The sequence below is a fragment of the Oryzias latipes genome, chromosome 8 (assembly GCF_002234675.1).
Source record: "Oryzias latipes chromosome 8, ASM223467v1".
NCBI lineage: Eukaryota > Metazoa > Chordata > Actinopteri > Beloniformes > Adrianichthyidae > Oryzias > Oryzias latipes.
This window is the reverse complement of record NC_019866.2, coordinates 2,834,642-2,900,756: the sequence shown is the minus strand read 5'-3', so window position 1 is coordinate 2,900,756 and position 66,115 is coordinate 2,834,642. Positions and strand designations below refer to the sequence as shown.

At 45.0% G+C, this 66,115-nt stretch overlaps 3 protein-coding genes across 3 annotated transcripts in view; 1 reads left to right on the top strand and 2 right to left on the bottom strand.

The window, feature by feature from the left end:
- Positions 1-21,346: 21,346 nt before the first annotated feature.
- LOC101160658 (serine/threonine-protein kinase SBK1) lies at positions 21,347-32,511 on the top strand. Its single transcript, XM_004071214.4, has 4 exons — positions 21,347-21,510; positions 28,442-28,653; positions 29,447-29,649; positions 30,356-32,511. Exons 2-4 carry the CDS (start codon positions 28,497-28,499, stop codon positions 31,154-31,156), a joined length of 1,161 nt encoding a protein of 386 aa, XP_004071262.1. The 5' UTR covers positions 21,347-21,510; positions 28,442-28,496; the 3' UTR covers positions 31,157-32,511.
- A 2,850-nt stretch (positions 32,512-35,361) lies between these two features.
- Positions 35,362-43,664, bottom strand: LOC105354506 (transcription factor 20). Its single transcript, XM_011477776.3, has 6 exons — positions 43,296-43,664; positions 40,036-41,849; positions 39,616-39,709; positions 39,483-39,532; positions 39,054-39,109; positions 35,362-37,213 (listed from the first exon to the last, which is right to left on the bottom strand). Exons 2-5 carry the CDS (start codon positions 41,845-41,847, stop codon positions 39,068-39,070), a joined length of 1,998 nt encoding a protein of 665 aa, XP_011476078.1. The 5' UTR covers positions 41,848-41,849; positions 43,296-43,664; the 3' UTR covers positions 35,362-37,213; positions 39,054-39,067.
- A 7,490-nt stretch (positions 43,665-51,154) lies between these two features.
- LOC101160410 (myosin phosphatase Rho-interacting protein) overlaps positions 51,155-66,115 on the bottom strand; it is an 18,852-nt gene continuing 3,891 nt past the window's right edge. The window contains exons 2-19 of the mRNA XM_004071213.3: positions 65,631-65,708; positions 65,493-65,558; positions 65,108-65,259; positions 64,950-65,034; positions 63,907-64,039; positions 60,543-60,615; positions 58,796-58,901; positions 54,321-54,419; positions 53,930-53,986; positions 53,795-53,863; positions 53,635-53,724; positions 53,450-53,559; positions 52,895-53,369; positions 52,675-52,789; positions 52,484-52,592; positions 52,257-52,416; positions 52,080-52,181; positions 51,155-51,707 (exon numbers count right to left, since the gene is read on the bottom strand). Of these exons, the coding sequence (XP_004071261.2) occupies positions 51,573-51,707; positions 52,080-52,181; positions 52,257-52,416; positions 52,484-52,592; positions 52,675-52,789; positions 52,895-53,369; positions 53,450-53,559; positions 53,635-53,724; positions 53,795-53,863; positions 53,930-53,986; positions 54,321-54,419; positions 58,796-58,901; positions 60,543-60,615; positions 63,907-64,039; positions 64,950-65,034; positions 65,108-65,259; positions 65,493-65,558; positions 65,631-65,708 (2,214 nt within the window). The 3' untranslated portion in view covers positions 51,155-51,572. The remainder of the gene's footprint in view (positions 51,708-52,079; positions 52,182-52,256; positions 52,417-52,483; positions 52,593-52,674; positions 52,790-52,894; positions 53,370-53,449; positions 53,560-53,634; positions 53,725-53,794; positions 53,864-53,929; positions 53,987-54,320; positions 54,420-58,795; positions 58,902-60,542; positions 60,616-63,906; positions 64,040-64,949; positions 65,035-65,107; positions 65,260-65,492; positions 65,559-65,630; positions 65,709-66,115) is intronic.

Below are 66,115 nucleotides of genomic sequence, written 5' to 3'. Positions count from 1 at the left end.
TCCTGAAACGCTTGGAGGGGGGGGGCTCATCCTTCCTGCCCCCCACCAAAAACAATGAAGGCAGGAAACAAACCATAGAAACACAGACAGAGCTGCCCCGGACCGGAATCCGCCCCAGCTGAGGGGGGCGGTCAAACACAGGCAGGAAACCCTGCCGGAAACGAAGGTGTGCGAGGAAGAGGAGCTGCAAGTGAAGGTAAATAAAAAACGCAGAAACAAACCTTCGCTTTGGCCACAGAACGCCGCCGACTTCAACCAGGAACAAACCCAACCCAAAGCAGCTTTTAGGGAATAATCCTTAAAACTTTCCTCCAGTCCGCCACGGACATTATTAATGAAAGACAAACATTTACCAAAGATTTTCCAAACATGAACAATAATTATTAAAAACAAGAAGAGGTCTTTAGTAGAAATTAGTTGGATTTTTCTTTTTTTGTTAAAGCTGAATCAAAATAATAAAAAAAAATAAAAAACATCCAAAAAATCTGCAAAGTTCCGACTGAATGCTGAAGCTGAAAATGGGGAAAACATTGGTGAAATTCTTCACATCGATCACATCAAAGCACAGGATTACCAGAAACACGCCGGTCAATAATCTCAGATTATTTTGCTGTTTTTAGAGAGGAAGGACTGTCAGGGCCTTTAATCCCGTTTAAATCCGAGTCTGAAAGCCTGAGTGACGACTGGACTCCATCCACCTGTGGGGTCACAGCGCCCCCCAGTGGATCAAATGTGACTTTTTGTGACTGACTACCCAGAATCCTCTCTGTTTTCCTGTTCGTCCTTTGCTAAGATTCAAACTTCTGGACCATCAAGTTTCCCTCCAGAACACGTCATCTGTGATGTTTCAATGTTTGTGAACAGTTCTTCAGTTTTCCTGAGCATGGTGGCCTAGTGGTCAGCCCTCCAGCCTCACAGCAAAAAGGCCGAATCTCAGCTTCTGTGTGGCGTTTGCGTGTTCCCCTCATGCGTCCGTGGTTTCTCTGCAGCTTCTCGCACAGCCCAGAAACATGCTTCCTGGGTTCATTGGTGTGTGTGTGTGTGTGTGTGCGTGTGTGTGTGTGTGTGTGTGTGTGTGTGTGTAGTCCTGCAACACACTGGTGATGTGTTCAGGGGTCACCCAACAGCTGGGATAGGCTCCAGCAACTCTGTGTGCCCAAAGGGGTTTCAGTGAGTTCTGAAGGTGGATGGATGGAAAAGAGATCTGAGTAATACCACCTTAAAGGATCCCATCAGTCACATTGTCTCCATGCTTTTCATGGAGGGGGGAGGAGGGATGGGGGGGGGGGGGTAGAGGAAGGAATCCCAACCTTGGAGCCAATCTACAGAAAGTGAGCATCATATCCATAGCTGTATTGGTTCAGCTGTGATGAAAACATTTGATCAAATGAAAAAAAAATTATAATACAACTAATATGAAAATAATAAAAATACATGTTTTAAATTATGATGTATATTTTTTATGACATGTTTTTGATACAAAAATGTATTTGGTTAGAAACATATTTTCTAATCAACGTCAGGACTAATAAAATTGATTATAAGTTTGATCTGTGTGTGTAAAGATGCATGACGTCTGCTGTTTGTTTGGAAATGGTTTATTGTTGTTTTGATTGCAGGAAAAAAACCAAATATTTTAACATTTGCTGCTATTTTCCGGACCTTCCTCCTGTTTTTTTATGTTCTGTGAAGCTAAAACCTAATTTCAGCTTCCTTCTTAACCGAGACATAGAATTACACTCTAAAAAAAGTATTTGGGCTGTAGTTGGAATGATGCACTTTTTCACATTGATCTAACTTAATTATTTAGTTTGGTGAAAATAAATCATTTTTTTGAGTTAATTCAACTTAAAAATAACACATAGTTGTCTGACATTGTTATTTTACTTTCAATCAACTTAATTTGATTAAGTTGGTGTAACTTTGGTGTGAAGCTGTCAATGCGTCATGACATCATAATGTAAGGCAGCGCAAGGAATTGTGGGATACCATTTTCTTTACCAATCTAGGCAGATTGGGGTTTAAGTGTGAGTTTTTGTCCATGTGTTTTGTTGTCTAGCTGTTTTAATTGAAACTGTTGTGTTTCTTTCTTTCTGCACCATGAGTTAGAGTTTGGGAGAGGATGATGACCAACCCCCTTGTGCAGAAAAACACTGTATGTCCTAAAATTAAAGACAGAGTTCACGACATGTGAGCTCCTGCCTTGTAATGCGAGACATTGCTGGGTCATTAATATCTTTGATATGGAAACTACAAGGCCCATTGGATGACATTTAGAAAAATGTGTCAGTTTAAGTTGTATAAACAAAATTGAAAAAAAAATTAAAGTTGGATCAACGTATTACATTGAGTTGGATAGACATAAAGATTTGAGCTGAATAAACTTAATTCAATGACGTTTTACCGATTGAAGTGATTCAATTAAATTGGATTAACTTTTTTCTTTTTAGAGTGTAGGACATAAAAAAACAGTTAATGAGGTAGAAAACGAGGAATATTCGATGAAAAAAAACTACTTAAAATCTAATGTTTCGGTATCAGTTATGAAAATCCTTTTCTATTTTGATTTTCTTAATGAAAAATCTCAGAAAGTGAAATCTGCTGAGAGTTTATTCATATCTATAAAAGCTGCTTTAAATGTGACTCGTGTTGACTCAGCCTTCGTCAGACCGTCCTCTTCCTCTTCCTGTAACCCGTCTGGTTTTTTTTTAATCGCAGTGCGGTCATGTTACCATGACGACGGACTACAAGGAACCACAAACGCTCAGAAAAAACTGATTTTATGTCGACATGAACAGGAAAAAGGTCAGAGAAGAAGCAGCGCTTGTTGCTGCCTTTGTCCACTAGGGGTCCTTCTTGAGCAGCTTGAGGCCTTTTCAGCATCAGTGAGGGTTTTTGTGTTTATTAAACAGATGCAGCTCCAGTGTTTTGAGTTTTTTTTAGCCGGTTTGAATTTCAAATGATAAGACGGGATAAAAGGCTGAAGGGCTTTGAAGGACGTCGACAGAGACGGCGGCGTTTTAATGAGGAAGTGCAGCTCTGATGCTGAACACACCGCAGCAGGAGCTGCCGTCATGCTTCTCAGCCGCTGGTATTTCTGGATCTGATCACACGTTTTTGCAAATGTTCCACCTCTGGGATTCATGTCACGCTGTGACAGAGGAGCAGGCGTTAAGCTGGTCACGCCAGCGCCTCTGTTTATGTCAGGCCTCCATACATGGAGTCCACTGGACCTTTCAGGGACAGGAAGATGCCGCGCAGGCCGCACTTCCTGTGTGAAGCTGGTTAAAAGAAAATCGATAGCTGCTCCTGTTTCTTTTCTGAGTAGAAGTGAGGGCAGAGCTGTTGAAGAGGAGGAAGAGGAAGAGGACAAGCTCTGCTCTGAAATGAAAGATCCTGAAGTCGCTGATCCTCTGACCAAAATACAAATAAAAATCCTTTTTGAGCAGCATAAAAACTCTTCGTTCACCCTCGAAGTGCTTGATCTGCTTCCAAATGGACTGCAGTCTGGTTCACTTATACTGTCAATGTGAACCTGTTCCCATCAACATTTTTGAAACCACCGAGCTGCCAGAGCCGAGATTTGAGGCAACAAACGGCTGTAGACGTCGCCCTGAAGGACAGGGGTGGAAGGGGCGGAGTTTCAAGCTCCTGAAACCAGGTTGAAGGGGTTTTATTCGCATTTGTACACCTAAGACAAGAAGATTGCCGTTTCTCTTCGGCAGCACTCAAGTCAGGATGAATGCAGAAGGAGAACAAAATAACAAAACTAACAAGGTTCATAAATAAGATGAGGACAGAATTTAAGAAAGAGAAGAGTAAAGGGAAAAAAAGTATAAATATAAAATATTGCAGTGTCCCAACCTTGTCATTATTGCACGTTTGTCATGTTTTTGACATATTGTGGTAGTTAAGTGTTGTTGCTGGTTGGCATGTTGTGTCCCTGTGTTCTTCCCTCTCTGGTGTCCTGTTCTAACATTCTGACTGCAAGAAGCTGTTGTGGAAGCGTGTGGTGTGTGCGTGGATGCTGTCAGTGGTCCACACACTGGATCAGTGCGAGGGCGGGGTGGTGTCTGTCCCTGGTGGTCTTTGCCGCTCTCCTCCTGCTGCGTTGTCCATGGTCTCCATGGATGGAAGGTTGAAACCGATGATCTTTCCAGCTGTGTTGATGACCCTTTGCAGCATCTTCCTCTCTTCCATGGTGATGTTTCCAAACCAAACTGTTAGTCCGCTGGTGAGGATGCTTTCCACAGGCCCTCTTGCCTTGAATCCGGCCTTCTTCAGCAGCCTGATGAAGTCCAGCCTGTGCTGGGCTTTCTTCACTGTGACAACGGTGTTCCTTTCCCAGCTGAGGCTGGCTGTGACAGCCGGTCCGCTCCACCACAGTCCCGTTGACGGTGAGCGGCTGATGTGGCGGGACTTTCCTTCTGTAGTCCACGATTATTTCTTTGTTTTTTTTCCACATTGAGAACAAGGTGGTTGTCCTCGCCGTAGATGGCGATCCTGTGCCCCTCTGTGTGCAGACTCGCCCCCCTCCTCTGATGAGACAGAGGACGGTTGTGTCGTCTGAATACCGAACGATGCTGTTGGAGTCCGCGGAGGTGCAGGCGTACAGTGATAAGAGCTTTGGACTGAGGCGGGACCCCTGTGGTGTTCCGGTGCTGACCGTCAGTTCTACAGAGACCTTCTCTCCTATCTTCACCACCTGTGGGCTGTCCATGAGACAGTCCAGTATCCGGTTCATGGTGGGTGTTGGTGGTTTCGGGTGGGTGTAGGTGATTCCGGGTTGGTGTAGGTGGTTTTGGGTGGGTGTAGGTGGTTTTGGGTGGGTGTAGGTGATTCCGGGTGGGTGTAGGTGGTTTTGGGTGGGTGTAGGTGGTTTTGGGTGGGTGTAGGTGGTTCTGGGTGGGTGTAGGTGGTTTTTTTAGTGGGTGTAGGTGGTTCTGGGTGGGTGTTGGTGGTTTTGGGTGGGTGTAGGTGGTTCTGGGTGGGTGTTGGTGGTTTGGGGTGGGTGTAGGTGGTTCTGGGTGGGTGTAGGTGGTTTTAGGTGGGTGTAGGTGGTTTTGGGTGGGTGTAGGTGGTTCTGGGTGGGTGTTGGTGGTTTGGGGTGGGTGTTGGTGTTTCTGGGTGGGTGTAGGTGGTTTTAGGTGGGTGTAGGTGGTTTTGGGTGGGTGTAGGTGGTTCTGGGTGGGTGTTGGTGGTTCTGGGTGGGTGTAGGTGGTTTTAGGTGGGTGTAGGTGGTTTTGGGTGGGTGTACGTGGTTTTGGGTGGGTGTTGGTGGTTTTAGGTGGGTGTAGGTGGTTTTGGGTGGGTGTAGGTGATTCCGGGTTGGTGTAGGTGGTTCTGGGTGGGTGTAGGTGGTTTTTTAGTGGGTGTAGGTGGTTCTGGGTGGATGTTGGTGGTTTTGGGTGGGTGTAGGTGGTTCTGGGTGGGTGTTGGTGGTTTGGGGTGGGTGTTGGTGGTTCTGGGTAGGTGTAGGTGGTTCTGGGTGGGTGTTGGTGGTTTGGGGTGGGTGTTGGTGGTTCTGGGTGGGTGTAGGTGGTTTTAGGTGGGTGTAGGTGGTTTTGGGTGGGTGTAGGTGGTTCTGGGTGGGTGTTGGTGGTTCTGGGTGGGTGTAGGTGGTTTTAGGTGGGTGTAGGTGGTTTTGGGTGGGTGTACGTGGTTCTGGGTGGGTGTTGGTGGTTTTAGGTGGGTGTAGGTGGTTTTGGGTGGGTGTAGGTGATTCCGGGTTGGTGTAGGTGGTTTTGGGTGGGTGTAGGTGGTTTTGGGTGGGTGTAGGTGGTTCTGGGTGGGTGTAGGTGGTTTTTTAGTGGGTGTAGGTGGTTCTGGGTGGATGTTGGTGGTTTTGGGTGGGTGTAGGTGGTTCTGGGTGGGTGTTGGTGGTTTGGGTGGGTGTTGGTGGTTCTGGGTGGGTGTAGGTGGTTTTAGGTGGGTGTAGGTGGTTTTGGGTGGGTGTAGGTGGTTCTGGGTGGGTGTTGGTGGTTTGGGGTGGGTGTTGGTGGTTCTGGGTGGGTGTTGGTGGTTTTAGGTGGGTGTAGGTGGTTTTGGGTGGGTGTAGGTGATTCCGGGTTGGTGTAGGTGGTTTTGGGTGGGTGTAGGTGGTTCTGGGTGGGTGTAGGTGGTTTTTTAGTGGGTGTAGGTGGTTCTGGGTGGATGTTGGTGGTTTTGGGTGGGTGTAGGTGGTTCTGGGTGGGTGTTGGTGGTTTGGGGTGGGTGTTGGTGGTTCTGGGTGGGTGTAGGTGGTTTTAGGTGGGTGTAGGTGGTTTTGGGTGGGTGTAGGTGGTTCTGGGTGGGTGTTGGTGGTTTGGGGTGGGTGTTGGTGGTTCTGGGTGGGTGTAGGTGGTTTTAGGTGGGTGTAGGTGGTTTTGGGTGGGTGTAGGTGGTTCTGGGTGGGTGTTGGTGGTTCTGGGTGGGTGTAGGTGGTTTTAGGTGGGTGTTGGTGGTTTTAGGTGGGTGTAGGTGGTTTTGGGTGGGTGTAGGTAGTTCCGGGGGTGTAGGTGGTTCTTGGTGGGTGTTGGTATTCCCAGTTCTGAGAGTTTTGCAGTCAGCTTCCGGGGTCTAATGGTTTTGAAGGCAGAGCTGTAGTCCAGGAACATTAACCGGACAGAAGTGTTCTCAGTGTACAGATGTTGCAGGGTGGAGTGAAATTCCACCGCGTCTTCTGGTGATCTGTCGGGGCGGGGGGCAAACGAATAGGGGTCTAACCAGCAGAAGGTCCAGACCAACAAACGAACTCACCACTAAATTATTCAGAATATTATTTCTCCACAAACTGAAACACACACACAGTCTCTAGTGGTTGTTCAGGAAACTCCAGGATCTTAAACTTTCCATCAGGCCGCTTATTTACTTCCTCCCCACAACCAGCAGTCCAAATGTGTCCTTCCTGGAAGACATTCCCAAACCGGAATATCTCCCAACCACTGAATGAACTCCTTTGGGGATGTGCAGAGGACGTTTGACGTTTTCAATGATAACAAATATGATGGGGTGGAGCAGTGGGAATTGTAGTTTGTGAACATTTACATTTTTGATAAAATTCCCATAAAAAAATCTATGAAACCTCTCTGCCCCTCCCCCAGGGGAGGGGTCAAATATGATTAAACACTTTTTTTATGTCTTTTTAATTTTTGAGATTACAAAAAACGACAAACTCGGTATAAATATCATTTAATTTCAACACAAATGAGCTAAAAGGCCAGCGTAGCTTAGGATATTAGTAATATTGGACACAATTCAATGATTTGCCTTAACTGATTCTATGATGACGTTTTCTGATGATGAATGACCTCGGCTGCGTTCTAACGGAAAACTTTGCCCTCCTGACGCAGACGACCGTCCAGCTGAGGAGCGGCTCATGTGGGGCTTCCGGCACCGGTCCGAAGTAAAGCTGTGGAACCTGGAGTTGGCGCACGCGGCCTTTTTGGGTCGCTAAAAGCTTGGTTCTGACTCAGCGGCTGCAGCACAGAAAGGCTCCTCTTTACCTTTCATGCAGACTGCAACAACAAGAATCTGAAAGTTGCTGTTCAAAATGGAAGTGAGGATTTAATCAAACGGTAAAGGTCATCAGCCAAACTCCTGACAGTACCGCGGAGCGCTTTGATGACTCGTCTTTAGACTCTGACTTTAATCTTCTAACACAAACCTGCATTTCATTTTTTTCCATCAGGAGTTTAATACGTTTTTTTTAACAGTTTTTTTTTTTAAATTCATCTTACAGACAGTTCTCTGCAGGTCTGATGGTTTGAGGAAGGTTGCCATGGCAACGGGAGGCTGCTCGCCCTCCCCCATCCTTACGACACCCAGGGGCAAAAGCTGAGTGTGTGGGATGAGGCGGTTTACGCGGTAAGAGCAGAGAAAACAAGAACAGGCTGCTTTAGGCTTGACCTTAGCTGTTTCTGGATTTCGGGGGCGGCAGCAGGACGACCTTTTGTACTTTCAGTGACTTTCAGAGGATCTCAGAACACGACGCGATCCGCCACGGCTGTGAGGGAACGGAAGAACCCACAACTTAAGGTTTACACACAAAAAAACAGCAAACCGTTTTACTTGAAACATTGCTGACAAAAGAAACACAAAGGAACACAACTTATGTGAAATATTTCGGTGTTGAACAACAACTCCCAGCATTCACAGCTACTGAGATCTTCTTTTTCATCAGGGTAAAAATAAAATGTAGCCGAGCTTCTCTGAATGAAAATAATGAAAAATGAGCGATTGAATTGGGATTTGAGCTGTTTAACATTTTTGGTTGGTTGAGAATTATGCAGATCATGTTCAGTTTAAATCCAATTACTAAGTGCATCATCAGCAATTACGCTTGTCAGAAGTCAGAGCTCTGTCTCCCCCTCTGGTCAACAGAGTGAACTGTCGCCAGAGTTCTAGCCACACTTCATCTCCCAGCATCCCCAGCGCACACTTCCTGGATGCCACACACTTGACTCTCATTTGTTCAATCAACCACAGTATAGTTAAGCTCTGCACTGAGCCTCACTCAGTGCGAGGTATTGTTTGTGCCACTCTTTCATTTCTGAGCGTTATATTTGGACCTGATCTTCTGTCTCCTGACCATGACTCGGTTTACCTGCCCCGTCCCTCGCCTGGATCCTGACTACTCCTGTCTCTCCTCTGATGATATCATGCCTGTTATCGACCCCTGCCTGCCTGACCCTGATTTACCTTTCTGGACTTTCAGCTAAGCTGATAAACCTGCTACATTTTGATCCGGCCGTCTTACTTGTGACACCGTGTGGTTTAAGGTGGCTCATTTGTAATACATCAGTGAGAATTTCATGAAACAACTCCTTGGTCATCTGTCACTCACAGGACATGTTAAACCTGGGGTTCTCTTCCTCTGCATGACACCACTTCTGACTTTACTTTGGCGTTCTTGACTTTTCTCCATAACTTCATTCTGACTCAGTGGTAGTTCCTACAGCTCCAAACGTCTTCTTCAAAATAGAACTAGAACACTTCTCCGTTCCTCAGACATCCTCTTACTGCCCAATATCTTATTAAATAGTCCAATCAGAGACTCTGCTGCCACCTCCTCATAAACACTTCCAGAACCAACTCGTCTTTAATGTCTCCCTCACTTCATCTTTTCTGATCTTTGCTACTTCCTGCTTGGTTCTCTAACATGTTCCTAGTTCCTCAACCGGCTGCACGTCCTTCCATCTGTCATTCAAGTCCTGGTGCTCCGTTTGTTTCTTTGACCTTTGCCTCCTCCACCTTCAGCTTGTGCTGCACCTCCCTGTCTTCCTGTCTTTTAAGCCTTTTCTCTTAAAACCCTCCTGAACCTCTTCATTCCACCACTGACATACTCATTCCAACTGTCGTCCTCTCAGCCTCCATGATTACTTTATAGCTTCAGTTGAGAAATCCTTGAGGAAAAACCTTTACTAAACAGTTAACAATTACATTCACAGAAATAGAATGACATAAAACTAAACCTTTTGATGACGGGGCAGAACAATCTCTGGAGTTAGAGCTCCGAAAAGGTTGTTTGAAACACTTGAGCAGCTTTCTCTGCATGGGTTTCTTACTAACGCAGTGTAACTGATTACATGAGAGCACTTTTTAGAGGATTTTTTTAGCCAATAATTTTACCCTCGTTGACTTCTTTTAGCTTAAGTTCCTCTGGTTGGTGAACCATCTCAACCTTCATCAGGGTGAAGAACTCGGTCTTCTGCAGGTCGATTTCTTCATGGGAAAAGTCTGGAATCCAGTTCTTCTCCTCTGATCATTCTGATCATCTTTGCATCTGTTTTTAAAGCATTTCAAGTCATCTTTTCATTATGATGATGCCGTTTTTAGCCAAAATCCAAAAACCTGTGTCGTTTACTAGGACATAGTTTCTGCAGAGCGGCAGGAGTTCAATAAAAATTCACCTCTGAGCTCTGGGCGGGACTGTGGGTGCAGTGTAACTCCGCCCCCTTCCCCTTTCCCAGCCCATTGATGAGAGCTCTCTGTTTACCAGCTCTCCCACTAGCTTACAGCCCCTCACACCTCCCAACCAAACATTAGTGGTGAAACAAAAAGGGCGAGCAAACTGGGAGCTATCCAGCCGTACAGTTCTGATCCAGATTCCAGCTCAGACGAGGAGAACAAAGACGTTCATGGATCTGTTTGTCTGACAGTGGATGCATCAGAAAGGGGCGGAGCAGAGAGCTTGTGGCCCCGCCCAGATCCTTCTCTACACCAAAAAACAGTTTTCATCAGAAAGGGGCATTTAAATATTTTGTGGGACATTCGAATATTTTATTGCAGCCTCAAAAACCATCAACCAAGAGATATTGCTCATAATTTAATTACCTTTAGTTGCCATTTTTCTCAGATTTGAAGTAAATGTGATAGAATAATGAGTAAAAAGCCCCTCCTTCCATATTTAAAGGGAAGGAGGGGATCTCTGAGGCTCCGCCTTTCACTCTGTGTGAGTGCCGCCCACTACCAAGAGCCGGCCTCCGCAGCATGTTTACGCTTCTCCCACGAAAACAAACAACATCCGAACTTTTCCAAAGATGGATGTGCAGATTGTGCGTATAAAATGAAAGCATTTAGCCGAACACCACAGAGAAAGTGTGTGCGTGTGTGTGTTAGCCTGGGGGCGGAGCTGGCAGCGCAGACTCTTCCTGGAAGGGGCGGTTCCTCACTTTGTGACATCACAATGTGAGAACCCACTTGTTTTCGTGGATTGGGAGGGGCCGGTGCTCAGGGAGCAGGTTTTTAGAGGAATACTCAGAATTGCCTGGACGGAGCAAAATACCACTTTGGGGTTTTTCTGAGAGTAATTAACTCTTGAAAGCTCAAAAAATTGATTTTTCAGGATATAGGCACCAATTGTTGCTGTTCCTCAAAAGACCAGTAGAGGCTGGTGTCAGAAGGGGACAAATTTCCCAAAAATTTCAGCGGAAAAGTCTGATTTTACATCTGTTAAGTAAACAGAAAGGCCACTTGGTATTAGAAACCTTCTAAATGTCTTTATTTTTCTGTTTTTAAACCTAATTATTTATAAACTGCTGTTTTTTTTCTACTTTTTTTTTTTTATTTAAGCTCAAATGTGCTCACTTTTAAAATACATTTTTGTTTTTCAGCAAGTGAACCCAACAGAACTTTACTTCATCCGACCCAACTGCCTTAGTTTTAAACATGTTGAGGTGACCGGAGTGAACTCCAGGTCAGTGCGACCTCATTCCAGGGATCCAAAGCCCAGCAGGTGATGTCACAGATGTGTTTACGTCTAGAACTGTGTTTGGGCCAAACAGAACCAGAGTTACCACAGGGTCAGCGCTGTGCCGCTCTGAAAATTTCCATCTGAACCAGCTGGCTCCAAAATTTAATTTGTTGATCTCTAGTAGCAACCAGACGAGGACCGGTTCTGTTCTGATGCAGACTGCTGGTGGTACCAGCAAATATTCAGAGCAGAGGTCAAAGGTGAGAGCACAACGCCGAACGCGGATGTGTGTTTGCACAAGCATCATGACACAAACATGTGCGGCAGAAGCTCCGCCCTGTCAGGCCGCTCCTGCACAGCCAGGAATTTCCCAGCCTTCACAGGCTCCTTGAAGTTCCTCCTGGAGGATTCAGGAATGTAAGCAGACATCTCGACTGTTTGTTGGGTGAAAATCTTCATCTCAGACTGAGTCGAGGTCATTCGAGGTCAGCAAATAATAAAACTTTCATTTTGAAGTTGCACTGAAACATTTCGGCCTCGTTTCCCCGCATCCTGCAGAGGAGGATGTCAGATCCGTCTGCAGGAGCATCTGAGGACGCCTCGGCTTCTGCCACTTTATCTGCAGACCGGTCCATGTAAATGTGCTTGAATTGATCGGAGCAGAACGTCTGATGCTTTTCCGTCTAACATGCTCAGTGCGGAACAGCCGGCTTCAAAATAAGAGGATGATGAGTCGGCATCGTTCTATTAGGAAGCAGGAGCTCGGGATTATCGGGGGAAAACGGGAGCGTCCATCTTGACATCAGGTCGTGTTCCTGTTGTGCACGTGTCGCTGCGGCGTTGTGTCTGCTGCTCGCATTAAAAGAGGGTTGGCAGATGTTTGCAGCTGCAGATCTAAAGACTCCCTGTTTTTGTGTTTTAGTCAGAAATATTCAAACATTTGGTCCATTTTTGTGACCATGATCCTCAAACGTAACAAAAATAATTATCCATCTTTTGGACTGTATTATGAAATCACTTTTCCCCTTCAAAGCTAAAGAAAGCAACTGAAGCTGGACAATTTAAGCTTAAAATAAAGCTTCTTAAATGCTAAAATATCCACAGTTAAAGACTGTGCTTTTTTTTTCCGGTTCCGGGGTTATACAGCAGGACGCGTGGCGTGCCTCTCTGCGAATACAACTATCTTTAAATTACTTAAAAAGTTGATTTTTCTCCAAAAAAGAGAGCTGACCATGCCCCCAAAGAAACCCCAGGAATATGAAGATCTCAAAAAGTCTCTTGACATTATTCAAGAAACGCTGAAAAGTTTTATGGATCAAGTGTCGGCTAAGCTAACACCGCTCTGGGATATGATGGAAGAGTTCCGAAGATTTCGGGCTCAAAACGTGCAGCGAGAAAACCGGGTCGAGATTCTGGAGAGAAGACTGGACGATGTGGAACAGCAAGTAAGGATAAATAATGTCATTCTCACTGGAGTACCAATCAAGCCTCGAGCGAAGCTGAATGCAGCTGGAGCTAGCACTGCTAATGCTAGTGCTAGCGTAGCTAGCAGTTCTAATACGGAGAGCGGTGGAGAGTCTCTGGAACAGCAAATACATTCATTTCTCACATCTAAAGGGATTTCCCTAGATCTCAATACCATCGAGACCTGCCACCTGCTCCCCAGGAGAAAGGAGACGGATAAACCAGCGATCCTCATCAGGTTTGTGAATCACAAACACAAGCTAGCTCTGATGAATCAACGCAAAAATCTCAGAGGATCTGCTGTTTATCTGAACGACCATCTGACAAGAAGGAATGCTGAAATCTCAAAACATGCACGGCTTCTCAGGAAGCGTAAGCAGATTGAGAACACTTGGGTTAAAGGCTGCAGGATTTACGTCAAACCACTCGGTCCAGAGGACCGGGCCAAGGTTCTGGTCGTGAACACCATGAAGGACTTTGAGAAGTGCTTGATTACGGTTGTCTGAAACAACGTGGAGTAATAAATCAAAGAGCCAAATAATTTCAAGAAATATGACACCTGGATTCATCACTTTCTCTGTATGTCTGACGTCACCTGAATAACAGCAGAGTTCTGACCTGCAGACAACTTGACCTCAACTTTCACCGCAGCTGATATCAGCTGAAGAAGGATATGGACCTGAATCTAATGTCTGCAGACATAACATCGAAGAGAACAAACTCTGTTTTGAACCCAGGAGATCAGCTGTTATCAGTAAAAGAAGAAATACCAACCTTGGACAATCGACAGTTATGGACCCTTTTTACTCTTCCCCTACAGCATTTCTTTATTATAAAAAAAATAAAAAAAAATAAAAAAATAAAATAAAAATACAAAAAAATATTTAAAAAAGTAAAACAAATGATTAATCACTTATTGAAAATTGTTAAATTGATTGACTTTTGATGATATTACTTCACTAGCTCCTAAAATTGATAAATTGATTCAAAAATCTTTCCTAATGTAGCATAATTTTGCACATGTTTTTAACTTTTGATACTTGATGAAATTTTGCTATGAAAATTCCTGAAACAGTGTGTGTCTATTTTAATGATATAGTATTATGTTTTAAAGCATATGAATGACTTTTAAAAGTAACATAATTTGCATATATTTCAGATGCTGCATTTGCCATTTTGATTTCTAAAATAGTTATTTTTGACGTAGTACTTAAGTAATTCATCTTTGACATGTGCTTTATTGATACCTTATGATTGTTAATTCTGTCTGATAAAACCTAGGAACCGGATATTGATAAATCATGTAATAAAATGGTTATAGTATAACGGGGTGGGATTATATAAGTTCGCTTCTTTCCACTCCCTTTCAAGCAATATTTATTAATTATGTCTAATTATCCTAAGTTTGATTAGTTACTGTATGAATGTATAACTAATGATTATATTGTTTTTGTGTTTATTATTTCTATTTGATTGCTGGAAATAAACCATTTCAAATCAAAAAAATTCAAATCAAATCAAAAGAGAAAATATGAATTATAATCCAAAAAGCTGCTAAGATCTGTTAGTGTTTGTATAAAAGCTGAATTTTTTTTCATTCAAATGTTTGTTAAAAAAGAATGAAAATTAGCAAAAGAGGAAAAACACACTGAATGACTGAACATAGTTAGTGGAAGGTCCATAAACAATCAAACTAACAAGGTAAATAACTCGTTTTGAATTATTTTCCTCATTTATCTTAAAATCCTGAAGAATTCTTAAATCAGTGAAAAGGGAAAGAGGTTTCTGAATTTGGTCCAAGTTTTATGGAGCTCTTGAGTCCAAACGTTTTAAATTAAAAAGAGTTTGAAGTATTTCCTGTTGGTTTTCAATAATCATAAAGCAGCTTCAGGAATCTCGTGCCGGAGCTGAAACTTCATGAAAGCGACGACAGTTGAGTTTCTCAGGTCTCAAGCAAGGGTCAGACGTGAGAAACCGCGGCGCCGGCTTCTTTAAAACAAACTGTAGCTTCATCATCTGGACAAAAACAGGCGCCCAGCCGGCAATGGGTATGGTGTCATGTTACCGTGACAACACGTAACAAATAGTCCGCTTTTTGTGAAAAAAGCGACCCTGACCGAAAAAATAACAGGAATAAAGGACTAAAAACTGGTTAATATTTATTTCTTTTGTAATGTTAGTGACCATGGTATCAGCGGGTTAATGGCCGACAAAGTGTGCATTATCACTTTTTAACGCACGTGGAAGCCTGAAGTGGAGGACGGTTGCTTCCGCGAAGTGCGTTAATGCTGATGATGCACACTTTGAAGGCCATTAACCTGATGATTCCATGGTCACTTACAAAAGAAATACACATTAACCAGTTTTTAGTCCTAAATTCTTGGCTTTAGTCTGATTTGGATCGCTTTTTTTACGAAAACGGACTATTTGCTACGTGGTGAGGTCAACATTCGGTGATACAATGCAATATTTATATGCTGAAGGTCAGGATGGGTTAAATGAAGCATCAGTTCAGAGAGAAAGTTCTCCTCTTACCGCTTGTTTTTGTCCAAAAGATGAAGCTAAAGGTTGTTTTAAAGAAGTCGGCGCAGTGATACAAAACATTTAAGCTAGGTGACCGGAACTTCTTTTTTCCCCATGCGGTTATCCTGTGGTATATCACTTTTTAACGCACACCCAGCAGCCAATCAGAATCGAGTATTCACCCGGACCATGGTATATTTTCTGATGATGCACACATCGTCGGCCATTAACCCTTTCTTATCCCACATTTGATTGACACCTGTGCAAGCGGCTTACCATTGGCTTCAATTGTGGTTTTCCACACCTTCATCGAGTTTCTATGAAGACTCTTAGAGTCCGGTTGATGTTGTATATATATACATACACTGAGATTACAACTACTGGAAGTCGGCCCAGATTTATGTGGCACTGTGGCATTCTGGGAAATAGCCGCCATAACCTTGATTGAAACAGTCCCAGCTGCTGGTTGCATCTTTATCATGTCTAGCTGTAAAGCAAGGCTGCAGTGAGTGAGGACCAACGAAGACGCCCTTCTCTGTGGAAATGACGGGCAGAGCGGCGGTTTGCTTCACCTGCTGACAGAGAGGGTTTGTTTCCTTCAAGCTCAGGGATCTCATTATTGGCTCCCCGGAGAGAGAATTGATCAAACACGCCACCGCGGTAATGAGCTAATTATCTGCACTTGGACCCTGAGCAGGAAAAACCTTCAGACACAGCAAACACTAAATGGATGAAAACTCTGTGTTTTAACTGCAGTTTCTATTTTATAGAGAGCAAAGGGAAACCAACAGTTCTCCCTCTAGGCTGAAATGTTACATTTGTTTGAAAGAAAAATAATAATTACATTTAGCTTTTAAGAGAGTTTGAAAGCTAACTTTCCTGGTTTATTTGTAGGATTTCGATGTAGGATTTTCTGTTGTTTTTTTTTTTTAAACTGCAAATGAAAGCTGAAAGGGGATGACAAAAGAAACAAGTAAATAAATGGGCGGGGCTAAAGAAGGAGAGTCCGGTAATTGGTTTATAACATGATTCTAATGGATGATATTGTCTTTGCTGCAAGGCTGCAAAGAAATGTGACAAAGATGGGAGGAAAAAATAGTTTCTACATATTTTTCTTAACCCTTGTGCTATCTTGTGGGGTCATCCGGACCCCACAAGATAGCACAAGGATTAAGCACATGCTGTGTTCTCAATTAGACTCCCAGCAGTGATTGTTTTTCCTAAAAGAAGCGAGTCTCCTCTCTCTGAGCCTCCTCTAATGCCTCCTCCTGTAATCACACGTGTCCCCGGAGGACCTGGCCTCCTCCTCTCCTCCTCTGGGATTTGCGGTCTGATGTAAGGTGCTGTCAGCTCATCAGTTTGCACAGCTGGAAGCCCGGCGACCTCTTCGTCTCAGACGGATTATTGCGGCCAGAGAAATGCTCACGATAACCTCTGCAACTGACTCTGCAGAGCTGGAAAAAGACCAACGAGTTGTCCTTGCAGTGGCAGAGTAACATTGTTGCTGTGATGAGGGCAGGTGGCGGGGGCAAAGAGCGGCGGTTTGAAACCCCCAGGTGTTCTCAGGATGAACAAGGAAAAACGGATGTTTGACCTGCACCGTTAGTTTCTGCCCACGGTGCTTTCACTGACACCAAGAGACCTCAGAAATGCCGGCCTCATGCTAAGGAAGATTAAAAATTAAAGACCCACTCCAATGATAACGGAGTCTTCGGCGTTTTGAACATGTTTTTGTGTGAATTTACTCATACTGAAGGACACATATCAAGAAAATTAAGCTTAAAATCGTATTTCTGAGGATTTCTTCATACAAATCGTTGTGAATCAGGAGCAGATGAAAAAATGTAGCAGCGACATAGGCACTTGAATCAGCTACAAGCTCCCAGCTTACTCAGAGCTGATCTGAGCTGGAATCTGGATCAGAACTGTACGACTGGATAGTTCGGATATTGCTGACCCTTTTTTGTTTCACCACCAATATTAGGTTGGGGTTGTAACCTAGTGGGAAAGCATAAAAACAAAGGGATTGTGGGAAATCCGGGCAGGCTCACTCCGCGCCAGCACAACACGGAAGTGAATGTCTCATGAATTCCCGCCGCTCTGCAGAAACTTTGTCCTGGAAAGCGACATGGGTTTTCGGATTTTGCCTAAAAGCAGCATTTGCATTGGACATTGTGCGCTGGTGTATTGTTCACAGGTTGTGCAAAAGGCCACAGAAGACCAGCAGAGAGAAAAAGTCAGGATGGCAGCAAAAAAAAAAAAAACCTCACAAACATGCAGATTCTGGTGTTCGTCACTTTAACAACCATCAGCCGTATGAAGCCCGGTCGTCCAAACAACCTGCTGTCGCAAAATGTGCAGAAATAAAACAGGAACTGGACAACCCGAGCGTCACAGACACAAGAGAAAGAGGGCGAAACAGAAGCCAACTGAGTGCTCGCCTCAGCCAGTCAGGTAAAAACTGATGACATCATCATTAAAGGACACCTGAGAGGCCCAAATGAGCGACTCCACCCCCCTCGGCTGTTACTCTGGGCATTTGATGTGTTTTCACACTGGACAAGCAGGGAGGGGCCTCTTCTTCTACTACTTTTTCTGCTGTTTACTAGCTCATTCAATTCAATTCAATTTTATTTGTATAGCCCAAAATCACAACAACAGTCGTCTCGATGGGCTTCGAAGTAAAACATGAACTCAAAAGGATCACGAATACAAAGAGTTCAATAGGAAAATACTAAAATGAACTAACAAACTGACTAAGCTATACTGGCATCCCTGCCCTTAGACCCCCCTTCGCGGTAAGGAAAAACTCCCAAAAAAAAACGGATTCCGGAAAAAACGAAGAAACCTCAGGGGTGCCCACATGAAGGAGGGATCCTCCCCCAGGACGGACAGGCGATTTACCAGAACTCTTAGAGAAGAATTAACTTATCTAAATCTACAACTACAAATATAAAAGTCCAGCAGACGAGCTTCATCCAGCCGTGGTTGTGGGGACAGTCAAAGGCGCGAGTCGAGCCGGAGACAGGAACCACAGCCAGGTGTAGGAGCAGGAGCAGAGACGAGGTACTCGGTCAGGTACAGAGCAGAGACGAGCCAGAGATGAGCCAGAGGCAGGATCCACAGCCAGGTGTAGGAGCAGGAGCAAAGGCGAGGTAAACGGTCAGGAACTGGAGCACGGATGAACCAACTGGAGTCTGGAAGCACTCCCACTCCCCAGGAGGGGAGAGGAAAAGAGGGACAATACATGAATCGCACTGCACCAGACAGAGGCATGGAGAACTAAATCATAAATTATGATCAAGAATAGAGGAGAGGAAGGGTAGAAGTAGAAAAGGAAAGAGGACAGAACCCCAGTGCACCATAGTTACCCCAGCTTCAACTTCTAGCAGCCTTTTAAAAGAAATAGTTATTATTAAGTTTAATTTAAACAAATTAACATTAAGTTAAATAATCTCTGAATACTAACTAGTCTGACAATAAGCCTGTCCAAAGAGGAATGTTTTAAGTCTAACTTTGAATGTAGAAACTGAGTCGGCCTCTCTTACATGAGCTGGGAGTTTATTCCATAAGACAGGGGCTTGGTGACTAAACGCTCATGCCCGCCGTCACCTGCAGTTGTTAGAGGCTTGGTGAGAAATTTCAAAGCGGTGCAAATCTCATGAATCTTGCTCCAGGCTTTTTCATTCACAGCTCTATTCTCGATTCCGATTCATCCAAACAGGCCCTGATAAAACACTGAGTAGTTAGGAATATGAAAGATCATAAAATTCCAATTTAGCTCATAAAGTCGCTTAGTCCTAACAAAGATACCAGCTAAAGCTCCTCTTAAGCGGCACAACTTTCCACAGAATCCAGTGTCAGACCGTGGAACAAGTGATCAAAACAATGAAGCTCAGAGAACCGAGTCTTTCAGGCTTCGGCATCAGTTTTTCACTACATCTCCCATGATGCATTGTGTTAAAGTGCCAGCATCTCTGCGCTACACTGAGTCTTCCCTGTTAAACATCTTGAATTCACAACGAACACACATAAAACAGTTTTCAAATCTTCTTGATGAAATCAGAGGTCAATAGTTTAGTTCTCCTTCAAGGTTTGTGTTCATTAACAGCCAAAAATCCCAGAGTTTGTTTCAAGTCATCTCTCTAACTCAAACACTGTTCTAAGAACGTCTGGATTATTTTATATGTTAAATTTAAGAAGAAGTAAAAACAACATTTAAGAAACAGGATTAAGGTGACGTGGCCAACAGACACAATTAAACTAAATTGAAACAATTTAATCATCTCAAAAGAAATAAAACATTTTTGTTAAAGTTTTCAAAGACTTCATCTTTGATTAAGACAAAAGAAAAACGAATAATACCTAAACATGTTCACTTTTTGTGTAGCCACATAAAACATGGATATGAAGTTAGTCTTTTTGAGTAAAATTTATCAAACATCGTGTGATTATTGTGAATTACAGTTGCTTTTGCACCAACATTGAAAAAAACTATTTAAAAAATAAATCACTATTGCCGCGGGATTTTTGTCAAGGAGAAAGTCTGCCTTGGCTCAAAAAAGGTTGAAAGACACTGACTTAGAATCATAAGATTCCAGCCGAAGACAAACTCAGATGGTTCATTTCTCCTCTATGATTAATTTTCAAACGGTCGGCTCTTCCCTGAATTACAAAAAATAAAAAAAATACATCACTGCCAAATCCGAGTCCCTGATTGGTCAAAGTTCAACCTGTTTTAACTTTCAAGGCGCGTTCAATGAAGGTGACGTAAAGCCCAAAAGCGGTCGGAAAAATGTGTGTAGCGACGCAGGAATGCAAGAGATTGAGCACAGAAGCCCAAAACGTGGATTTGCACGTCATTGCTTGAATGTGTTTTCTGGGACAGATCTTTGTATTTGCCAGTTGAACCGTTTCCCTTTTATTTTCCAAAGTTTGTCATTTATTAGATAAGAATAGACTTTTCCTTCACTGCAGAAATGTCACATCTTTGTTAGAGCCGTGGTTGTATGTTTATAGTTTTTTTTTAATTAAATTTATTCTGTCTTTATTGTTTTTTTCCCCCTTTTTAAGCATTAAGGTTTTTGACAAATGATGTTGTTGAAGATAACATTTGTTTTAACAGACTGAAAATGTAAAATACTGAAAATCAATCAAATGTTAAGGCCTGTTCACACCGGGACGAATTTCGCCGGCGATTTTCGTCGACGTTTAACGCCTCGTGACTAAACAAAGGGCACCAACGAGAGTGTGCACACCGACGCGAAAAAACGCCAGGCGTTAAAGCGTCAAAAAAAAAAAACGCCTCGGGTTCGTTTTTTTTTTTTGACGCGTCGCGTCGAAATCTACTCGACCAATGAGAATGGCGCTTTTGCTCACGTGTCTGTAGCTTCTGAAGTTACAGTAAAACACAACTTGGGGGCGCTCAAACACAAAACTGCCTTGCTGAGCACACATACCAGCGAAGAAGATAGACGCCAAGTAGCGTCTACACACAGCCGCGAAGCAATAATGACGGACATTCTAAAATATCCCCGAACCAAGCACCAGTTGGAGCTACTGGTGCTTGAAATATTCATGTTTTCTTTGTTTGATTCTGACAAGCGTGTAAATACTTGCTCTCTTCTTCTGAGTGAAAAGCGACTTTCAGAAGCGTAAAGTTGCGCAGCGCCACCTTGTGTACAGGAGTATTTCTGTTTTACATTAAGCGCCATCTAATGTCAGGGAATGAAATTGCATGTTCACTCCACTCATCGTCAGCGAAAATCGCCTGGGTGTGAACACAAAAAACGTGGCGAAAAACGCTGGCGAATAACGCCTGGCGAATATTCGTCCCGGTGTGTACGGGCCTTTAGTATTAAATCAATTAAATTTATGGACAGTTAAAAGCAACGGTTCTGCCCAAATAAGGCGAGGAAACATCAAAGAAGAAAATACAATATTTATGGCTTCATAGTAAATGTATGTCTTTTTATTTTTACTATTACAGACTATAATGACTTAGTTGTCTTCCTTAAACAGAGTCGCATATGATTAAATTTCCTAAATCTGCTAATTACCGTTTTATATCCCGTTAACAGCGCTGCTGGTTCAAATGCGAGTTCATTGTGGAACTTCCTACAGTACCCGAAGGCAACGCAGGATCAAAGCAGCCGCCCGGCGCTCTCATTGGACGTCTGCAGCGGTGGGCGGGCCTGTCGGCGGACAATAGAGCTCGGCTGAGCTGCGGTCAGACGCTGATCTGCGGAGCTCCGAGGCGGCCGCTGCGCAGGTTCGAGTCCCGCAGCTTCTCTCCAGCACTGAGCCGAAGCGGGAGGAGGGGGGTGGGCGCAGTGCGGACGGACTGACAGGTGAGGGGGGTGGGGTGGGGGTCAGGTGCACGGTCCCAGCTGCGCAGACTGAGGCAGCACGCGCGCTGTCCTCAGGCAGCAGTACTACTGTGAAACGTCACATCAGGACAGCTGCTGGTGGAGCGTCCAGCCGCTGCCCCACCTGTCAGGAATGTTTGGGTTCCTCGGGCATGCGCGCGCGCATGCACACCGAGCCTGCTTTGTGTCTGCGCAGTTGAGCTCTTTGTGCCCTAGTGCCACGCGCAAAAAACTGTTGTTTTTTTTTTGGCTAATTGATGATCGGCTCTCATCAATAAGTGATTAGCAATTTTCCCGCTGGTTTCAGTCTTTATGACGTCACAGTTTCATCTGTCACTGATTTCAGACAGAAAACTGCCTTTAAATCACTAAATCAGGACATTTCTCTCTTAAAACATGTCATAAAAGAGACGTTTTTGTGTCTTTTGTTGTCAGTCACGTTTGGATTCCTTTAATTCCAGATTCTGTTGACCAAAACCAGATTCCATAGGGACGGGCTGTTCCCATGTTGGAGGATTATCTGCTGCAGTTTCAGATTAAAATCTGCACATTTTGAGGAGGCCTGATCTCCTGATGAAATCCACTTTTGTGTTTGTTTGGGTTTTTGCTGCAGCCTCTTTGTTTCTCTCTGAGGTCATCAGCTGCTGCTCCAAATCAGCTGATTCCACATCTGCTGCCGGCTTTCTGACTCATGTGAGAGGCCCGGAAGGTTCTGCTTTGTTCTGGTTTCCTGGGAGGCATTCGGGTTCCAGACTTTTAACCCTCGTGCAAGATGGCACAAGCGGCGCCGCCTTTGTGGACAGTGATGTTAACCCGGATCAAGTCCAGTTTGGTTCTGGTCCGACAGAGACACGGAGCTGGAGAAGAAAATGGGGGGGGGGGGGGGGGGGGGTGAGATCACAGCAGACAAAGACGGGAGGTCGGCGGCTCCACGGCGGCGTGGTGATGCTCCGCCGAGCGTGCAAGCACAAAGCCCCTGCGTTTGCAGAGTGCCGCCGGCTTTGATGTGCTCCACGGCGCCGCGAGAACCGTGGGAGCCGGCGACCCGGGCCCGCCGGAGAACCGGGCTGCAAGTCCAAGCCGGCAGCTCACAGATCAAAGAACCAATCCATTTTCTTCTGAAAAGGTAATCTGAGACAGGAAGTCCGCCTTAAATGATGGTGACCTTCCAACAATCCTCCTCCTCTGATGAAGGTTCATCTGAAGGATTTATTTATTTATCCTGAAGCTCCTGGTTTCCTATCTAATCTCAGAAATGATGCAACAAAATAAACATCAGGAACATTTTTTTTTCTAAAGTTTGAACATCGTTTCAATGTGTTGAGAACGATCCGATTCTAGAGGGGTTAGAACTGAACGGGGGATCGGGGGGGGTCGGTGGCGTTCACGCCTCACTACGCACGTACTGACGTGTGGACGGCGACCCTTTCAACCCACAGAAGTGCCAAGCGTTTGAAAACAGATCCTGGAGGAGCCATAAAGAATCGCGGTTTGTCCCCGATGACGCCAGAGAGAGCTGGGACAGAAAAAAGCCTGGAGCGAGATTCCCCGGATATGCGGCTCTTGGACTCTTCCAACCGTCGGTACGAGTATCGGTTAGCGGCAGTCCAATCAGGAAGGGGGGGGGCAACACACGCCCTGTGTTTACGTAGCATTAGATCAGGGTTCTCAAAGTGCGGCCCGGGGGCCAATAGCGGCCCGTGGGAAGATTTTTTGTGGCCCTCAATAAATCCTAATTGATGGTTATTAAAACAGCTGTACTTTGCTTGGAAAAATATTGTTTCGTGGTTTTTGGCGACATCTGCAAGAAAAATGGGTAATTACAGTCGGGTGTCAATGGCGCCGTGTAATAACTTCACCACAAGAGGGCAGACAACATTTTCTATGTCACTGCCTCTGTGGAGAAAGGAAGGACCGTGACAGCGGCAATAGAAAAGGAATCAGAGCGGGATTCGGATAGAGAGCCAGAGTAAAAACGTTGTGTTGGCGAGGAGAAAAGGCGCTAAGCGGACAAATGTTTACTTTGTTGTTTTCCTCAAGGACTGGATAAAGTCATGTGCCTGATTTGCAAACAGGTGAATGAAATGCTCAAAGAAAGCAAGATCAATTGTCACAATGTTACAAATCATAAAAACTTTGACAATGAGCTCCAACAACTACAACAAGGCTATGCTGCACAGCAGATAAGGTTTTCAAAATCCAGTGAGGCTGTGACAGAAGCTAGTAGCTACGTTGTAGCTTTGGAAAAGGCCAGACAAACCCTGATGTGACGGGGAGTTTGGAAAAGAATGTATGCTGAAAGTAGCTGACATCGTTTGTCCAGAGCAAAAGAAAAAGTTTGAAGAAATAAATGATACAAATACTAGACGAGTAGAAGATCTGGGCAGCAACCTCCAACCGCAACTGGGAAAACATCTGGAGGGCCCGGTTAACTGTACAAATGACACTTGATCATTAAAGTTATCAAAAACAATTTTTTCACCAAAATTGGCCCCCAGTCTAATGTTGAGAACCCCTGCTTTAGACAAAGGAGATACGTTAGCTACAGCAACAGCGAGAAGACATTTTCAATGTCGTGGCGAACGACACGTTCCGCCACGACAAAAAACATAAGTAATTGAGTCGTGGCAACTGGAGAGAAGCCGGCAAAGTTACTGCTTCAAGAATGGAGACTTTAGTCCAGTTCTTCAAGACTGCAGGACCAAGAACTGCACAGAACCTCTGGAACATCTGTTAGAAGACTAAAGACAGAGAACAGAGGAGGAAAGGGATTGTACTTTGTCTGCTCACCCACTGCCGGATCTGTTTGGGTTTGGAAGAACATGGCTATGTTCACACCAAAAATGCAATATTGCATTTAATGACCATTTAACGCCAAGGTTAGCATTAGCATGCTAGGCTAACTGTTTGACTTGTTGTTTTGAGTCTGAAGCAGCTTTTTTGTTCAATTCATGTTAATATTCAGACGTAAACATTACAAACAAACAAGAAATGATAGCATCTAAACGTTAGCTTGCTGCATAAATCCCCTGGCTGTGTCTGAATTCCCGCCCTAACACCTAGCTCCTAAAAACCTATATAGTGCGGCTCTACACAGTGTCTTGAATTCTAAAGGCCATTCAGACATCACTCTCACTACTTTTTTTCTCCTTTTTTTAAAACGATATGACGTCAGCGATTTCACAAAGTTAAAATCTAATTAATGCATAGAGCGTTTTGTGAAGCTTATTTATGAGTCCACTGAAGATAAAAATGTTGATACATTTTATTGGCAAAAATTGTTCCGATGCAATGCATTGTGGTCTATATCCGCCGATCTAGTGAGCATTGATGCACAGTGGTTTTTTGCAGAGACTTCTGGGTAATTTCTAGGGCACTGGATTTAGGCATTGTCGATTCGGACAGCACTACAAAATGGCAAACGCACTAGATAGTGCACTAAGTAGGGGGTTAGGGTGGGAATTCGAACACAACGCCTGTTTGTCACGACTGCATTCGTCATCACTAGATGGGCGTTTTTGGCTTTATTTTTTCTTGGACTTTTTAACACGTCTGTCGCCAGCAACATCTAATCGCGCTCTCTGACAGGCCGTCAATCTTTGGCCGATGAACACAAAGCGGAGAAAAGAGGCTTTTTAGGCCGTCGCCTTAGAAAAGTGTTGCGTAACGGCGAAAAGCGGCTTTTTAGCGCGACTCAATCAGCTAATTGCGTAAACACCGAAGACAATGACCCACTCCGATGAAAATGGTGTTTTTAACACGTTCCTGTGGCATTTTACTTTTCTTTCTGGTCCATCATAGAAATAAATTCTTTAAAAGTCAAAGCAATTTAAGGAGAAGATTTTAGAAAATAATACTGAGGGACTAAAAATTTGAAACGTGCTCTCTTTCAAACAGAAATCACACATAAGAACATTTTTTCGGGGGGAATGCTTTCTGAAGGACATCTCAAAATTCTTCTTTCGTCTTTTATTTTTAGTGGTTTTTGGAAAACTTTCATCGTTTTCTCCGCCTCGGATCTCATTCCTGCTGGTCGGTGTTCCGACTTTGATGTCGTTCATTTAAAAAAACGCTTGGTCTCCTGTTCTGTCCTCCATTTTTTTCTGCTTCTGCTCCGAATGCAAACCTATTTTTGGATCCAGACGTGCTCACAGAGCGGCATCTTCAGCAGTCACAGGAGGCAGAATCCCCGGAGCTCCAGGCCTCCAGCACGGAGGGGTTTCCAGTCCGCCGCGTCCCTGAGAAGGAGGAGCGTCTCCTACGGAGGAGCTCTTTGTGCTTTTCAGGAGAGCAGCCTCTAATTAGAGGGAGCTGCTTTCATCTGCAGGTTCTTTGATATGACAGCAGAGCGAGAGGCTGCGTCCGTCTGCACGCCGCAGACCGAAGACGAGGCAGCAGCACACGGATGAAGGTCTCCGTCTGACCGTTGGATCGCCAAATTAATTCAATTCAATGAAACTTCATTTCTATAGCCCAAATCACAACAACGGGGGTCTCAATGGGCTTCTTTCCAGTAATTGTGAAGATTATATCAAAAGGATCACGAATCCATAGAATTCAGTAGGAAAATTCTAAACTAAAGCGGGCATCCCTGACCTAAGATCCTCCTTCGCGGTAAGGAAAAAGGATTCCAGAGAAAAAAGAAGACATTTCAGGGGTGTCCACATGAAGGATGGACAGACAGATGATGTACCAGAACTCATAGAGAAGAATTAACTTGTCTTACTCTACAACTACATGTTTAAATAGTCCAGCAGACGAAAACGGGAATAGAGGACCGAGCCCCAGTGCGCCATACTTTCCCCTTAACAGCTAATTGTTGGAGTTCACTCTGGATAAGAACGTTTGGCCAGAACCACAAGGAGATAACAGCGTTGCCATGGTTACACCGGCGTTAGAGCTTGTAGGAATCCACGTGGGTTTGCTGGGATCAGAGTTCAGGGTTTCCCCTCCGTCTTCAGGCTGGTCACATGGACGTGGGCGAGGCAGACACGCTCCGTCCTTCCCTCTCGCTGCCTTGACCTCGTCACCGGGACGAGGTCAACACTCTAAGTCGGTGTTTTTCAACCTTTTTTGAGCCACGGCACACTTTAACCTTGACAAAAATCCTGCTCTAAACCACAGAGGCGTTACTGTAAGTTCCTCTCTGATCATCTTTCGACGTGTTCTCAAATCATTCCCAGTCGTTTTTTCATCATGACGAGGCTGTTTTTAGCCAAAACCAAAAAAAGAAACCTGTGGCGTTTTCTAGGAAATCATTGTGTTCGAGTAAGCCTGCTCTACTTCCCGACATCCATCTGTTGACACGCTCTCCCGCTAGCTCACAGCCCCTCACACCCCCAACCCAACATAAGTGATGCAACAAATGCCATCTTTTTGTAAAACTCCTCGCTACACTTTTGATCCACGTTTCTCAGATAGTCTAGAAACATTTTGACAATTATCAATTATCGATTGATAAGGTCAACAGCCAGTCAGGATGCAGAGCACAATACATTGTAAAAAACACACACAAAATTGTAAAAAAAATAAAAAATAAATAAAAAATCAGTGAAACAGCAGGACTGCGTAATGTGAACCGCAATATAACGAGCTTAACTTTATCCTGTTTTAAATGTTCTTTAATTGAGGCTTTTTCGTCGCCTAAGGGCAAAAACGGATGAATTCAGTAATTCATGAGTCATTATTGTTTCTGTGTCTCCAAAATACACAAACTTTAGCTCCTAATTTCACGTCCTTCTGGATTTGTCAGCAGCTTTTCTGCATTTGCGACCAGATTTATGGTCACCTGAGCGGACACACTTTGACGTCATTTTATACTATTTGAACATTCAAACATTGTTTCCTGTTTTTATGCTTTTAACAGCTAATATTCCTTTAGCGAAGATGTTTGATGTAAAAGTACTTCAGTATTTTTAGCGTTGAACCAATTTATTCTTTTTACTCATTTAAATTTCACAAATTATAATCATCTCAAACTTTCTTCAGCTTTACTATTCAACAAATTTTTCCTAATAATTTTTTAGCCGCCTAACTTTTTTTTTTAAAGCTAATTAAGAATTATTGTTGGCAGTCTGAAGCATTTTCCTCTCATAAGATACTTTCTTTGGCGTTTTTACACTATTAAATGGCGTTTTTCTGCTTTAACTTCAGTTCTATTTTTACTCATCTATTGTTTATCAGTTGGTTTGGCATTAATCAGATTGTTATAATCTGCATTTTAGTTTGCAGACATCAGTTTGTCGGGAGGCTGAGGCTCCTCCTGCAGGAGCAGACTGAGCGCCGCCGCTCGCCTTCGTTGTTGTCACACGTTTCCTCCTGCGTTAAACTTTGGCTGCGGCGCCGCGGCACAAGACAGGAAGCGGCGGCGGCGGCGGCCTCCCGTCTGTTGATGGGAGCCACGGTGCAAACCATCGGGCTGTGAAGTCTCTGCAGTCGCTCGGCAGACGAGCCCTGCTGTCGCCAGCAGGAGGAGGAGGAGGAGGAGGAAGGTGAGACGGCGGAAACGATCAGAATGATAGATTCATGAATGAAGTGGATTCATTCGTGTCCTGCAGAGGAGCCACAAACAGCTTCAAACCGTTTTGTCCTTTTTTGGCTGCCAGCGGCGCGTTTCTCTGACGGCGAATAAACGGCGTTTAATCATCGATTTCACACCCAGAGCAGCTTTTTTAGGCTCGGAACAAGCAAACAGCCGCTCTAGGCTGATTAGCATCAGCAGCGCTCACAGGTTCAGGTCTGCAGAACAGTCACAGCTACGCTGGGAGACGGAGGCGTTCAGGTCCAGGAGAAAGGCCAGTTCTACCGTCTTTCCCTGTTTTGTCTTAAATTAGCAGCTTTCTTTAAAAAAAACAGGGAGGGAATTTAAGGATGGATGCTCTTCCTCACGCTTAACTTCCTTCCTGCTCCACAGAAGCACCCGTCTTCAGAGCAGAAGGCCGGCCCGGTCCGGAGCGCCCGCCGCCAGCATGAGCTCCCACGCCTCCGTCGACATCCTGGAGGAGCTGCAGCTGATCGCAGCTCAGAACCTGGAGAAGCTGGACATCAGCAAGTACTACGAGGTGGTGCGGGAGCTGGGGAAGGGCACCTACGGGAAGGTGGACCTGGTCGTCCACAAGATGCGAGGTAAGAGACGGAGCCAGAACGCCAGCCCTCCTCTGCAGGAGCTCCTCAGAGTCTGCAGACCTTTGAGGAGGAGACGCCCAAAGGTTTTCCTTCACCCCCCCTGAACGTTTCTCCTCTGCAGTCCAGATTCTTTGTTATTATCAAAGAGGATTTTCATCTAAAAGTAATGGTTTGTTTGGCTCCACGTTTATCATTTCCGTTCTGTTTGGGTTTGACTTCGGTTCCGGTGATGAACGGAGAAAATCCAGTCAGAATTTCCTCGTTGGAGTTCTGCTCCTCTCAGAACGTGGTTATATAAGGAGGTTTGTGGGTCAGTGGGGCGGATGCGTCGTGTCCCCCTAAATGTGGGTCAGCTCCTCTTTTCCCTCCACGTGCAGCAGCGTTGAATCTGCGAGCGGCAGGCGGGGATTTGCTCCGGTGGAAAACAGTGGAACGGTTTCAAACGGTAAATGTGCTTGAAGCAGCGGCCGCAGCGCCGCTCCCTGAAGGGCCCGCTAAAGGCCGGGAGACGAGCAGAAAGCCTCCCCTGACCTCTGCTAAAGTGGCCGCTCTGAAAAAGCCGCGAAGTCACTTTGTGGAGCTGATGGGGGGGGGGGGGGGGGGGTTTGGAGACGTCCACTGCTGACACACTCCGAGGTTTTTCCCTCCCGTCAAATACCAGAGCAGCAGAAATCCGGAGAAGCATCGGAGAAAAACCAGTGTGGAGGATTTTAATTATTCATCAAACGGCTTTAATTAACTTTCTTCCAAGCAATTATGCTGCTGACGTAACCCGTCCTGTCCTGGATTCCAGGAACCAAAATGGCTCTGAAGTTCCTGCGGAAGAGGACCACCAAGCTGAAGAGCTTCCTGAGGGAGTACAGCGTCTCGCTGTACCTGTCGCCCTGCCCCTTCATCATCAACATGTACGGCATCGCCTTCCAGACCGACGACTTCTACATCTTCGCTCAGGAGGTCGCTCTGGCCGGAGACCTCTTCGACATCATCCCCCCTCAGGTGAGGCGGAGCTCGGAGCTGTGAGGAGGGCGGGGCTTCGCCGCCAGATCGATGGATTCAAGTGACGCTGCCTGATCCTCAGCATTGATTCAGCCGAAGTTAATGGAACTTTGGCGATAAAATAATCGACAGGAAAAAGGGTTTTCTGCAGCACATTGGAGGGGAAAAGATTCATGACATGATGATGATGATGATGCACTGATGCTGATCATCAGAAGTATGGAGAGATATTTATGCCACCACGTTGCACACAAAACCTTCTAAGTTGCAAATTCAAATATTACATTTTTGCTTTCATATACTTTTTTTGTGTTTGCAACACAAATGTTTTCACATGCATTCTGTCTCATCTCGTTTTTTTTTTCCTATCTCTGATTTTGCTCTCATACGTTTCAGTTTAGCGTGACATAGCTGCAGGCAAAAAGCCTGTTGATTGGCCTAGATTTAAAAAAAATTGAAAGCAAAGAAAAAGTATTTGAATGCAAATATTTCATATTTTTATTTGCAAAATAGAATGTTTTGTGTGCATAAATATCCCTCCATAAAAAGGAGCATTTTTGATGGAGGACATAATTGAAGTGGCTGAGTTACAGTGAAGTTAGAAAAGACTCAGATCGGATAAAAGAGGGACGGATGAAGAGGAAACGCAGGAACGGCCCAACAGGCTTTTCCATAACGGGATGTTGACGCTCTTCTGTCTCCTCAGGTCGGCCTCCCGGAGTCGGTGACGAAGCGCTGCGTCCACCAGGTGGCGCTGGCCCTGGACTACATGCACTGTAAGAAGCTGGTCCACCGGGACATCAAGCCCGAGAACGTCCTCATCTTTGACGCAGAGTGCAGGAAGGTCAAGCTGTCGGACTTCGGCATGACGCGGCGCGCCGGCTCTCCGGTGAAGCGTGTGAGCGGCACGATCCCGTACACGGCGCCCGAGCTGTGCGACACGTCCCGCCACGAGGGCTTCTACGTGGACAACAGCACGGACGTGTGGGCCTTCGGCGTGCTGCTCTTCTGCATGCTGACCGGAAACTTCCCCTGGGAGAAGGCCATGCCCGGCGACGCCTTCTACGAGGAGTTTGTGCGTTGGCAGCGCCGCCGGACGGGGACGGTGCCCTCGCAGTGGCGCCGCTTCACGGACGACGCTCTGCGAATGTTTCGTAGGCTCCTGTCCATCGATCAGGACCGCCGCTGCTCCGTCAAGGAAGTCTTCAGCTACTTCAACCAGTGCTGGATGCTGGACGCCGAGAACAGGACCTGCGGCGGCGGGGCGCCCCCTCTGGACATCAGCTCGTCTTCGTCTGAGGAAGACGCCTTAGTGGACAGACTAAAGCATCAGAGTCTGTCACCTGCCTGCGTGGCGGAAACAGGAGGAATGTCGATGGACGCCCACTTTTCCTCTGCGTCCACCGGCGGCTCGCCGTCCTCCACCGGCAGCTTCGAGCGAGTAAACCGAGACGGCAACGAACGGGGACGCATCCTGGTGACCACGCCCATTGAGATCTGCGTGTAGAGATGCCTCCGACCCTTTAAGGTCGCCTGCCGTGACCTACGTGCTGAAGACGAGTGTGAGGACGTGAAGACGCCACACAACGGCGTTGGGCTTGCTGTAGCTGCACTGCAGATTCACGCACTTCTAAATATGAAATGGAAGGAAGGCGTGAGGAGGCCGTCGCCTGACGTCTGTGGTTCAGTCCGGAACGATCCACAAACTTGCTCCATCGCAAAGACAGGAAGAGATCCACCAGCAGCACGTTCACCGCAGAATCCGCATAGAAGGACCGGATCGGAACCGCGCAGAAAAGGATGTTTCTGTAAAGTTAGCTTAGCTATTTATTCCTCAGATTAATATATTTTCAGATCAACAACAACAAAAGTTTGTGTTTATACTGGAAGCTACCTCCAAACTTCACCGCATTTATGTAACCGGGACGCTGAAATCAACGACTTCGCTTCTAACGAGCCATTTCCATAGCAACCACACCAAAATCCAGGCCATGCACCTCAAATGGTGTCAAACGTCATTTGTTTACGGGACAATATCCTGAATTTGTGTTCTTGGGCGTCGATCAGAGAAGCTGCATCAGGGCGAGCTTAATTTCACGATTACAGAACAAAAATGTAAAAAAAGCAACAACAACAAGAAAAAAAACGTTAGCTAAGCTGTAGCTAAAGACAGCGACTCTTCAAAGACACGTTCATCCAAAACAACAAACTACATCTTCATTAATTCCATTTTTTTCTTCTAAGGAACTTTGGAAAATTTACTTTAAGAGGAGAAACACAAAAATGGCGACTCAAGTTTATCAGCCTGAGACATGAAAACAAGCCAATGATTGCCATGGACAACCATGCTGCAGATGCTGGGATTCAGAGTTCAAATGGTTTTCAGGACTCGATGAGAGGACTTCACTCAAAGCTGCTTACAGCTTCGTTTGTTTTATTTAGCCGCAAAAAAAGAAACTTTTTTACTTTTAGTGACGTAGCAAAAATAGTTTTGGTCATGTTGTTGATGTAACGTTTTTGACCCGACGTGTGTGTTTTTGTGAACAGAAAGTAAATGAACAGTCTGCAGATTGAATCCGGACCGCTGCTTCTGTGAGAATCGGCTCAAAGCAACAGAGAAACTGAAGAAGGAGCAAAGATGAACGCCTGTTTTCTACCTGCATGTTTAAAACACAATAAAAGTCATGTCCTGAACGGGTGATGAGACTCCAAAACAAAGAAGCTCTTAATGTGAAAGGCCAGGTAAAAATGTGTCAAACAGACTGTTGGAATTAAAGAGCTTCACAAATCCATTCTTTGTCCTTTTTGTCTGTTGCACAAAGTGAAAGTTCTGCTGTGAAATAAAAACCTTGAACTGAAAAAGGAGTTTGCTCTTCCTCCGCTCTCCATGCAAGCGTTCAGGAAAAAGGGTTTTACTTTGAAAAATAACTTACTGCTGGCTCCGTCTGCTCCCAGCAACCTTTAGTTATTCGGTTTTAACGTTGGCTGTCAATCATTTGGCTCCAATCGGAATTTATCGGATCGAAAAAAAACTCGCCTTGCCTGCAGCGAGGACTCCCCGCCCACACCTGGGGGGGCAGAACTCCCACATCAAATAAAGAAAACCCTCACAGCCTTTCGTCTCCTCCGTCTTCGCATCCTGGTCTTTATTTTCTCTGATATAACTCGTTTAAAAGGCAGAGAAGATGAAACGCTCGTTAAATATCAAAACAAAAGGCTTAAAAGACGCGTTAAGAAAGGTAACAGTCCCAAATACCAGATAGCAAATCCACCTTTAAACTATCTCGTGCAATGCATTGTGGGCTATGTTTGCAGATCTAGTGAGCATCGATGCACACTGGTGTTTCGCAGAGACTTCTGGGAAATTTCAAGGACCACATTCAGCATCACAAGCATCTGGACGTCAGCATGCAGATGCTGTGGGGGAACTGTGGGGAAAAAGGGTTTTATGTCTGAAAAAGTGGGCAAAAACTCTTCCATTTATTTTTTTTTTTTATCTGAGGCTGTTTAAAATCCTTCAGGGGACTTTGAAACGTTCTCTCACATGATTGGTTCAGCAGCTGAACTGGATGAAGATGTGATGAAGAGGTGATGGGGCGTGAAATGCGGCACCAATGACGCAGGAGCTCGATGAGACGCTCTGCTGACACGATGGCGGCGTGAATGCGGACGCGCGCATCTGTTCATTTAGTGAAAGCGGGATAAATTTAGTCCCAACAGCTGTGACATGAAAGGTTTGGGGGTTGATAGAAACAGTTAGATGCTAAATTATGGGTTAAACCATCGCTGCATAAACAGCTCACTATAGAAAAGAAGATCATTTCTTTTCCATAACAGGGAAAAATAGATAAAAACCCAGAGTGTACATACATAGATGCATTCAATTTAAAAAAAAATTTTGTCTTTCATTCAAATTCTTTCAAGAACTCCAAACCGGATGAATCTCATCTGTTCATGAAAACTAGAAGATGAGCTTCAATGAAAAGTTGAAAAGCCAGACTGTGTCCGTGTCACAGACACCATCCTTTAAGTATGTCGGTCATGAATTCCCATGTCTGTTTGGTTTTTCACAAACATTTCAGAGCAAAACGTTGGGAAAGGATTACTTTTTTTTGTCAGGTATTTGATAAAGGTTCTTAGTTTGGAGGTTTCCCTCCATGTAGATCCAGGTGAAGCTGCAGAGGCAGGCAGGGACCGTCACTAAAGTGCAGATAAACGCAGCAGTTTCTCAGTGACTCACCATAGATAATCCCCAAAAAACCCACAAGGACTTATTATTGTTCAAACAAACTCCACAGAAATCCCTATTATCATGTCTCTTAGAAGGAACCGGTGTGTTCGAGTGATGTCAGTTGTAGACACGACCTTTATCTCTTCCTCTCCTTAGGACTACAACTGTTGTAGTCCTAAAAAAATGACAACGGAAAAAAAAACATGTAAAAAAAAATTAAACTTGAAAAACAGGAAACTAGCATGGAAAAGTTAGATAAATAAAATATTATCAAAGAACATTTAAAAAAAATAATCAAAAAACAGACCACAACGCTGACCACGCCCACAAATAGAGTGTTTAGCGGGTCACCGGAGGAGCGCACAACTGCAGCTCATCTTCTGGTTTTCATGAGCAGATGAGGTTAGAGCCCAGCCTGTTTGGAGTTCTTTGCTTTAGTAGTTGTTCAAGAAATTAGACAAAAGATCGTATTTGTGACGTAGAAAGTATGCTGGGCGGGGTCACAAGCTCCCTGCTCCGCCCCTTTCCGATGCATCGACTGTCAGACAAACAGATCCGTGAAGGTCTTTGTTTTCCTGGTCTGAGCTGGAATCTGGATGTAAACTGTACGACTGCATAGCTCTGACATTCGTCACCATTATTGTAGTGCCATTGGTAATGTTAGGCGGTAAGCTAGCAGGAAAATGTGTAAACAGAGATCTCTCAGCAACAGGGAGGGGGAAAAGGAGGCGGGGTTGCTCCTCGCCAGCAGTCCCGCCCAGAACTCAGAGGGGAATTTCTGACAAACTCCTGGCGCTCTGCAGAAACTATGTCCCAGAAAACCCAGATTTCTTGGATTTGGGCTAAAAAGAACAATAGCGTAATTAAAAGACCACAGGGAACATTATGGAAATAGATCCAAAGACGATTGGCGCGGCGCAAAGCAGCAGCAGTAGGCCAGTTCGCGGCAGGGATACATCTCCTGTTCTTTTGTCATCACGGTTTCTGACATTCTAGCGCTCTGATCCTTAGTACAGATGTAACCGGGATAAATCATAGCACTAAATCTGTTCTAGTGTTGCCATACATGAGAGATCTCTAACAAACTGCTGCATTTCACTCCAAGTCATAGCTCCTCCTTCCTTCTCCTTCTTTCGACCCCCCCTATATATTCCAAAGGCTACTGTTCACCCCCCCCCCCCCTTCTGTAGGATCTCCTATTAAAGAGGTGGGGGCCATCATCCGAAAATAATGTTGTTGATCCAGTCCCACATATTTTGGGGATTCATTGTTAACAGATCGGCGTCTGATGTGACATCACACTGTGAAAAAACAGAGACAGTTCTTGGTGAAACCGACCCGATATTTGATGGACAGTGGAAAGGTTCTGGCTGGAACGCGACTCTTTCAGATGATCATTTTGCAAACTTCTTTGGCTCCTGGAGCAGCACGAGCTCCTCCTTCTGACCACACGCCAGCTTTCCCACAGAAGACAGGGACACTTTCACTTGGACAGGATTTTATTAAATAAATTTTTCGTCTTTAAATTACAGAAAGAGTCAAACTCAGAAAAAGATCAATAAATTAGCTTGTAGCACTTTTAACAACCGAGTTGATCCACCGAAACACAGGTTCAATAAGGACAAAACATCTCGAAGGATCAGTTCACCCAAACACAATCAAAACTACAGAGAAAACTGTTTCACTGTGGCTCAAATCAAGAACCTGAATCCAGCCTGAACATAAAACTTCTAGATTTCATCACCTTTGGGGCCACAAAAAAACAGAATAAATCTAGACAATTAACAGGAGCAGGTTTGGAGGACATGTGGAGATGAGGTTGTCCTTCATCAATGACTGATCCTCTGTTAATGAGAGCAAAACATCATCTGCAAAGAGCGAGACTTAAGCCAAAGTGGAAACGCCTTTCTAGAGGTCAGTCTATGTTCCATTCCCATATGTGCAGTTTCTCAGGAGGATAAAGAACCTAATTTGAAATCCATCCATTTGTTTCTGCTCATCCAGGACCGGGTGGCGGGGGGCAGCTGTCTAAGCAAAGATTCCCAGACTTTCACCCCATCTCTAAGGAAGCGCCCAGCCACCCTAAGGACGAAGCTCATTTCAGCCGCTTGTATTCAGGACCTCGTTCTTTGGTGAGTCATAGGTGAGTATCGGAACGAAGATCGACCGGTAAATTGACAGCTTTGCTTTCTGGCTCAGCTCTATCTCTTCACCACAATGGACCAGTACAGCGACCGCATAAGTACGGATACTGCTCCGATCCACCTGCCAATCTCACGTTCCGGTCTTCCCTCACTCGTGAACAGGACCCCAAGACACAAACTACCTTTCTCCGGTCAAGAACCATGGCCTCAGATTTAGCCGCAAACCGCCCCAATGCACGCTGGAGGTCCTGGCTCGATGAAGCCAACAGGACAATATCATCTACAAAGAGCAGAGAGCAAATCCTGTGGCCCCCAGACCAGACCCCCTCCGGCCCCTGACTGCGCCTAGAAATTTTGTCCATAAAAATTACAAACCGAATCAGTCCAACATGCACCTGGAACAGGTCCGACTTACTGCCAGTTATGTGAACCAAGCTCCTGATCTGGTCATACAGCGACCGGAGAGCCCTCAGTAAGGCTCCTCAGACCCAGTACTCCCAGGACACCTTCTACAGGACACCACCGGGACGCCATTGAACGCCACCTCCAAATCCATAAAACATCCATGGACTGGAGGAGCGAAGTCCAAACCCTGGATCTGAGGTCAGACTAGCGGAAGGACTCTCCTTTAAAACTGATTCTTTCAAAAAGAATGCATCATTTTTAGGGAGATGAATGCTCTGTAATGTGGTAACTGACCTTCCAGTTTCTAACCCCCCCCCAATCCGGATCAAACTCCCGTCCAGAACAAGGCTGGGCTTGAATGTGAGGAAGGAGCAGAAATCTGCGTGTACTTTAGTGCAGCTTCATGCTAAACAAACTAATAACAATGGAAAATGACAGACAGACATAAATAAGAGTCTTATAAAGTTCAACTGTAAAGTGCATCGTTGGAAACAGGAAGTGTGCATGCAGCACCAGGAAACCAGATGACAACCAAGGAAACACAGAGAAAATTGTACAAAAATGTCACTTTGAGTCTTTTTTATCATACATACTAATTCAATTCTGCTTTACTTTTCTAAAATAAAGTCAATTCTGAGCATTTGTATTTGTCAGGGGGCGTTCCCGTCTAAACTCAAAGTGGTCGATGTGGGAGCCGCTCGCCGTGCGCTCGCTCCGCCGGACGTCTCAATGGAGGCGGAGTCCCGGAGCTCCGGCCGAACCCTGAGAAGATCTGAGGAGTTTTCTGGAACAGACGACAAACACAGGAGGAGCTGCTGATGCACCGATGCTCGCCATCTGAGCGCGCTGACGGGGGGGTGTGTGTGTGGGGGGGGGGGTATGGTGTCTCCGAGCAACGGAGGGAAAACAACAGCATACAGATGTCTGCAGGATTTCTCCTCTCAGGCTTCAGCAGAAAAAATTCTCAAAAGTTAAATGATATCTTTAATATTAAGTTCTAAATTAAAAGATGCTGGACGTGAAAAGAAAATCCTAAAGTGCAAATGTAAAAATACAGAAGGCAGAAACAGCTGACGATGCAGTAAAAACCCTAAAAGGCCTTTAGGAATCATCCACTACTGGAAAAAAAACAACTAGAAACTCCTTTAAGTGTGAGAAAAATGGGAAAAGAAAAACGAAACCTAAAGATAAAACAATGTCAATGAGGCTAAACTAAATAAATATAAGAATTAACAATCTAAAAGCATCTAAAAAATAATATATTAAAAGCAAAAACAACAAAACTGTTTTCTGCTATTCCATAAACTTAAAAAAAAAACTTTAAAAGAGCTACTAACTGTTAAAGTAGCTTAAAAAACCCGGAATGAAAAAGTGCAGAATAGATGCAAATACGCTAAAATTATCCATATTGTTAAAAAACGCTAAACTTCATCGATTCAATTAGATAAAAAGCAGCAAAACAAACGTTTGTTATGCTAAAAGCTAAAAAGTAACGCAAACAGTTCAAACAAACAACTGATAAATAATTAATGATGGAACAACAACAAAATGACAGAAAAATGCTACAAACCCTTAAAACAAAAATGGATCAAATTCTGTAAACGTTTGTGTGAAATTTGAAGAAGAAAAGCATTAAGTATTTCATAAGGCCTTACCAAAATAAAAGCATCATCGCTCGTAAAATTACACATGGTGTTGAAATATAAAAACGGTTTCAGATCAAGTAGAAAGCAGACGACAGAGCAGAATTATCCTGGAAGAAGAGAAATGGCATCAAAAATGAAAGATTTCTGCCTAAAGTCAGTCTGTGGCTCGGACACACAGATCTTATTTTTGATGTTTGGAGAATTTATGAAGCGTTTTCCTCAAGAAAAGTATTCTGGTCATCTCATCTCCAGTTACAAGCAGCGTTTTTCTAAAAATCAGGAGAGCTGATGCCTCTCCGGTCTTCAGAAACCATCAATCAGGACTGGGATCCGAGAAAAGCCAGAATCCTTTCATCCCAAACTCCTGCTGCCCCCCAGTGGTCCTGAGAGGAACTGCAGCCCGCTTTCCCTTCACAGCATGAACTTTGCCGCTGAATTCAGAGAAAAGTGAGTCTCTAAGCACACTTGTGTCCTAAAACTAGTTCAAAAATGTCACCAAAACAGGTCACTGCAGCAAAAGACAGAAGAATTTCTTTGACCAAACCCAACAGGACCAGCAGGCTTTAGCGCTGTCCAAACGTTTCTCAATTCTTTTAACCATTTTGGAATTACATTTAAAATAAAATTACTTTTTATTTCTTGTTTTACAGCAAACACATCTAAATGTTTTCCCCCGAATCCGGGTCAATTGGTCCCGTTTTCACCCCGTTCATTCCCGGTTAGCTTGTGGTAGTTAGCATGTCTCATCTGGTCGTGTCTGTTCATGATGAACGTGAAAATGGAATTTGGTTAACCTCAATGAAGAACCATACAAGCAGTTTTTATTAAGCGCTGACGTTAATGATTTTATGAAAGGAGCCAGCGGAAATTTGAACACGGGCCGGACTTTGGACATGCCCGGTTTAGCGGCTAAAACAACAGTTGATTTTTATCAGAAGCAGAAACGTCTCCAGAAGGTTCCAGATCACTGGCACTAACCTCTGCTTTCCGTGTCATCTTCTGCGTTTCCTGTTTGCAGCTGTTAGCGTTTTATTCTGAAAGAGACACACACAAAAAACACACACAAACGCACACGTTAGTGAACTGAAAACAAACAATCTTTTTGTTCAGTTAACAAAAAGATTCAGGACTGGAAAGTTTCTGTTTCCTGTACTGATTGATTCAAAAACACGAGAACAGAAAATATTTAAGATCTGAAGCAGAAGAAAAATATTATTTTAATGTTTATGAGGAAAAAACGGTTAAAAAAATGAAAACTATATAATCCCGTTAGAGAAGGTAGCACAATTTAACGTTAGTTTATGGTGTGAGGGGCTGTAAGCTAGCAGGACAGAGTGTAAACAGAGAGCTCTCAGCAGTGGGGAGGGTCCACCCACCACTCAGAGGGGAATTTCGGACGAACTCTACCTTGTGTCCCGGACATCGCATGGAGAAGTTCTCCTCGTTGAGGAAGCAGCCTGAGAAGCAGAAAGCAGACGGTGAGCTCCTGCTGCACGCCGGCGGTGACTGCGGGCGCCACCGGCGGTCACATGACCCCTACCTGACTGCAGGGCGCAGGGGTAATGGTAACTCCTGGAGCAGCCCTTTTGGAAACATCCCACCACTGCACCGGTTTTCTGACAGGCGGAACAAACCTGAGGAGGAGAACGCCATGAAGAATTAAGAATTTAACATTAAGAATTTCAAAATAAAATACTGGAAAACAAAAGGTTGGATCCTGAAGGTCATGAAGACAAAGTTCTCCAAATAAATCATAAAAAAAATGGATTTGACCGTTTTTGGTGTAATTTATCCAGAGAAACAAGAACCCCAGTGGGTTTTCAGGTGGGAGGGGCCTGATCCAGACCGTCCCCAGCTGAAGGGGGGAGTGGACCACCTGACTGATGGTCATGAGGTGTAAATGTGCAGAAATGGGAGATGTGTTTTTGTCGGGAGCGGTTCTTTGAGAACCGGGTCTCACCGTTTCCCGCGCCAGTCGGGCCGCCTCCTCCAACCCGTACAGCTTCCCTCTCACCAGGAAGACGCCGGCGCTCCAGATGCCGCAGTCCTCGTGGATCCAGCGCTCCTCCGGGGGCAGCGGCACGTCAGTGGGGGGGTGGGAAACTTCAGCGGCGGCGCCGTCCACACACCCGTCTTGGTGTTCCTCGCAGTCTTTGGCCGGGCCGGCGGGACAGTACGGCCCGTGAAGGTCCCCCAGGTTATTGGCGTTGGCGGTCTGCCCGCACAGGCAGCACAGCGGCGCCGCCTGGAACCCGCCGGCAGAACTGTGCCGACCCAGCTGGAAGCAGGACGAGCTGGGAAGGAAGCCGGACAAAGACGCGGCGGCCGGGAGCGGCGGCGCTCCTCTGCTGCTCCGGGGCTCCTCCTCCTCCTCGTAGTTGACCACCCTGCACCGCCGCGGCTCCATGTGGACGAAGGGGCAGAAGCTGGAGCTCCGGTGCTTCCTCTCCCCTTTTGTCTTTGCATATTTCAGCTGGATCTCAGGCTCTCCGAGGGGAAACGGCGCCGGCGGTCCGCTCAGCGAACGCCTTTTCCTCTTTTTCCTTGAAGGTGGTTTGGTCCTCTTACAGAAGTCGTGGTTCTGTGGAGGCGGGACCTTCTGTTTCAGCCTCTGCTCGTCTTTTTCTAGAAGGTTTCTTTGCTTAAGCGGCGCTTTTGGCGTTCTGTTTTTTGAGCGCGAGGCGTTTCCAGGGGGCCGCTGCTTCCTCTGAGGAGTCTCGGCGTCGGCCCGGTCGGACTCGTCTGAGCCGCAGACGGAACTTGGCGGAAGCTCCGGCGGGTCGGACTCCTCGGAGCTGGACAGCTTCAGCGCGTACTCCATCAGCTTGTCGGAGTCACAGCTCTCGTTGTAAATCCCCACGGCGACGTTCTTGACCCGCCTCTTCAGGCTGCGCCGCAGAACGGCGCCGCGGGTCGGCGGGCTTTCTGACGTGACTTTCCTCGTCCTGAGGCGATGGTGCACCCCCTCCTGAGGAGACCCCACCCCCCCGTTCTGAGTGTTCTGGCAGCTCTCGGGCGTCTCCCTGTTGCCGTTGGTGACAGAGACTTCGATGACGTCGCTGTCGTCGCTGGAGGCGTCGGCAGAATCGGCCCGGTTCGCGTAAGCGGCTCTGAAGTCCGACAGCAGGACCGTGGGCCTGGCGTGGCGAACGGGAATGTCGACGGAGCTGTCCGACGAGTCCTCCGAGTACGAGGTGTCGGCGCTGGGGGAGCTCATGTGCTGGGGGAGGAGGAAGCAGCCCCGCCCTTCGTCCAGCGAGGACGCGGCGGGCGACAGCGGCTCCACCATGTGCCGCACGCCGTCCTGGATGAAAGAGCCGCACAGCAGCCGCTCCTTCGGCGACGAAACCAGAAAGATGACGTCAGAGCCGCTGTCGCTCTCCTCCCCCCCGGTGCTTTCGGGGGCCGTGCCGCCGCTCCGGTCGGTTCCGTAGAAACCGGCGTGCCACAGGTCACCGCGAGCGCCGTCGTGGTAAAGATCCAGCCTCGGCGCCAACGTTGAGTTCATGTAGCCCCTTAAATCCTCGGGACTCTGCTCCATGTCCCTGCAGTGGACCGCCCCCCCCGGCTGAGTGGACAGCAGGCTGTAGGAGGACGAGGCTCTGGATCGGTAAGGGGGGGCGGAGTCTGCGGTGCAGCTCGGCGGACGTCTGTGGTACCACTCCGGCTTCTTCGCCAGGTCAACCGCTTCGGCGTGGCTGCGGCTCAGAGAGCTGAAGCTCTTAGACAGATCCATCGCCATGGCAGCTGGATCCTGAGGGGACACCTCCATCACTGCAGGAGTAAACAAACAAACAAACATCTGTATGAACAAACATCTGTATGAACAAACAAACATCTTTATAAACATACAAACATCTGCATACACAAACAAACATCTGCATAAACAAACAAACAAACATCTGCATAAACAAACAAAAACCATCTGTATAAACAAACAAACAAACATCTGCATAAACAAACAAAAACAAATAAACATCTGCATAAACAAATAAACATCTTTATAAACAAACAAACATCTGCATAAACAAACAAAAACAAACAAAAATCTACATAAACCAACAAAGACAAACATCTGCATAAAAATTCCAATAAACATCTGCATAAACAAACAAACATCCGCATAAACAAACATCTCTATACGTCCTTACTGACTAAAAGTTTTATGATAAGAATATGCATAAAACCTGGAATGAAAAATCTCGTTAATAAAAACTGTGAATTAAAAACGTCTTTTTATCTTAAAGGTTTTCTTCAGGAATTGTTTTATTCAGCTTTTCTTATTAAGTTGATTAAATATTAGACATGTCTCTAATTATTACTAAATTCATTTCTATCTTCTCAATGCTCCTCTATTAACCTCACAGTGATCCATTTATATTGAGGTCAATATATATTTTGTACAATATTGTTCATTATAAGGAACAAATGTAAAAAAAAATAGGATTTATAACCAATTACCTTCAGACAAATAAAAATGCCTTAAATACAACATATTAAAATGTAAAGTTGGGTTTTGGATCCTAAAGCAAAAAGTTTTAGTATCTTGAGTTTGAATTTTAATAAGTTGCAAAAGTCTTTTTGAGGATCAAGTCTCTGCTCTGTGGTCATTTGGTGATTTTTGACACGTCTGGAGTCTCAACAAACAAAAATGAGGAGTTGGGTTTTTCTGCAAAGATGATGAAGATGATGAAGATGACAGGTGGACAGGTGTGCTCTGGAAGAACCAAGATGCCCGTCAGATTAATTCCCAGCCTGTTGAACTCACCAAAACATTTAAAATCAGTTTTTTTTCTTTTTCTCTAAAATTATTTTTGATTCGTTTACATTTTAGCATTTGATTTGATTTTTCTTTACTCTGTTAACTTTAGATTGTATAAGAAATAATACTATTTACTAAGAATATTTGTATTAATATGCACATTTTAAATAAAGAATAATAAACTAGTTTTACTCAAAACAAAAATTTAATTTAAATCCGAACCACGTGGGTTTGAATATTAATCAAAAGCGGCGAGAAATATTTAAACGAGTTAATTTTAGATGATATTTAATTATATAGGTGTATGAACCAGTAGGTTGATTGATTATTGATCTCTTTTTTATTTTAATATTCGGCGTCAGAAGAATTTCAGGCCTGATCTGTCTGACGGAGCCTCCGGGCGGGACAGATGTCACGGCTGCTGCCCGCTTTTGGTCACCAAACGTCGGTCATCTCACCTCGCGGGTGTCGGCGGGTTGAGCGGCCCTCTCCGGAGCGTCGGAGGGGACCTGCAGGGGACGGCGTCCCCGGGAAGCAGCCCTGGTAGCGGCGTTAGCTCTCACGCCTCTCCGGGCTCGTCATCATCCGGACTGGATGTAAACAAAAGCAGCGGCCGCTCCGCTTCATGCTAGCCGGACGGTCCGCGGGTTTTAGCCGCTAAGCTGCCGCTCCGCCGCCGCCGCGATGACACTCGACATTCCGGCGGCGCGCAAACATTTTTTTTGGGCTACTACTGCTATTTTAAAGTTGTCATCATAAACCTTCTTTTTTTTTTTTTACTACACCGTCAAATACGAAAGAAAAACAGCGGTCATACCGGAAGAGAAGCTCACCCCTTCAAAATAAAACCACGGAGAAACTTCGCCATCCGATTCTTAAGAACTTTTTAAAACTTTATTTAAAACATTTATTTGACACACAATTTTCCCGCAAAAATTAAAAAAACGAAAGAGAAAAAAGAAGTTAAATAAAAAGCAGTTTTAATAAATAAATAAATGTACCCATTTATGAATAATAAATGTGAACAATAATTTCAGTATAAGTGGAAATATAAGCATTTACACACTTCTTTATCTATTATTTTGTATTTTCATAATCTTAACATTAGTACATTTATTTTGTTTGTCATTTATAAACGAGAACATTTATTTCCTATTTGTATTTGGCAGTTTTCATTCTCCATATTTCATGCCAGATTTTACGACACATTGTTGAAAAAGTCAGACTACCTGACCTGCTGTAGCAGATAAACAGCTGTTTCTATTCTGACAAAAACCGGGATATGCAGAACGCACTAAATATGTGTTAGCAAAACAATTAAACAATACGATAATGTTTAAGTTCTTCTTTTTGTTCAGCGCCTGGTGGATAAAGTCTCTTTGGCGTGAAGTTCTCTTGTGGTCGTTTTGATTAATATAACAAATGCTCTTCTAAATGCACACTGATGCCAGGCTCAGAGACAATAATGTTGACCAATCGTTGCTAAGAGGGGCGTGACGTCATTATTTGGGTTGGTTCAGGTTTGTTGAAGTGTGTGTGTGTGTGTGTGTGTGTGTGTGTGTGGGGGGGGGGGGGGTCATTAAAGTGCAGGCAGCAATCTTTTGCACAACATTTAGAGCGCACGTTGATACGGAAGGGGTTCCCGGGGGGGCGACCAAGATGGCGGAGTGAGTAGACGCTCTTTACCGAGTTCTGCACAAAAAGTTTTTGAAATACGGTAAAACCCTGACTTTATTCTTTAAAACACCAACAAATCTCTTTATAAACAAGAATACATTGACCTCTAAGAAATAAGAAGCAGAATGCCGAATTCAAAAGGTGCAAAGAGAGGTTTAGATATATCAAAATCCAAGCTAGCATCTGGAGAGGCTGTCGAAGCTACCGCTACCTCAGGCAACATACTTGTGGACAACTGCCACAACTACGCCTCATCCCAGTCATCAGTGGCTCCAAATGTTGAAGATATGGATGACTTTCCATCCCTGCCTGCTACACCTCTCAAATCTCCAGCGTCAAAAAAAGTGATGTACGACTCCGGCAGCAACGATCCACCCACTTCAAACGAGATCATATCCCATCTTTCAGCATTGATAAACAGAAGATCGGACAGTCTGGAAATCATGGTGAAAGAGAATTCAAGTATGGTGAAAGAAAATGCTCTGAAGATTGAAGGCCTCAAAAAATCGATTGATTTTATGCATGCTGAAATGAAAGATGTAAAGGAAAAAGTGAATGACCTTGAAAGAAAAGTAAAAAGAGGCGAAGACCAACTGGATAACCACCAGCTGAGACTGTCTAATCTGGAAAGATACTCCAGAAGATGGAACCTCAAACTACACGGTGCCATGGAAACTGAGAAAGAAGACACACGAAGAAAGGTGATAGAAATTTGCCAATCGGTTTTACCTGAACAGAAACAGAAGCTACCTGACGTCATCGACACCGTGCATCGACTGGGACCCAGGAAGCAAGGCAACGCCAATCCGAGAGGCATCATCATACAGTTCACCCCACGTGTCTCCAGGGATGCTGTCTGGAAAGCAGCCAAAACATCTTCTTACCTGCGAGAGAATCACTTGAAATTCGCTGAAGATTTATCCCAGGAAGACAGAAGTCGTCGTGCCAAATTGTGGCCATTAATAGACAAAGCACGCAAGGAGGGGAAGTCGGCATACTTCGTTGGAGCCCGTGGCTTCATCAATGGAACAGAAGTGCTCCCTCCTTCATAGAAACGCTCATCCTACATTTAAAAGCTGACTGCTTCGGTGAGACTATTAACAGCATTTCTTAATTACAAATTGGTTGATGTTTACTGTCCATACATCATTTTCTGAATAGGGCCATAACCTTATTTTAAACCTTAATTTCTTAGAAGAAGAGAGAAAAAAAAAAAAAAAAAAAAGAGAAAGAAAAAATTATAGCCCTCTTCTTATTTTGGCTGCACTTTTTTTAAATTTTTTTTTTTTTTCTAAACCAAAACGGGTTGGATGTTATTCTATCTTTATTTAGTTAGTCAGGATTATTACTTTATTTTTGTAAGAATCGTGCAGTGCTCGGTCCCCTTCTCTTCTGTAAATCTATTCTTTCTTTGTTAGATCAGTTCATTAAACGTGTCTTTTTCACTCGTTTCTCTCAATGCCAGGGGACTAAGGCAAACATGCAAGCGCAAAGCTCTATTTTTATTTCTTAAACAATTTAAAACAAATTTCTGTTTTTTGCAAGAGAGTCATTCCACATCTACTGATGCAAATTTTTGGAAATCTCAATGGGGCAACGATATTTGGTTATCTCATGGTTCTGAACGTTCATCTGGTGTCACCACACTTAAGAACAACTTTTCTGGTTACATATTAGACTCTGATTGTGACACTCTTGGACACTACATCTGTATGGCAGTTAAAAATGATATTTACAATTTTATCATTGTTAATATATATGGTTACAACAATAAAAGTGACAACGACAAACTACTGGACTCCTTAGAAGAAAAAATAAGCTTATGGTTATCCAGATACCCAGACTCCATACTTTTTGTTGGGGGGGACTTTAATATTGCTATCAATAATACACTTGATAGATGGCCTCCAAGACGGGAAACTTCATATAGCACCAATCTCAAAAGATTTATGAATAAGTTCGATATTGTGGATGTTTGGAGAGAGAAATTTCCTTATGACAAACGTTTCACCTGGAGTAATAAAACCGGTTCCAAACAATCTCGCATTGATTTCTGGCTTGTTTCAAGCTGTATAAATAAAGATAACATCACTGTGAATATTTTGCCAACCCCTCTGACGGATCATAGAGCTATTTATATTAATATCCAAATTATTACTCCTGACAGTACTACTCTGAAATTCAATTACTGGAAGCTAAATAATTCTTTACTGAGGCATGAAGCAGTCAAAATTGAAATTACAAAATTGATTAATTTTTATTGGAACAAGGCTAATAAAGAAAAATCTTTTTGCACCAATTGGGAACTTTTCAAATTTGAAACTTGTAAATTCTTAAGAAAATATGGAATTCAAAATGCCAAATTAAGAAAAGCTGAAGAGGAAGAAGTGGTAAGCAAAATTATGTCTTATTATCAAAAAAGACCAGAAGAGGTTGAGGAGGAGGATAAATTAACTTTAATTGACCTTCAAAACAAATTAGACCAAATATATCAACACAAAGCTGAAGGTGCCTTTGTTAGATCCCGGAAAAAATGGCTGGAGGAGGGAGAGCAAAACTCTGCCTACTTCTTTAGACTGGAAAAAAACAGATCAACAAACAACTTTATTAACCGCTTAAGTATCAATGGCAATATTTCCAAGAATCCGATACATCTTTCAAAATTTTGTGCTAATTTCTATTCTAATCTATACAGCTCAAGATACAATGAGGACATTTCCTCCTTATTTTTTAACCATATTCAAAACCTCCGAACTATTGTCGAGGAGGACAGGAGTCAGTGCGACAGCCCTCTAACTCTGGAGGAAGTACTTAATTCCATTCTCGCGCTGAAGTCCAACAAATCTCCCGGCACAGATGGTTTATCTGCAGAATTTTACCAGGCATTCTCTAATAATTTAGCTCCGTTCCTACAACAAACTTTTCTAGAAAGTATAGAAAAAAATGCTCTCCCTCCGACACTTTCTCAAGGTCTAATAACTCTCATTCCAAAACCAAATAAAGACATACTCTTAATTGAAAACTGGAGACCCATCTGCTTGCTTAATTGTGATTATAAAATTATGGCTTTAATATTTGCTAATAGAATCAAAAAAGTTTTACAGTTAATCATCGATGAAACGCAGTCAGGTTTCATGAAAAATAGGCATATCTCTAATAATATCAGATTGGTCCTAGATCTACTTGATTACTCTGATTTGGTGCCTGATGACAGCTTTATTCTTTTCCTAGACTTTTATAAAGCATTCGACACAATCGAACACCAATTTATTTTCAACTCATTAAAATTATTCGGCTTTGGTGATTTTTTCTGTAATGCTGTTAGAACTTTATATTCGAATGGTAACAGCTCTATAAAAATGAGACATGGCTCCACCCCTAGATTTGACCTAAAACGAGGCATTCGCCAAGGTTGCCCAATCTCACCATATCTGTTTCTTCTCTGCACTCAAATCCTAACAAACCACATTTGTTCTAGTAATGTGCAGGGCATTACCATAGCTGGCAAAGAGCTTATCATTAGCCAATTGGCTGATGACACTACACTCTTTTTAAAAAACTCAAGCCAGATTCCTCTAATCTTAGACGTAATTAATATTTTTTCTCAAACTTCTGGTTTAACATTAAACTTAAACAAATGTGAATTACTAGCTATTAAAGACTGCTCAGTTGATGTTATCTGCTCGATCCCTGTTAAACAAGAAATTAAGTACTTGGGTATTCTAATTAATAAAAATCAAAAACAAAGATGTTCATCTAACTTTACTCCAATCATACAGAAAACCAAAAAGAAGCTTAATCAATGGCTACAAAGGGACTTATCCTTAAGAGGTAGAGTACTGCTAACCAAAGCAGAAGGAATCTCCCGTCTAACTTATGTTGCCATCTGCTTACACCTTGACAACAACATCTGTAAAGAAATTGATCGCACACTTCTTAATTTTATCTGGAAAAATCGAACACATTACATAAGAAAATCTGTCTTCATGAATGACTATGAAGCAGGTGGACTTAACTTTCTAGACTTTAACTCTCTCAATAATACTTTTAAAATTAATTGGGCCAAAAATTTTTTGAAGAACCCCACCTCTATCTGGAACATCATACCATTTCAGATTTTCTCCCGTTTTGGAGGCTTTAAATTTATTTTAACTTGTCACTATAATGTTGACAAACTCCCCACAAAACTCTCATCCTTCCATAAGCAGGTTCTCTTAGCATGGAACCTTATTTACAAACATAATTTTTCTCCACACAAGTACATCATCTGGAACAACAGAGATATTTTATACAAAAATACATCGCTCTATTTAGAGACCTGGATCCAGAATGGGATCCTACTGGTGGCTCAACTATTTAATAAGGAGGGGCAGCTGTTAAACTATAATGAATTCCTATCAAAGTATAATTTACCTATTACTTTACAAGAGTTTTCAATGGTGCAGAAGGCTATCCCCTCAGGAATAGTAATGTTATTTAAGAACACTGATAATTTGATACCTAACGAAAATACAATATCCAACGCGGATGAGTCACCGGTAGGAAAAATATGCTTCTCTTATGGGCGTACTACTAATATAAAAATACGCAGATTATTTCAAAAGATTTATACCTCTCCCCCGTATATTTTAAATTATTGGAATCAATTTGTTCCAGATATCAACTGGAAAGCAGTCTGGACGATCCCTCATAAGTATTTAATAATAAATAAGGTAAAGGAAGTATCCTTTAAAATTCTCCATAAAATTTACCCTGCCAAACATTATATGATAAAATTTAAAAAAGATATTAATACTGATTGTAGTTTCTGTGGAGATCACCCAGAAACAGTAACTCATCTTTTCTGGCACTGTTTGTCCACACAGAGATTTTGGAAGGAGTTCAGTAGATTCGTCATTATTCATGTCTTCAAAGATTTCTCCCTGAAATGGGAAAATGTATTACTTTGTTTTTTCAGGACCCCCAAAAAACAAAAGGTATTTTTTATAATAAATTTATTAATTCTTCTGGCAAAATTCTACATACATAAATGTAAATTTACTAATAAAACACCATACTTCCCACAATTCATTAAAGATGTAACCTTTTACATAAAATCAATATCCTTTTCCTCCAACAAAAAAGCTCTCAGAACTATTGAAATTTGTAACTCTCTGCAAATATTTTCTGAATCGACTCCCCTGGCTGTTTAACATTGTTTGTGTTGTATGTTGATTGTATGTTGTATACTGCATTGATTGTTCTTCATGTTGTATACTTGCATTTGTTCAATAAAGTTATTTAAAAAAAAAAAAAAAAAAAAAAAAAACGTTGATACGGAAGTGCTGTGAAATGGGTTGCCAGATTTGGGCTTTTTTTCTCCCCACTTCGGGGCCCTGGTGGTTAAAGCGGGGCCCTACGCGGCTGCGTAATTCGTGTACAGGAAGGGCCGGCCGTGAATGGTACTTACTTTTTTTGTGCTACATTTAGTTTAATGAATATAAAATTTTGTTTCAAACTACATTAGTGTGCTTACAGGTCCAAATGTTTCATATGGTTTACAGAATTTACAGTTTTTAATTTAGATTTTTCTTCAACCTTAGAAAACAGTTTTTTGTTGTTGTTGATCTAATCTATTTAATGTTTTAAATTATGCCTCTTTGACTTTGTCATTCAAAAGATTTGTTTTGCAGAAGCCAAACTCTTTTTTCCCCCAACAAATCTGTCCGTGAAGGGAAGTCCAAGAATGTCCTAAATTCAGTTCAGAGCTCCTGCTGGAACAATCTTCAGAAAACAAGTTATCAAGACTGAACAGAAACAGGCATTTTGTGTGACAAATAGAAGAACATTTAAATAAGAAAAAAGGAGATATAACACCACCAGCAACAAAACACATTGGCTGCTTTTTGTTGTTTTTGCTGAGGGACGTTCACATCCTGCTCAGGTTAATCTGCTTCAGCAGAGCTGAAATGTTTTTTCGTGTCCCACAAAACACACACAATATAAATTGTAAAGCAATGTAGACTAAATTTAAAAAGGAGCCCTAGATTTTAAAGGGTTTTTAACTTGTTCTTGTGGCATTTTTCTGATCATGGAGGACATATATGAAGAAAAATTCAGCTCAGAATTGCATCTCTATTTCTTTACTCTAATCGTTGTAAATCAGGAGCAGTTGTGCTGTACAAAATACACTGAGCAGTCTAGAAGCTCCCATCAATGGGGATGGGAAAGGGGGCGGGGTTGCTCTTAGCCAGCAGTCCAATTTCTAATGAACTTCTGATGCTTTTCAGAAAATATGTCCTAAAAAAACGACACAGGTATTCTGATTTTGGCTAATAATGACATTTATAATAAAAAGACCACTTTAGAAAATAGATCAGACGATCACAGTGGGACTTTAGAGTAAAAAGAAGTAAAGAGGATGCAATCAACTTATATGGAGAAAAAGTCTTTTTATTAATAAAACGATCTAAATAAATAAATATGTAGGATTGAGAGACAGACAGTTTAATTTTAAATATCCATTAGCATAAAAAAACACAATTTATACACAGTGACAAAAAACAGCTGCATTAATGGTTTGTTACAACACAATGTAATGTTTTATAGTAAAAACAGTTGATCTTAAAACTCAGAAGATGTTTATCTTCCCCTGAGGTTCTTTAGTGCTGATGGTTGCTCCGCCTTTAGTCTGAGCGCGCTCAGATCTCCAGCCTTTAGTCTGAGCGCGCTCAGATCTCCAGCCTTTAGTCTGAGCGCGCTCAGCTCTTCAGCCTTTGGTCTGAGCGCGCTCAGCTCTTCAGCCTTTAGTCTGAGCGCGCTCAGCTCTTCAGCCTTTGCTCTGAGCGCGCTCAGCTCTCCAGCCTTTGGTCTGAGCGCGCTCAGCTCTTCAGCCTTTGGTCTGAGCGCGCTCAGCTCTTCAGCCTTTGGTCTGAGCGCGCTCAGCTCTTCAGCCTTTAGTCTGAGCGCGCTCAGCTCTCCAGCCTTTGCTCTGAGCGCGCTCAGCTCTTCATGCATATCCTTGTTCTTCTTGCTTGTGCTCCTCTGTTCCTGAGATGGGTCGTAAAGCTGGATTCGGGTCAATAGTTTTCTGTAAATGTGGCTGCAGCTGCTTTGTAAGACGCCTCCTTCAGAGTCGACAGCAGTTTGTCCTTCAGGGACGTTATCTCCCGCTTCAGATAACAAACCTCAGAGTCTTTCACTCGCAGGGTGACCTGAAAGGAACAAATATTCAACCTTCACCTCTTAATTCCACAAACGTACATACTTGCATCAGTTTTTTAAAAATAAATCTGGCCATTCCTCCATGGTTTTAAAAGAGCTGATTTGGAGAAACAGTGATGCGTTCAATGACCATATCTTATTCCTTAAAAATGTGTGCAGGCTCTTCCTCTGATGTCTCAGAACATGATGAATCCTGTTTTGCACAAACTGACTCATCAGCAAACCTAGATTTCTGCTTTGATTTGGAGGAAAATGTCACAAGACACAAAATTGTACAACTACACCACAAAAACTACAATAACAAAAAAGGAAAACAGGGAAGATCCTAATCTGACTGGGCTGAGGCCTTCAGCTGGACAGACCTCCATCTCGTACACGTCCGTCTCCGGGCTGGGCGGCAGCGACTCTGGTTTGGCGAGCGAACACAGTCTGGTGATTTCTCCAGCCAGATGTCCACTCAGCTCCTGATGAGCAGAAATCGCAGTGGGCTGTCAGGAAGGACGACCTCACGGGAGGAGGGGGCTGAGAAAACGGATTACCTGGTTTCTGCTTTGTAGGTGCTGGTTCTCCTGTTGGCACTGGCTCAAAGCCTTCCTCTCGGCGTCCAGCGCCTGGATCAGATGCCGGTTCTCCAGACATTTCATGGAGAACTGCTGGGACAGAACGCCAAGCTCCCGCTGGCAGGAGGCCAGCTCCTCCCTGTAGACACACAGACCATCATTCAGAGGAACCGCTGAAGGTGACCGTGGCGCTGCAGAGGTCATACCTGTGCTGCCGGTAAGCGTCCCCCAGCGGCGGGTCTCTGCGCTCCCATTCGGACTTCTGCTGGAGCTCCTGCAGCTCCTGGCGGTGAGCCCTCTCGATGGCTTGGATCGCTGAGTAAGGACAGAGAACAGCAGGAGCTTCACGACCGCTCAGGCTTCCTCTGGCCGCTCCTGAGGAGGAACCAAACCTCACCAGTCGCCGTGGCAACGCTCTCCTCCTCCAGCAGTCTGCCTCCCTCCATCAGGAGGCGCTCCACCTCCAGTTGGTGCAGACACTGCAGCTCCTCCAACACTTTCAGGTGGCACTCCTCCATGAAACATGAAATGATCTTTAATCTTAATCTGAGGTTTCAGCAGTTTCTGTTCTTTTCTGATGACATCTGTGGATGCAGGGCGAGCGTTTCGGCTCTCACCGCCTTCATGCAGCTCCTCAGCAGCTTCTCCGTCTCCGCAGCGTTTGCTTCTGCGGCGCCCAGCGGGACGGTTTTGTCCGGTCTGAGCGCGCTCCTCTCCACCAGCCTCCAGAACTCCTCGATCTCCTCCTGTTGCAGCTTTGCCGACACGTCTCGGGTCTCCTGCTCGCCGTCTTCCCGCCGCAGGGAGACGCCCAGTGTGCTCTCGTACCTCTTCCTCCTCTCCTCCCTCCTCCTCTGCCTCTCCAGGTCTCCCAGCTCCATGAAGCTGGGAGGCCGGTTTCCCAGCAGCCCCTCCGGCCGGCTCTGGGGCCAGAACTCAGCCCAGTCAAAAGTTTTGTAGCGACCTTTACCCCGTTTTTCTGCCACGCTCTTGGCGGCGGGCTGCGGCGCTCTCCCTGCGGCAGAGTCCTGCGTCACGTCGGGTTTGGGGAGGACCTCAGGGTGGGAGCGGGGGGCCTGGAGGGCCGGCACACTGAGAACAGCCGGGATCAAAGTGAGCAACCAGTGGAAGAAGCTGCGCTGAGCTCTGAACGCCGCAGTGACAAGGATTACCTGGCCACATCGGGGGCGTTGGCCGGATGCACGTTCCGCAGCAGCGCCTGGATCCAGTTCCTTCGAATCCCCGCCGTCATGGCCGAGAGCGTGACGACGGCCTTGGCGGTCTGCGACATTCAGACACCGAGCTGTCATTGTTGTCGGCAGCAGCAGATCAAACATTCAAGAAGAGCTTTTCCTACGTGGATCTGGAAGCCGTAGTTCCTCTGCACCTCATACTCGGAAACCTTCAAGACGTTGGTCAAGTCCATTTCTCCTTCCAGGTCGGAGGTCTGCCGGCAAAAATGGAGGCACCTTAAAGACGTTCCCGGGAAAAACAAGGCAGCGACAGAGAAACTTTACCTCCTCAGCCAGAGAGTCCTTGAAGTACCTCAGGCTGTCCGTGGTCAACACAAACCAGAACTTCCTCCACTAGAGGGCAGCAGAGGACATTAAGCATCAAGCCTCGTTCCTCTGTTCGCCATGCGGCTTACTTACCACGCCATTTCCTTCCAGCTTCACCATCCAGCCTTTCTTGAAGTTCAACAGATCCGGCTGGAAAAAGAGGAAAACACAGACTTGATTCTTTCAGTTGTTAAAACAGTTTAGAGGAATTGATGCTGGCAAACGCTGAGACGCATTTGAGTCTGAACTTTAACTCCTTTGACCGTTTCCGCTGAGTTAACCTGCAGGTTTTGTCTCCGACAGCACGAAGCGGCTCTCACTTTGTTTTATAATCCTAAATGAACCTGAGATCTTCTCATTTCAGTTTTAGAAGCCCCGGGGGGGTCTGATTTCTGTTTACACTGTCGATGCTGATTCAACAGATCCAAACTGGACTTGTGTTGGAGAAGATGTTCTGGCTGCTCTGAGGTTCTCTCCGTCTTACCGTCATGACGGTGTCTGACGTCCGGCGGTCCAGAGACTTGGCTCTCCTTTGGGGAGGGGGGGCGCGGAGCTGGGCTGTGTCTCCACACGACGGCAGCTTCTACAGGAAGGAGAAACACGAGAGAAGCTCAGATCAGGCTGATGGTCTGGTGGAGGCGACCGGTGTGAGGATTGTCCCTGTGGGGGGGATTAGACTGTGGATGCATGAAACGCCTCTGATCATGGAGCCCCCCCCCCTCTGTGTTTGTTTAACTGAAGATCTCAGGAAGATGCTTTTTCTGATTCTGATTGTTTTTATGAGTCCACAGAAATTACAGATTACATTTAGGATTATCATTGGATGTTTAGACTTAGTGGAGTCAAGAACAAAAAGGTCAAATCTTTCATCACTGCTGTTTAATAAAAACATTTTAATTCTTAGATATTTTTATATTTCTCAATTGATAAATACTGTATATGAAAACAATATAATTCTTAAAATGTTATAACTTCTGTGAAATTCTCTGTCATTTGAAATGATTGATAATTGAAGGAAACAAAGATCAGGTTTGGCAAAAACCCAAAAAACAAAAGGAACATTTAAGAAGCTTTTCTCTGTAGAGCATCCAAAAAAACATTCTCCCGTTTAGGTTTTTTGGGATTTTTTCTGTATGAAAACAGACTGGAATGATGTGGCTGATAAAGAAATGCATGATCCACATTCAGCCTTCATCTGTGACCTCCATCTGTGACCTCCATCTGTGACCTCCATCTGTGACCTCCATCTGTGACCTCCATCTGTGACCTCCATCTGTGACCTTCATCAGTGACCTCCATCTGTGACCTCCATCTGTGACCTCCATCAGTGACCTCCATCTGTGACCTCCATCAGTGACCTCCATCAGTGACCTCCATCTGTGACCTCCATCAGTGACCTTCATCTGTGACCTCCATCTGTGACCTCCATCTGTGACCTTCATCAGTGACCTCCATCTGTGACCTCCATCTGTGACCTCCATCAGTGACCTCCATCTGTGACCTCCATCTGTGACCTCCATCTGTGACCTCCATCTGTGACCTCCATCAATGACCTCCATCTGTGACCTCCATCTGTGACCTCCATCTGTGACCTCCATCTGTGACCTTCATCAGTGACCTTCATCAGTGACCTCCATCTGTGACCTCCATCTGTGACCTCCATCTGTGACCTCCATCAGTGACCTCCATCAGTGACCTCCATCTGTGACCTCCATCTGTGACCTCCATCAGTGACCTCCATCTGTGACCTCCATCAGTGACCTCCATCTGTGACCTCCATCAGTGACCTTCATCTGTGACCTCCATCTGTGAACTCCATAAATGACCTCCATCTGTGACCTCCATCAATGACCTCCATCAGTGACCTCCATCTGTGACCTCCATCTGTGACCTCCATCTGTGACCTCCATCAATGACCTCCATCTGTGACCTCCATCTGTGACCTCCATCTGTGACCTACATCAATGACCTCCATCTGTGACCTCCATCTGTGACCTCCATCAGTGACCTCCATCAGTGACCTCCATCTGTGACCTCCATCTGTGACCTCCATCTGTGACCTCCATCTGTGACCTCCATCAATGACCTCCATCAATGACCTCCATCTGTGACCTCCATCTGTGACCTCCATCAGTGACCTCCATCTGTGACCTCCATCTGTGACCTCCATCTGTGACCTCCATCAATGACCTCCATCTGTGACCTTCATCTGTGACCTACATCAGTGACCTCCATCTGTGAACTTCTGTGATGCTCTGGAGATGGACTGATTTCATTTCTCCTGCATCCTGCGATTCCAGACTGGAAATCTTTCAGGAGTGGAAATCCCAGGTTTCCCTCGGAGTCGGGCTATGAATCTGGGAGGTTTGGCAGAAAGAATCCCAAAACAAAAAGAACCAGCGCTGCTGTTAAAGCTGCTCCTCCAAGCTCAGTGTTAAGCACGGAGGAGGAGGGGGATCATTTGGGCTCATTGTGTGTGCCAGACAATGACCAACAAAATGACGGCGTTTCAAACTCTGAAAGGACGATCAGAAAAGAATTGTTTTCTGGACTAAACCGTGAAGAGCGGCTCCACCCAGCAGAATTTTCTTTTCTTGAAGTCGTTTGTTGCTCTCTGACTTCCGCAGACTGAACTTGTGGGTGTTTTCAGACTGGAACCATCTGTTGGTCCGGAGCCGGTCTGCTTCATTAGGTCCGGGTCGAGTCCTGAACCTTGTGTTGGTTCTGTATTCAGACTAAAGCTTGTACACAAAACCATGTGACTAAAGATCTCAGGAATGGTGGGCGGGGCAAAGCAACTGGTGCCTTCAAACTTTATATTTTGCTCATCTTGAACGTCTGCATCAACGTCAGGCTCAACACTTTTCTGGTCCGGCGGTGGCGTGCTGCAGGGCGCTTACTGGCAGGAGGACGTTAAAAACTGTTTTGATGGCTCTGAATTCATCCCATCACGTTCAATGAGGCGCTGTCTCATCGTTGGGGGGTTTTGAGAGAACTCTGTTAAGGAACTAGACCAGAAAAGCCTGAAAGAAGCGTTTTCGGCGAGGTTAAAATAAGCGTTCTAACTAATAACCAGTCGGGTCTGATAACACGACAATCGTAGCTTCCTGATTGTCTGCAGGTCATCGGTTCCTTCATTTCTAACCTGTTTACATCAGGTGACCACCGGCCACGGGTCCGAGAGCGGTTCCTGGTCCCAGACCAGGGTCCATTTGGATGTATTCAATCTGTTCCGGATTATCGGAACTCGGGTTCACTTTAAGAGGACCAAATGGGTCCAATCTGAATCCACCCTAAGTCACCTTTGGTTTTGTTTATGTTTAGAAATGCTCCTTCCATCACACACCGGGGGCTTGTTTGTTTCCAGGGTGGAGTGGCGTGGATGGCGCTCTCTGCAAACAGCTGATGTTTGCTCTGTACGTCTGGAGCGGTGAGCTGTCAGGGAGGCTTCTGTGGGGAATCCCTGTTAGTGTTGGGGAGTTTCTTTGAAAGAATACGTGTGTGTGTGTGTGTGTGGGGGGGGGTTTGATTTCCTGAGTTGCTCCTGTCAGTGTCATGAAGCCCTCGTATCCATGACAACGTAGCTGGTAGTTCAGCACACGGTGCCGGGCTGTCTGTGACTCATGTTTACACATGTGATGGTTTCGCTCACAGACACCTGCTCAGGTGTGCTCACTTCCTAAATCATCGGCTGAAACCAAACAACACAGACAGATGTGCGGCCGGCGGTGGAAACGGCGTCTGAGCTTCTGGCCGTAAACGCAGCCATCATGTCATACTGAAGATTGCCGGTGTGGCGTTCAGGAACCCGGTCCTGACCGACTTCTGAGGAATCCCTGAATGGAGGCCGTCAGGAGGAACGGCGCCGTGCGGCAGCAAAACCAGTTTTGGTTTACAAATAAACAGCAGCCGGGTGAGTCATCGCCTCTGCCCGAACGCGCTGCCACGCGTTTCCTGCCAAATCCCGCCGCCTGCCTTCAGAGTGACGAAGGACGGCTGTGAGTGCGTCACGTCTGCATGCGATCAGCGTGCTGAGGACGCCGTGTGACCTTCGGGGCTTCACAGCCGTGAGTCACAGCCGAGCACAGCTGGACGCCAGCCGTGACCTCAGCCGTGGGTCACCCGCATCGGCGCTCAGCAGCTCGGTTCATTCCCACCAGGTGGAAACAGATATTCCCCGTCTTGCTGCCGACCCTCCAGAACCGTCGGGTCCTCCAGAGCAGAAAAACGGAGGCCCTCTCCCCGCACTAGAACTTCATCCAGGTCAGGTTTGGTCAGACCGGTTCTTCAGCATTTTTCCAGCTTACGAGCAACATCGACAAATCTTTCATCACGGCAGGAAAACAACAAGACAGTTGTCAGAAATGAGGCTGTGCAGCTTTTGTTTGTGTGCTTTCTGTATGATTGAGGTTCCAACATTCATTAAAGTGGTGCTAAAATCCAAAACACACAATTATATTTGGTGGTTTTCAAAAGTTGCAAATTAGAAATCTCCCAGGAATGTAAACTCTGAATCAGCCCGACACTTTGAAGGCGACGTCACACAACAAATTGGTCATATGTAAAAAAAAAAGTTTTTATATATACATGGAAAAATTGAGAAAAGTTGGGGTCTTTATGGGAAACGTTCACGGATTTATCCTAAAGGAACCACGAATGGGAGAAGAGCCATGGCGTTTCATGGCTGCCATCAATTACCTCACGTTTTACAAATGCACGGTTGCAATCCTAACTGAGCGAGTGTATTCAGGAAGTGAGTGAGCGTAAAGCTCTGACGGCGTGCACGCCGTCAGAGCTTTACGCTCACTCACTTCCTGCTGGTTTAATCGATCATCAAACTTCCCCTTCAGGATTTCTGCAGACACGTTCCGGACGTCATGAACTCCACATTTACACAGATTTGTAGATTCAATCCCTGAAGCGACCCAGAGCAGAAAGGTTCTGGACGGCGGGGGTTACCTCTCGTTTTCCGGGGCGGGTCTCTGTCCTGCCCTGCCGGCACACGGCTGCCCCTCCTTCCTGCCCCGTCCTGGTGCCATCCGGCCGCTCAGAAGAGGCGTCCCGCCTGAAAACCAACCCAAACGTCTCAGTGAAACAGCAGGACAGTGAAGGACTGGGTTGACTGAAAACTCTCACTCAAGTGTTTGTCTGGAGTAGGGCTGCACGATATGAAGAAAACTCGCGATATGCGATATCAGTGATTAATATTGCGATAATGATATCATTTGCGGTATATAAACAATTAGCAAAACAACCAAAAATATTATTCCCATTCCATTACAACAGCTTAAAAATTATACTGCAAATGACCCTTGTTGACATAGGAGGCGAACATACAACATAATAGGGCGCCATCCCATTAGTTAACAACGTGAAGGGGTCCATCTGATTGGTCAAATGCAAAAAGGGATTCTTTCAATCCATTAAACACTTCAAGCTGCCATAAGATTGTTTGGCCACATCTAAGGTAACCATTTATTGCAAATTTGCTGTCTTTTGCGATATGCATATTGCACAGCTTGATATTGCGATAAGGATAAATTTGCGGTATATTGTGCAGGCCGAGTCTGGAGGATTTTATTTTAGCCTAATGTCAAAAATTTTTTTTTTTAAATCGATTTAGTTGTAGTTTTCTCATTGTCTTTCCCCATCAGATGTGAAATGAGTGGGGGGTTGTGTGTAGGTATGGGGAGGGGGGCCCCATTGTTTCTTTTTTTTTTCTGTGCTTGTTTTTATATTATTTATTTAGTTTTGTTTTAATGTGAAGCCCTTTGTGTTGTGCTTTTATATAAAAAGGGCTTTATAAATAAAGTTTGATCGATTGATAGTTTTCATAAAGTTCTCTCATAACTGAAAGGATGACGGAGACGAAAAAGGAGATAAAATGACAGAATAAAGACAAAGGAAAGATAAAATCTGCAGAACAATCCATATAACAGAGTGACAAAGATGACAGGATAGTAGATATAAATAGAGATGAAAGAGTGATAGAAATAGCAGAACTGTAAAAGGAAAGGACGTTGATGATGACAGATGATTGACATGCACGAGGGACAGAGATATACGGCTGATTAAGATGAAAGGATGAAGGTGGGGTCAGCAGAAGACGCAGAGGCGTGACCCGGGGCTCCTGAAACCCGCCTTTCCCGTCCTCCAGATGCCGGCGACGGCTAAACCCACGTTTGTTTGTTTGTTTGTTTGTTTGTTTGTTTTCCGCTCAGAGGCTTTGAGGGAACTTTGCTTGTAGGAGGTTTGAACCAAGGCTCTCCTCCTCTTCCTCCTCTTCCTCCTCTTGCTCACCCTGACAGCCCGTTTGCACTGAGGTCATGAGAAGCGACGCACACAGATCTCATGACTGCAGCCTTTTGGAATTTCTGACTTGGCAGGAAAAGTATTTTTACGCGTTTTGTTTCCCAAAAAGGCAACAACGGCGAGGACGTGAGCGGCGACTCCTTCAGCGAAACTCACCGCCGCTAAATTTTAGAGAGCGGCGGGGTGATCTGTGGTGGGGGGGCTTTGATCTGGCGTTCAGCAGTCTGATGGCTGTGCAGCGTTACCCCGGGGGTAAATGGGGAGGCGCTGCGTGTCCTCTCTGCTAATCGTTTGCACATTTCCCCCTTAAACGCTCTTAAACCGCAGATTACATGCGAGAACATGTCAGAAAACAGGAAGCAGGTCAGGCAGGGTCTTTTCACACATCTCTGACCTTCTCTGCTGGTCCGCTGGGCGGTTTGGGCTGCGATCGGCGCCGAGCGGGTCCAGGAAGGAGGATGACGTGCCTGCAGGAGGAAGGCAGAGTGGAAGTGAAGCCTGTTTGCTTTTTAAATGTCTGCCAGAATAAACAATCGTCTCCATCTTTTCATCACAGAAAACTTTGCCAGGAGACATGCGAGCCTCGTTCAGAGCTGAACAGATGTCATGTTTCCTCTCATTTCAGTCTTTGTGTTGATAAAACTCCCATCAAAACCTCAAAAATGTTCTGGATCAGGAGTTGAACACTGAAGTTCTTCATTAAAGTGGTTTTTGTCTGCAGGAGACGATGCATGGTAACCATCTGGCTGTTGCCGTGGAAACGTCAACAGAGGCTCTCCAGCTTCAACTGCAGGAGCGTTGACTCAGAGTTTGGGCCGGGCTGCTCTCTGATTACAGTGATGTCATTGTGGGTCAACGGCACCAACACGTCCAGACGAACGCAGAGCGTGGAACCTCTGAACCAACGGAACTGAACCAGCCAAGGAATTCTGGTGAGGAGGAGAAACTGAACTGAAAGGAGAGAAACCCAGAAGTCACGAGGAAAGCAGAAGATCTGTCTCCCTCTGATCCTCTTCTGATATATTTCCAAAGCGTTCCCAGTCGCCTTTTCATCACCATTATGCGGTTTTTAGCCAAAATCTAAAGACCTGTGTCATTTTCTAGGACGTAGTTTCTGCAGAGCGGCAGGAGTTCATCAGAAATTCACCTCTGTTGGTGTGGAGCAACGCCGCTCCCACTTCCCATCACCCATCTTTATAAGCACTCTCCCACTAGCTTACAGCCCCTCACACCCTCTAGCTAACATTACGTCACTGAAACAAAAACGGCGAGCAATATCGGCGCTTTGCAGCTTGGAGCCAGATGGCAGCTCAGATTCCTTTCAATAAAAAATGTTCAGAAATGCAAATTTTAATCTCAATTTTCTTTAAAAATGTCCTCCAACAAAATTCCACAAGAACACCAAAAACGGCTTTTTCATGGAAGTGGGTCCTTAAACAGGAAGTAGTTATGATGATGAAAGCCGGCATGAACTGGAAACAAAACTTTAAAGAAACAAGAGAAGCTGACAAACACGCACAAAAACTCTGACTGTAAAACAGCTGATGATGAGTAAAGAACCTGAATGTGAAAGACATAAGTAGGAAACATTTCAGAGGGAACAAAACCACGTAGCTTAAACGGCTTTTTGTTACTTCTACTAAAGGTAAATACTAGTGAAATAGTCATATTTCTATAAGGATATCATTGTCTCTCAGTCTCTGCTTTGGTTTACTGCCATTTTCCAGGTAAACACGGTGAACTAAACCATGAAAACTGAAGAGGCCCATCTGGACAGAAAACCCAAACATCAGAGAAGTTTCATGAAACTTGCAGTCGTGAACATTCAAAACTGTGTTTCAGCCACTGAGGAACAACCAAAAAGGTTTTTGTTTCTGGAACTATTTGATAATAAATTGATATTTAAAGAAACCATCTGGACACAGATGATGTCATGCGAGGAAGCAGCTGATGTCATCAGGGATGGACATCTTCTCTGCAAAACCTTCAGATTCAAACAGAGCTTTTGATGGAGAATCTCCACTTCACCTAAAATACAAAAAGGCTAGTTTCATATTTTAGGAGCTGAGTTCTGCGTCTGTCAGACTTTTTCTAATAAAGTTTGTGATCCGGGCTGAGCCGGGCTGCCGTTGTGTTCCTGTGTTCTTGCGTCTCTCCGTTCAAACCTTCACACGGATCGTTAAATTCCTTCTCCAGTTGCATCTTGTTCTCCAAGAGGCGTTGCTGGAGCCTCCTCCTGCCGCCACCAGGAGTGAGGTAAGCATGTGATCAGAACAGCCGGCAGATGTTCCTCTTTGTTCGGGTCGGAACATGTCAGACTCTGACGGTTCTGTTTCCTGTTCTTCCCGCCTCCAACCATCCAGCAGAAGAAGTCTGGCTCTGCAGGAAGCTGCTCCTCCTGGAGGGGATCGGCTCCTCCGGTGTCATTTTTTAGCTGGATGTTTGGACCTGAAGCTCTTGGCAGAGATGTGCTCAGAGCTGAAGGTCTCATCTGAACCCTTCAGAGAGAGAAACCTGACCTGCTGACCCTGATCGGGACAAAAAGGTCACAGATGGCTCTCTGAAGGCCTGTCTGGAACGTCCTGGCAGCGCCGTCTCGCTTTCATGAACATGGAGGCCAAACAGAAGTGGAGGAAGGAAATCCCGCTTTCGTTCTTTATTTGAGGTTCATCTCCTGAAACCTTTTTTGTTTTAGAAACAAGGAAGTTCCTCAAAAAGCTGCAAAGTCCATGAAATGACAGACACGATTCTATGGAGAAGGTGCAGAGCCGCGGTTCTCAAAGGCTCATCCAGATCCTCACGCCCTTTTCAGACTTAGTCCCGTGTACCCCCCCCACAGCGATCCTGTGGGTTCTAGGGCCAACCGGGTCCACGGAGGGTCATAGAGCGGAGTGGCTGCATAGGAGGCTCAAAGGACATCGTGACCCTGGAACGTACCATTGCTGTGCGTGTGGTAGGTGCTTCATAAAATATTTGTTCAAACGAACATTTTCTCTCCGCGGACTCCCTGAGCGGTCTACGGCATTTCGTGGCGGTCACCTGCGTCCGCCGTGCAGGTTTGACCTGTAGGGAGACTAGGGCCTTAAATGCTGCCAAACAAATCTTTGCCTTTTCAGTAATGAATGATATTCAGAGTAAAGCCACCAACTCTTCGTAAACACGTCTTTTGTTATATTTTTAAAAACTCTCTCATCTGTAATATTTCACAGGAACCGATAAAGGAGTTCAGCAGATCATAAACAAAGATGGAGATGATGGTTTTCAACTTGTTCCTTTGGCATTTTTCTAACGATGGAGGACATATTTAAAGAAAATTAAGCCTAAAATTGAATGAAATGCGCAGCGCGGACCACGAGCTCCCTGCTCCCAGCAAGCGAGGGGAAGGGGGGCGGGATAGCTCTGTGCCAACAGTCTTGTTTGCATTTCAGAGGCTAATTTCTAATGAACTCCTGCTGCTCTGCAGAAACCACGTCCTAGAAATCGAGTCAGGTTTTCCAGGTCTGTCTAAAATCGACATCGTCGTCATGAAAAGACCTCTGGGAACGCTTTGAAAATACATCAAAAGGTGACTGGAAAGTCGGTTCTCAGCTGCAGAACTCCAGCTGAGAGGAAGAGTCTGCAGCTCGGCCCTAATGATGTCTGCAGGTCAAAGGTTAGCGGGTTCCTCTCATCTCTGCGTCTTCAGCAGCAGCAGACGCCACACGCCCACAGACCAGCCACCTCAGAACATGAAAGCTGTGTGTGTGTGTTTTTTCAACCTGCGGGGGTCCACTCAGGACCCGGGGGCTTGGTCCAGGCTGGAGTGGGGTCCGGCCCTCTGCGGTGCGCCGCGTCCCTGTCAGAGCCTGGGAAGGAGGCCCCGGTGGCAGCCACCTTCGCTGGACTGGGCTCCTGGTGACGGTCAAAGGAGCAAATTCCCCCTTGAGAGACGCTTTTATTCTGAAACAGTGAATACTACTGCAAAGTCATGCGAGGGTTTATGGCTGATGAAGTGTGCATTATCAACGCACTTCAGTGCATTCATTCTGATAATGCACACTTTGTCAGCCATAAACCCGTTTATCTCATGAAAATAAACAATCAGTTTTAGTTCTAACAATTTAGTTTTTTTTTTTTTTTGGTTTGGATCGCCTTTTTCACAAAAAGCGGACTATTTGTTACGTGGTGTGGCGCGTTGTCACGGTAACGACCTGCAGCGGCAAAGGAAAGCGACATTTAAGCTGGATAAGTTGGATAAAGTTCACCTCTAGACGCTTCTGTTTGTCCAGATGAGGAAGCTGAAGTTGGTTTTTAAAAGAAGCCGGCGCAGTGATACAGAACATTTAAGCTGTGTGACCGGAACTTCTTTTTTTAGGCGTGCGGTCATCACTTTTTAAATGCACACCCAGCAGCCAATCAGAATGGACCCGCACCGCGGTATAAAACAGTGGAATTAACAGAGGCATGCTTTGTTACAACATTGTTTAAATCTGTATGTTTTCATTACATAACAGCGTCCTGACAGATGGATTTTGGTTTGCTCGTCATGCACTATTTTGCCATTTCAGAGGAGAAAACACCTAAAACCAGCTTGTCTGATTCGGTTGGAAAAAGCGCTGCACCGTTTACGGTGAGTCTATCTAATGTCTAACATCTGAGTTTGTAATCTTTATTTTTTAAATACAAACCTGTACTTTCAGGTCAGGGACTTTATAGGATGTTTCAGTTCATTCAGTTTACTTTAAGATCAGGAGGTTTATTCTCATGAAAGTGTATTTAGTAAAGATGTTTCTACAAACACAAACTGTTTTCTTGCTGCTACCTGATTGGCCACGGGCTCAACCTTGCGTTTCTTCTTGAGGTTCTGTTTGTTGGTCCGCACAAAGACGCACAGCTGCTCGCTCCACCTGCAGCATAGACAGAGACAGGTGAGAGGCGGCGGCCGGAAGGACGCTCCAGCGGCGGCGGCGCTGCGCAGACCCGTTTATGATCTCTCTGCTGTCGGCGCGGATGAACACCTCCCGCTCCGGGGTGGCGATGCAGAGGGAGTTTTTCTGGCCCGTGCGGGGCTCGGCGTCGCAGACGTCCGTGCAGGCGAGCATGTCCACGGCGCCCTGCGGCAGAGTGCCGGGCTGCAGGAGAGTCACAGCAGCAGAGTCAGCGAGGCCGCAGAGGCAGATGGCGGCGGAGCAGAAAGGCATTTGTGGCGTGGAGCGGGGAACGACAGGGATGAAGGAATTAGATTTGAGGGTATGACAGCAGAGGGAGGGGCTGCATTAAAGGGCACACTAAGCCTAAATCATCGGCTGCGGTTCTGCAGCATCTGGCCCGACCCGACGCAGCAGTCAGGATTAGCGGCGCTCACCAGCTCGTCCAGCGCGAAGCTCAGCCCGCCGTTCTCAAAGAGGATGAAGAAGCGCCGCTGCCATTTCTGAGCACAGAGACAGGAAACAGTCAGGCCGGAAGATCAGGACAAGGAACCCCAAAGTCCTCCACGCCTCACCCTGGACCGCTGCACCGGGTTGTCAAAGTCCGTCCCCTCGGGAGCCAAACACAGCCAGCCTCCGTAGACGGGCTTCGCCTGGCAGACAGTCAGCAAACACACCAGTCAGCTAAAAGGGTGGAAAGGTTCCTCTGAGAGGAAACGAAGAATCCCCAAAGTTCTGACGCGGGTTTGAAGAATGAAGCTAAACTTTAAATGAAGAAAGTTCAGATTTTTGAAGCTCAGATGTTTCTGTGAGGAGCTTCAGTCTGACGTCGGATGTTCAGCACCGTTCCCAGACAGGAACAAGATCTTCCCATCCACCCATCCATCCATCCATCCATCCCTCCACCATCCATCCACCCATCCACCCATCCATCCATCCATCCACCCATCCATCCATCCATCCACCCATCCATCCATCCATCCACCTTCCATCCCTCCATCCATCCACCATCCATCCACCCATCCATCCACCCATCCATCCACCTTCCATCCCTCCATCC

Coding starts and splice junctions, on each gene's coding strand:
- LOC101160658 (XM_004071214.4), top strand. CDS start 28,497: ATGAGCTCCCACGCCTCCGTCGACATCCTGGAGGAGCTGCAGCTGATC. Junction 28,654..29,446: donor GGTCGTCCACAAGATGCGAG/GTAAGAGACGGA, acceptor CCTGGATTCCAG/GAACCAAAATGGCTCTGAAG. Junction 29,650..30,355: donor TCGACATCATCCCCCCTCAG/GTGAGGCGGAGC, acceptor CTGTCTCCTCAG/GTCGGCCTCCCGGAGTCGGT.
- LOC105354506 (XM_011477776.3), bottom strand. CDS start 41,847: ATGGAGGTGTCCCCTCAGGATCCAGCTGCCATGGCGATGGATCTGTCT. Junction 39,533..39,615: donor CCCCTGCGCCCTGCAGTCAG/GTAGGGGTCATG, acceptor TCTGCTTCTCAG/GCTGCTTCCTCAACGAGGAG. Junction 39,110..39,482: donor TGCGATGTCCGGGACACAAG/GTAGAGTTCGTC, acceptor TGTCTCTTTCAG/AATAAAACGCTAACAGCTGC.